Consider the following 72,089-nt stretch of genomic DNA (forward strand, 5'->3'; position numbering starts at 1 on the left):
GTTAAGCGTCTGCCTTCGGCTCAGGTCATGATCCCGGTGTCCTGGGATCGAGCCCCGCATCGGGCTCCCTGCTCCGCGGGAAGCCTGCTTCTCCATCTCCCACTCCCCCTGCTGTGTTCCCTCTCTCGCTGTGTCTCTCTCTGTCAAATAAATAAATAAATAAATCTTTAAAAAAAAAAAAAGGGAGATAGCTAACCACTTAAAGAAGAAATTCAGGTAGAGGGGAAGTCAGCCAGAAATTTTGTAATTTGGGTTACTTTGAAAAAATGAAAGTAGCAGAAAGAACTGAGGATGCCAAGTCCACCAGATTATGGTTGGTGATCCTAAAGAGAATGGACACCATGCCAAATGAGAATTAAGCATATATTTCTTTTGATCAGAATGTGACTTAGTCTAAATGAGAATCACTAAAAAAAGACTTCACAGGTTGCAAGGAGAGGAAATCAAAGACAAACAAAACACAATAACTCATTTTTGGAACATTATAAATAGCTCCCTGGGAAGCCTCTGCTAACATGCAGGTCCAAGGAACTATTTCTCTTGTATTAGGTACTGCTGAATGGAAGACTATGTTTGGTCTTACTCAGGATCCTTAATTAGTTGCAGCTTTTACAGAAATGTGGTTAGGTCAAACTTACTATTTATAGAGCTGGATAAAGGCAAGGTATATAAAACATACCTATAGAGGGGAAATTAGTAAATGAAATACTCTTAGATACTAAATGAAATAATCTTTCTGAAGCTTCTAAATGCTGAAAATATTAGCAACTTTGGATTGTTTATATGATGATACTGTGTATCCCCTAATTTTATGCCTTTGACTTAAATGATGGAAAGTTTCTAAATACTTAGGCTCCTTCGTTCTACCGATGGATGAGTAGGGTTAGGTAAGAGAAGCTGCAGTTGGCCTTGTGGTTCATTTACTATGAGTCGAGTTGAATGACAAAAAAGATTAGAATTATACAGAAGAAAGAAAAAAAACCCTCAACAATTAAATTGAGTGTGGGGGTGTTTACATGGTTAATTAAATGTGTGTGGAAATTGAGGAGATAGATGGAATAGCTATTAAAATTTTAATGGATCACTATATGAGATTATGTGATCCAGCTGCTTTACCAAGTCCTCCATTTATCCTAGATCTGATGAATTTTAAAAATTTAATGATGACATAAAAGCAGAATCTGCAATCTCTTCCAAAGTAGTACTATTTAAAACACTGAGTGTTTAAAAAGGTTATTATGAATGACAAGATGGCCAGAGACTGTTACAATGTCCCAGCAAGGAAACTAAGGTCATTTGGATTGGTATGCAAGAAAACCATCCAGGGTGGTAAAGAAATTATATTAAAGGGTTGCCTGGGTGGCTCAGTTGGTTGAGCATCCATCTTGATTTTGGCTCAGGTCATGATCTCAGGGTTGTGGGATCAAGCCCTGTGTCAGGCTCGATGCTCAGCAGAGAGTCTGCTTGGAATTTTCTCCCTCTGCCTCTCCCCCCACCCCCATCTCTCTCCCTTTTTCTCTCTAAGATAAATAAAATAAATACTTAAAAAAAGAAATTGCATTAAAGTTTCTAGACACTGGTACACAATATATGCCTAAACCTGCTAATGAAAGGGTAAAGAACAATGCAATCAAGTTAGCAGAATAAGATAAAATATTCAAAAATAAAAGTATAGTTCAGAGTAGAATTTAAAATGAAAGTTCTGTAAGTTTATTACATCACCACTACCAGAATTATTATGCTGTATGAATGAGGAACTCTTGCCTTACCCAAGCCATTAGGAAAAAGGATGTCATCAAATCTACTCTTCATTCTCTTTTAATTGGGCATGTTAGATGGGGAACTTTAGAGCCACCTAAATCCACTCAAGTGCTAAATATAAAACAATATAGGATACCTGGGAAGGGGTGGGGAGAGAGGAAGGAACATCAAGAAATTTCAGTCTTGAGGGGCACCTGGGTGGTGCCGTCCAGTTAAGCATCTGACTCTTGGTTTCGCTTCAGGTCATGAACTTTGGGTTGTGAGATTGAGCCTGGTGTCAGGCTCTGTGCTCACTGTGGAGTCTGCTTGAGATTATCTCTCTCTGCCTTTCCTGCTCATGCTCTCTCTCTAGGATAAATAAATAAATCTTTGAAAAAAAAGAAATTTCAGTTTTTTTTTTTTTAAAGATTTTATTTATTTATTTGAGACAGAGAGAATGAGAGAGAGAGAGCACATGAGAGGGGGGAGGGTCAGAGGGAGAAGCAGGCCCCCCGCCGAGCAGGGAGCCCAATGCGGGACTCGATCCAGGGACTCCAGGATCATGACCTGAGCCGAAGGCAGTCGCTTAACCAACTGAGCCACCCAGGCGCCCGAAATTTCAGTTTTGATTGAAGATAGGACAGATGCAGGTGAATTAGTATCCATAAATTTCTTGTTCAAAGGTCCAGTATAGTATATAAGAAAAGATATTGGATTCTGGAGGATAATTCTAAACTCTAGAGGACTGAATAAAGAGGATCCTTCAGTAGTATCAGCCATTTCTGTATTAACCATTAAAGTTGTGCAACAAGCTAAGAGAGAGAGGTATTCTATGATCAGTTTGGCTAATGCTTTCTTATAGATTCCTATTTAGAAGAAAGTCAAAATCAAATTTGCATTCATGTGAAACAGACTCCAATACACATTTGCTGTGCTCCTATGGGGATATTTAAATTATTCTGCTTATTATAATAACCTGGTGAGAAGAAATGTTGATTTATTTCAATTAAAAAGTGCTGTTATTCATTACATCAATAACATAATGTTGATATCTAAATCTAAAAATCAAACTAAGCATGAATTCCAAATGTTGATTAATTATATAACCACCAGGAGGAGCCAATTATAACCAGGTTAAAGTATAGGGTCCAGCACAAATAATAAAATTTTGCGTAATTACATGGGCTAGAACTACTAGCAGCATTTCTCAACCAACCACAAAGAGTTATTGTCTCTCTAGCTCCAAAATTAAAACAAGAGGCACAAAGATTGCTTGGTTTCTGAAGAAATCACATACAACATCTGTAACTTTTATTGGCTCCCAATAACAAGGGGAAAAAACTGAGTTTGAATAATGCTTTGAACATCATCAGGCTTTCTTGAGGCCTCAAATGGCCATTGACCTATACGACTCCACTCTAACTGATACACAAATTATTTGAGAAATATAAACAGCTAGAAAACTCAAGCTGGCTAAAACTGTTGGCAAAAGCCCATACTGCCACCCAGCAGTTACGGAATTTGGACTAGAATATTACCCAAGGCTGCCTCATAAGAAGCATGGTTCACAGATTGTAGCTCAAGGATAGAGAGCCAAAACTCAGTCTAGAAGTCCACTGCATAACAACTAGTTGATCATTTCATTTTGACTGAAGAAGGAAAACACAACTCCACTCAATGGGCAGAATTAAGAGGGATATTCCTTGAGGAGCTAGATAATAAAAATGATGTATATGGATTCATGTTATTTTTAGGAAGTGGCCAATAGATTGGCAGTGTGGTCCAGGAAGTGGCCCTTAGAGGACTAGAAGATTAGAGAAACCCCAAGGGGGGTGGTGTATGAAAAACTTTATGCACTTCTAGAGGAAACAAATGAAAATGGGGTAAGCTGATGCCCATTTAAAAAAAAAACAACTTCTGAATTCATAAGGTCACTAAAACTAAGTAAATACCCTGTTGCTTTCGAAGTAGTTTCCTGGATGGTGACAGATATTAACTAGACTGTGGTGATCATTTTGCAGTATAGACAAATACCGAATTATTATGTTGCACACCTGAAGCTAATATAATGAATGTCAATTATATCTAATAAAAAGAAAAAGAGAAAGAATGTAGTTTCTTGGGTATACAAAATCAGTTGTCATGAGACATTCAATCAATCAATCAGCAACAACAAAAAATAGATATATCCCACTGTGTGCTCAAAAAGTGATTAACAGTTATTCCATTTTAAAAAAGATTTTGTTTATTTTAGAGAGAAAGAGAGAGCTCATGAGTGGAGGGAGGGACAGAGGAAGAGGGAGAGAGAGGATCTCAAGCACACTTTGCACTGAGTGAGTCTGATGCAGGGCTCGATCCCACGACCCTGAGATCATGACCTGAGCTGAAATCAAGAGTTGGACACTTAACCAACTGAGCCACCCAGGTGCCCCAACAATTATTCCATTTTTAACACTAACATCAGAGACTAAAAGCAACTATGGAGTGCCTATTGAGAATGTCCAGGCCAGTTAATGGATTACGTTAACTCATCACACATGACCCCATGATTGTCTTGACCAGCCTAGGCATTTATTCTAGATTTGGATATACATACCAGGCAATTGAAGCAAATATCTCTAACAGTACTAGAGGCCTAGAGAAAAAAAAAAAAAAAAAAAAAAAATATATATATATATATATAATGTCAGTCCTGTCTCCTTACCCCTCACTTATATATCACTGATGAAGGAACATATTTACTGCAGGTGTAGTACAATAGTAGGCTAAGATACATCATGAATGTACTTACATAGTTTGCCATCTACAGAATAGTTAATTGAATAGAAATTAGCATGTACAATTAAAACATGTGCTTATTGGAGGGATAGCATCAGCAAAATGGCAGAATAGGAAACCCCAGATCCTACTTCCCTCCATGGACACACTGATTCAACAATACATGAACCAGTTCCCTTTGTGAGATATCCAGAGACCAGCTGAGAGACTCCTGTAGCCCACACAATGAAGCCATTAGGAAAAGTTGGGACCCTCTTGCCAGAATCCCTCCCATCTGGCACAGCACCACATGATCAGGAGGAAACTCCCAGCTCTCAATTTCTCCCTGGAGAGGGAAGGAGAGGACTGGACCATAGATCCAACATTCTGAATTTTCTGATGGCTTCATCCAAGACTGGTTTCTGTCTTGCCTGAATGTCAGAGTTAACAGGAAGTCCCAGGTTGTGAACCACTAAGAATAAAGCTGGTGGCTTGAACTAGTGCACGTTCATTGGTCATAACCTCCCACCTCCCACCCCCATTGTCTCAGTGAAGAACAAGTAGGTGAAAATACTTAAATATCAAATTCTCCTTCAGGAGGGAAAGACTTGGAGTATCTTATCCAACATTCCAACTTCAGAGGGCTGCCCAAGGGACTAACTTCTTTATCACATGTCTTAGAACATTGACAGGCTGGCATACTCTAGATGCCTGGGGGCCACTGAGAACAAAGGTGACAATTTTGGCTAATGTACACTCACTGTCAGAGCCTGTCCTGGCTCAACAAGACATGATTAGGAAAACTCCCAGCTCCCAGCTTCTCTTTGTGGAGGGTAAGAGAAGACCAAAATATACATCTAACCTTCAGTCTTTTTGTGGGCTGACCAAGGGAATGATTTTCAGTGTCACCTGTCTCAGAATATTGATGATACTCTGGATATTCTGGATGTCTGGGGGCTGCTGAGAACAACAACAAAAAGAGCTGGGCAGTGTGCTGCTCTTCCAGCCGACCCATAGTATAGCAGACAGATGCCAGAGGTAGCAAGAGATTAGAAACTCCTGGAAAAAGAAACTGGCAATCTCTCTGATCAGGAATTTACACATACACATCCAGAGAAGACATATACTTAGGGAAAGTTTGAGAAGCCCCCAGAGTCTGTAGCCAGGCTTATTGGTGAAGGGTTTCCCCTGTGCCATGCCAATTGATAAAGCTGGGAGAGTTGGCTTGTATTTCAAATATGTAGTTACCAACACAAAATGTCAAGGAGCTCTAAAAAACAAAACAAAACAAGGAAATACAGTCCAAACAAAGAAACAAAATCATTCTGCAGATACCAATCCAAAGAAATAGAGGTATATGAATTATATGACAGAGAACTAAAAATAACCATCACAAAAATGTCAGCAAGCTCTTAAAAATGATTCACAAACAAAGTGAATACTTCAACAAAAGTTTAAAAATATAAAAAATAAAATAAAACCTGGGAATGTCAGACTGAAGAATATAACAAACTGAAAATCGCTAGAGGGATTCAACACAGATTTGATCAAGCAGAAGAAAGAATCAGCAAATTCAAAGACAGGTCATTTGAAATTACTTAGTCATAAGAGTAAAAATAAAAAAAGAAGGAAAAAGAATGAAGAAAACTTAAGGATTTTATGGGGTACTAACCAATGGATGAATATACACATTAAAGGAGTCCCAGAAAGTGAAGAGAGAAAGGAACAGAAAGCTTATATAAAGAAAAAAAAAAATGTTTGAAAACTTTCCAAGTCTGGGTAGGGAAATGGACATCCAGATTCAAGAGACCCAAAAGTTTCCAAATATAATGAAACCAAAGATATTGACACCAAGACATATTATAATTAAAGTGTCAAAATTAAAAGACAGAGAGAGAATTTTGAAATCAGTAGGAGAAAAGCAACTTGCCAAATACAGGGCAACACCCAGAAGACTATCAGTGAATTTCTCACCAGAAACAATACAGGCCAGAAGGAAATGGGATGTTAATATTCAAAGTGTGGAAAGAAAAAAAACCTGCCAACCAAGAATATTATATCTGGCAAAACTCTCTTACAAAAAATAAGGGAGACATAATGACTTTGCCAGATAACCAAAAGCTGAGGGATTACATCACCAGTAGACCTGCCTGACAAGAAATGCTGAAGTAATCCTTCAAGTTGAAAGGAAGGGATACTAAACAACAACATGAAAGCATACAAAGGTTAAAAACAACAACAAACAAACAAATAAAAAACCAAAACAAAAGCTAATTACAAAGGCTTTAAAAAAAACCCATTAGGTAAAGAAAAAACTCATTAGTAAATATATAAATACTGAATCGTGTAATACAATAATGGTAGTCTATAAATCACTTTTAATTCTAGTATTGAACTTATATATCTATCAACAGATCAATAGTTAACTATGTGTCAGCTTGACTGGGCTAAAGGATGACCAAATATGTGGTTAAAAATTGTATCTGGATGTGTCTCCAAGGGTTTTTCCTAAATAAATTAGCATATAGATATTCATATGTATTGAGTCTGTTTCTCTGGAGAACCCTGACTAATAAAATGGATAAAGAAAATGTCATCTATATGCACAATGGAATATTATTTAGCCATAAAAAAGAAATCCTATCACATTCAACAATATGGATGAAGCTTGGGAACATTATGCTAAGTGAATTAAGTCAGCCACAGAAATAAATACTGCCTGATTCCTTTTATATAAGGCACCTAAAGTAGTTAAACTCAGAAACAGAAAGGGAATGGTGGTTGCCAGAGGCCAAGGGTAGGGAAAAATGAGAAGTTGCTATTTAATGAGTAAAGTTTCAGTTATACAAGATGAAAAAGTTCTAGAAGCTTGCTCTATAACCTGGTGATTATAGTTAACAATACTTTACAATTAAAAGTTTGTTAAGAGGGTAGAGCTCCTATTATTCTTTTTAACCATAATTAAACAAAAACATGTGCTTACTAAATTGGGGGTGGGGATAAGACACTGAAGAGATGACTTGCAATATCAAATGAATGATATATTTAATATGCATGGGAATAAAATCACTGTTGGATAGTTTCTTAAAATGCTATCACTTTTATAGATAAGGAAGAGGAAATAAGAAAGACCTTGGAACTTATTTAAACATCTAAGCCATTTCTAATTTTTTCTCCGTGTGCTTGATCTTGTAGTTCCAGGATCTAAATTATATTTTATGGGTTCCAAAGTAGAGATTAGTTATTAAACATCACACAGCTACAGTATATCTGAATATTACCACCTGAATTCCTAAAGGAATGGTGGTATGAGATGTTACTGTTTCTCCTCTCATGTCTAAGCTGGGAATAACAGTTACTGCCCCTTTCCTACCTAGTGGACAAGACAGTCCTGTAAGTTTTTACATACCCAGCACAACTCCATATGACTGGGAATGGGTAAAGGGGAAACAATGGCCAGATTCACGTAGGCCAGCTTTATAAAGTCACTCCTCTTGCTGAACCTGATAATCCTACCCCAGGAGGGAGATCTAGTTGAAAATGAGTGATAAATAGAAATAAGAGGAAGTGATTGTTGAAGGGAAGTAAACTTATAAATGGATAATAGAAAAAGGAAAGTTAAATTTACTTTGGTACCTGTTGAGTGGGTGAAAAAAAAAGAAAGACATTATTTCTCATCTGTCATAACAGATTCCCATAAGGTGAAGCTATTTTTCTCTAGAAGCCTCCTCCTCTTTTTAAAGCTAAAAGTCCATGATGGTTCCCATTGAATTTAAGAAGCAAGCAATCTGAAGTCATCTATGTGATGCATCTCCATAATGCTTATGACATCTTATAGATAAATGCTTGAAATTATTATTTTATAGAATACATCTATTAGAGAACAGACCTCTTTTGAGAGGTAACATGGTAGAACTTTTGCCTCCTGAATATAATTACTCCAGACTTTCAGATATAAGCTAGTAATGTGCAGAATTTATTCTGGTGATGGGAGCAATAGGGACAGTGGGTAGATCCAGTTGTCAGAGACAATATTAAAATCTTCAGGGATATGTCAGAGTAGTGTCTTCATGAAACTGTTCTGTGGAATGTGAATCAGGCCCTTCTGGAAATTCTGTGAGTTCCATGGTATTCTTTAATAAATTCTTTATTTGCCTAAATTAACAGGTTTGCTTTTATCAATTACAATCAAAAACCTTGAGTATTACCAAATCACATATTTAAAAGTAAGGAGCTATTAAATAATAGTCCCCAAAATGTGGAACCAGATAAACATGCTATGTAGGACAGAATTAGGTAACACCTTACCATTTAGTTGAGGACACTGGGGAGTCTTGTTATGCAGCCATGAAACATTTGATTCAACTATTTCCTGTACCTTCAGATGTAGGACTAAGGCTCAGACAGTTGCAATGGAGGCTATAAAATAAGAAAAGAGGTAGGAAAAATTCAGGATGTTAGAGTGCATTTATTATCTCAGATAATTTTCAGTAAGGTCAATATAGCACAAGGAAAGGACAGTCTGTAGGTCATTAGTCTAGAAGTAGAGAGAAATGCAGATTTGCTAAGAGAGAAAATATCTGTCTGTGGCCTACAACTGAATTGATTGAGAGAACCCCTCATTAGAGAATGGCAAGGTTGGATAATTGGAACAGAGGTAAAGAAGAGGACACTTAGACTGTCTCTGATGGACAAGGGGACAGTAGAAAGTCAAGATCAGATTCGGAGTGGGGCCTATCCAACCGAGGAAAGTGACTCAGTATCATAGGTAATGACTCTTGTATATGCACCAATGAAGGCAAGATCTGGGCCATTTACTACTTAACATCCCATGGAGAAAATCCAAAGTAAAGTTGAAATTCCTTAACTCTAAAACACCCAGTTTTACTACTTGACTTCTTTAAGAATCAAACGCATTTGGTCTTTGCCTAGGGTTTTGAAAATCTAATGTATGAGGAAAGTTAGCTGACCACGAAACTAAAGCTAAAGAGGTACACAACGTTAGCTCAGTCTAGGAGCCAAACCCAGATCTCAAGCTGTGTCTGACCCTGGGGCAGTTACTTCTCTGCTTTCTCTAAACTTCAGTTTCCTAATCTTTACATTAGGGCCTGTCTCTTGCGTTTATGTGAGAACTTAAAAAAATGAAGAAGACATCAAAGCATATTCCCAGGCACAAAGCAAGTATTAGAAAACTATTATTATGGGTTTTTATTACAAAACATTTATATGGAACATATAAATATGTTAATGGACATGGTCAAAACTGTCATTTGGAATTTTTAAAGATACTTTTATTTAAAAAATATTTTATTTATTTGTCAGAGAGAGAGAGATACAGAGCACAAGCAGGGGGAGTGGCAGGCAAAGGGAGAAGCAGACTCCCCTGCTGAGCAGGGAACCCGATGTGGGACTTGATCCCAGGACCCTGGGATCATGACCTGAGCCGAAGGCAGATGCTTAACTAACTGAGCCACCCAAGTGTCCCTTAAAGATACTTTCTTAATTAAAAGATTATATGATTATAACTTTTTTAGCTATGGCTAATAACAAAAGGTTCACAGTAAAACTCTTAATAGTTTAAGTTTTTCATTATATAAATAACAAAGATACGGACTTTAGATATATAAAAAGCAACAAAGATAATCAGGAATTTGTCACATAATAGTGAATATGCAAAGGAAAATATCCTACTACAGATGGCAAAATAATCTCTAGATTGAGACTCTCCTCCTCTCAAAGTTTAACAAACTTCACTGAAAAGGAGAAATTCAACCAATATAAGGCACCAGCAGCAATAAACACACAGGAAAACATCATGACACAGACTTTGGTTCTTACATAATTCATTCTACTACTTACCTTATTCCCATCACACCAACCCAAAATTGGCACTAGGACAAGAAAGAAGGTGAATAAACAAAATCCTAAAAATCCTTATTAACACAATCTCCATGCCTCTTTCTTATCTTCCTTGGAAAAAAAGGCAGATTAAAGAGGAGGTGTCACTCTGGGAAAAAGTTAAGAGAAGCCATAAAGTGTGGATGTTCCTCTTTATCACCACATGTTCTCAGTAGAGCAAGATAAAAAGAGATCCTCACTTCAGTATCTCTGGGCTAGGAGAAAAGCAGATGAGGAGGAAAATGGCCATAATCACACAAGCACCAGTATACTGTGACTTAGGGGAACTGATAGAATAGAGAAGACAGACTTTTGAGGGAACTAGAAGCTAATGGATAAATAGTGATTCAGTGCAATTCTATAAAACAATAAAAATGAAAGAAACTCCAGCTACATCCAACAATAGAGGAATCTCATATACATAATATTGGACTAAAGAAAAAAATTCATTAAGAATACACACAGTTTAATTCCATATTTTTTAGAAGTGCAGAAATAGTTTATCAGATACACACATTACAGATTTTTACTTTAAAGCAGAAAAACATACATTTATTTGCCTGTATTTTGATATCATGGATTTTTTTATTCCCAGTATAGACCTACAGATTAGTTGATCTTCAATTTTTTTCATCACTGATAATCTCCAATGAGAAACAAAAACTCAAAACAACCATAAAGCATGGGGTGCCCGGGTGGCTCAGTAGGTTAAGCATCAGCTCCAGTCATGATCCCCAAGTCCTGGGATAGAGCCCCTCATCGGGCTCCCAGCTCAGTGGTGGGGGGCCTGCTTCTCCCTCTCCCTCTGCTGCTCCCCCTGCTTGTGCTCTCTCCCTCTCTCTCTCTCGTAAATAAATAAAATCTTAAACAAACAACAACCATGAAGCAGACTGAGTGCAGATTCCTTCAAGGAATTTATCAATGTATTATTATTATTATTTTTTGATTCTTGATCTAGTTGTCCTAATTCTTGCTATTGTATTTTATGTTTTTTTTTAAAATTTTATTTTATTATGTTATGTTAGTCACCATACAGTATCAATGTGTTTTCATTCTTTTGGTGCTACCTCAGTCATATCAGATTTGAAAGAAGTTTTTTTTTTCTCAGGAATTTGTTTATATCAAATTTTAAGAAAGCATTCAAATTACTTTTTATGGAAACAGCTCTTTTCCTTATCACATTATACCAAATGAGTTTTTTAAATGTTTAATCAAATAATGTAATCATAACTTTCACAATTGGCAAAAACATTTTTGGGAACAAACACAACTTAGTCTTGACAAGCATGCAGTCTAGTCAGTGAAAGCAGAAATACGTGGACATACTAGAGAGAGCCTGATCAGCCACAAGTCATGGGCATCAGTGAGTCTGTTTTATAGATGGTATATGGAGTATCAGTTAATTGTGCGTTATTTGAGTAGAAGGCAGCTAAGTAAGTGACATTGAGTAAAACTGAGATTATCTAATGACAGTAAAAGCAGAGGAAAGTGACAGAAAGATAAATGGAATTAGAAGAAAGATCATCAACTGGGGTGGGGTTGAGGAACAGACAATGATGATTCAATAAAAGCTGTTTAGCATTCCTGAAGTACTTTATGCAACTGGAGCAAGAAAAAATATTTAAATTCATAATAAAAGGAAGTTTTCATTAAAAATAAAAAGAAACTAAATCTGAAAATAGAAAGTATATTCCAGGGAAGGTTAAGATCAGCAGTGATCTTTTTTTTTTTAAAAAAGCTTAAATTATACTGAATTTCCAAGAGAAGAAATATTTCTTGAGCATTGAGGTAAGGAAACAAACCAAAACACTTTTTTAAAAAGAGTAAAAAGTTAAACTGGCCTCAGAGTATTCCAAACAACATGCAATGCCAAATCAATATAGTAACAAGGTTTACACATTTCTGGAGTAAATAGGGGCACCTGGCTGGTTCAGTTGATAGAGCATGCAACTCTTGACCCCAGGGTTGTGAATTCAAGCCCCATGTTGGGTGTGGAGATTACTTAAAACAAAAAAAACAAACCAAATTTCTGAGATAAATAAAATGTAAACCAAGAATTTGATTTGATTCGATTTGATTTTTAAACCCAAAATTTTAGAACCAGCTAAATTGTCCTCCCAGAACACTGACAGTCCTGAAGATGAAAGAATTCCAGAAAGGTAACACTGAATATATGTGAATATAGACCCAAACTAGACAATTAATTGAATTACATTACAAAAATACATAAATGATATAAAACTTGACAATACAATAACACAATCTCTAATAATCTTTTTTTTTTTTTTTTTTTAAATTCTAAAAATGGTCTTTTAGGGGCGCCTGGGTGGCTCAGTAGCTTAAGCAACCGACTCTTAGTTTCCGCTCAGGTCATGATTTCAGGGTCCTAGGACTGAGCCCGTAGGGGGCTCTGAGCTCAGCACAGTCTGCTTGTTCCTCTCCCTCCCCCTCTGCTTCTCCTCCTGCTTCTGTTCACACTCTGGTGTTCTTTCTCTCTCTCTCTCTCAAATAAATAAATAAAATCTTTAAAAAAAAAAAAGGTCTTTTAGGAACTAATAATCCCTATAATGAAGAACAAGCATAGCTGTTCCTTTAGTTTACCAGTTTCATTTTATCCTGTTAATTCAAGTAAAATTTAAATTAATATATATTAAACAGCATGTATCCCATTGTCTCATTTTTATAAAACTATTATTTCTGTCTAGCCTTCTTTCATTACAATGCACAGAAAAAAACAAGCAATTAAACTGCTTAATGTTAACTCAAGTGTTCTTTCTGGATGGTGAAATGTGGGATTTTTTTCCCTGTACAGTTTGAACTTTTTGTAACGCATCTTAATGCCTTTGTAATGCATTTTATAAACATAGTAACTTTATTATTCTAAAAGAAATGAGAGAATACATAAAAAATTGGAGGTAAAATAAAGATAAATTTTGCCTAATCATCTTGACCTGTGCCCTAACAAAGCCCTTTATTTTTATTATTACTCAACTGATCAAGACCTGATATTTGATTGCACAGTAAACACACCATTAATTTAAAAAATAAATTAATTAAAAAAAACCCCAGAATGCCATACTAGCAGCCAACCCTGCAGAAGAATTTCAGAAAGAAATTTCCCTCATTAATCCCTTGTCCAGCAAAAGTACTAATTGACTTTAGAAGAAAAATTGGTGGGGGAAGAAAGGAAATGATTTAAAAGGACTCAAGGCTTTGCCCTCTCACAAATCACACAAATGATTATTATTCTGTATGTAACAGACTGAATGACTATAATGTGCTCTGTTTAGGACGTTATTGTATTTCCCTAGTAGGTGTAGGTTTTTCTAGCCTATCCAAGGTTTTAAGGCACACTGGGAGTCTTCTACTTCCAAAGCATTATGTAAATGCAATACATTAACAGCTGATCCTGTATTTGGAATGTTAAAAATGAAATTTGTTCTAAAAATTAAATGGTCCCTTTCAGAAATAAATTATAAAAGAAAATCATTTTAAGTTAGAAGAAAACTTCAAAATGTCAACACTGTCAAAACAAAAGTTACAGTATTTCAAGTTTGAGAAAAGAAGAAAGCCTTTTTATGAAGGGCAATTATTTCTTGCCTTTTCTAAATGAAGAAGGTTTTCTTTTTAATGATCTGTTTATTTCTGGTGGTGAGCTAAACTTAGATTTAAATTGTTTTATCTGTGAATATAATTGAACAATGGCAGAATCTTGAAATTTGTTACCTAGGGAAGTTGATGACCTCCAGTTGGGGAAAAAAATATCATTCAAATGAAAAACACCTGTCCAGATCTGAGGTTTTTATAGGTAACTTGTAAAATCCAGTTAACGCTGTAGTTAACATTCTAACTATGACTTGACCTGGTGAAATTTCTGATTCTATGATAAGATGTAATACTGTTTTCTAGAAGACCCATGTAAAGTATCTCAAAGCATGAAAAACAGAGACTTTAAATGATGTGGTTTAATAATCATTTTCTTTAGTTTTCAATCCTTCTCTATTTTTTTTTAAATGAGGTATGAGGCATAATATGCTTCTATCTACTTTCTCTTCTAGTGGGACCATCCTTTGTCTTTTCTGTTTCCATCAACATATGAACTTGTTATTCCTCCTGAAAAGGTCAAATAAAATGGGAAGGATAAGTCATTGTTGTTTCTATAAAGTGTGTCAACATTTCTCTAATTAAAAGGTGTTGGGACTGTATATGGGGAACAGCACCACTGAAATCCACCTAGCCCCATCCACAAACAACTAAAAGTGACTAACCTGAAAATATTGGTATGTGAATTACCATATCTCCTTATTGTTTTAGTTTTTTTTTTTTTTTTCCAGAGAGGGAGTGGGGGCAGGGAGGGGCAGAGGGAGCCTTCATGGGGCTTCATCTCAGGACCCTGAGATCATGACCTGAACTGAAATCAAGAGTTGATTGCTTAACCAACTGAGCCACCCAGGCACCCTGTTTTTATCTATTTGGATAAATGAATTTTAAAAAGTACTTTGAATTAGTTCTTTCACATCAAAGAATCAATTACTTGTATTCTTGAACATTTGTTTCTGTTTTTACTAATGTAAGTGACTATTATTTCTTTAAAATAAATTCCTAAGATTTAAAATGCTCATTATTAAGGTATGCACATTTTTCAGACTTCTGATATATATAAACAACTGTCCTCCAAGAAGTAATACAAAGCTCTGATTTTGCTGTATCATAGATAACACTAGTTTGTCATTTTTTATCTTTTTGGCAATTTATACTTAACCTTGACTCTCCATTTGTGGTTTTAGTTCCCATGCTCTACTTTCTAGAAACAAGAACTAAAACACAGGTAGCTATTGGTAACTGTGGAGTTTGTACATGAGCCTTGTGGTATCAGACCATAGTTATGAGCAAAAGAAGAACTGAGAGGAGAGAAATGATTGTTGGGAAGTAATTTAAATAGCAACAGAAAGAAGGAGGGAAGGAGAAGAAATACAAGACTCAGCACGAGTAAGAATTAGGGAAGAGTTTTAGGAAATTTGGGAGGAGGGAGGAGGTGCCTTCTTGGTAGCTTCCATAGATGAGAGTGAGAAAGAAATTTAATTATTTCTTAAGTTTGTTGTGTGTTTAAAATGATCTATGCCCTCATTGTTTTCATTTTCAGATTTCACTAAATATGCTGCTTTTAAATTATTTTTAGAATGTTTGAATGCTATTTCTTTGAATGTACCTCTAAGCGCTATGGCTTGGCACCTGGGATTTCACCTTTGGAAATGTTATATCAATTGCCATAATTCATAAATCTAAAATACTGTAATGTCATTTAGAAACATTTGCAACAGGGGCGCCTGGGTGGCTCAGTTGTTTAAATGTCTGACTCTTGATTTCAGCTCAGGTCATGATCTCAGTGTGGTGAGATCAAGCCCAGTGTCGGGCTCTGTGCTGAGCATGGAGCCTGCTTAAGATTCTCTCTCTCTCTCTCCTTCTGCCCTCCCCACCACTCGCATTCACACACGCTCTCTCACTCTCTCTTTCTAAAAAAAAAAGAAAGAAACATTTGCAATATTCTCTTTGTTATGATCTTTAATAGGACTTTTTTACATTTAATATTTTATTACATTTAATATTACTTTTATAATGCAAAAAACAGTATATTTTGCATTTTGTCAATATATGAATATTCTGGTCTATCATAAATAAGGCTTTTACCACTGCACATTCTGTTTTTTTCTCTGTATGGAATTACTGTATGGGTTTTTTTTTTTTTGTATTTTTAATCATGACATATTTTATATTAAATAATTCATCAAGATATCTAAAAAAATCACATTTATAAAGATAAATGTTTCTATTGTGTTTCAATATTTACATATTTCAAAATAAATAAAAAGAAAAGAAAAAGTTTCCAGGTGTGAGAGAAGTATACCATCAATTTGTTACATCATGTATGCATCAAAAATACATCTTTAACTTCAGTTGCTTCTCTAACTTTCCAATATTTATTACACACTTATAAAGCATCAGACATTATGCTAGCCAATAATAAAAACAGGCACAGGGTCTTTCTGACCATGGTTGTGGGGGGGGGGGACACACTGTAATCAAACAATCAAACAAATAAAAGGTAAAAATGTGTTTTTTATGTGCTACAATGTGATACACAATCCTATGAAGATTCATAATAATGGAATCTGACCTGGAAATTAATTCCTTTTATTTGATAAAAAACTGCTTAACTTATTTTTTATCTGAAGCTAAAATCTCACCAAATTTTAACATATTGTTTCCCATAGCAACCATCTTTGAAATGATGTGGTCCATGTTTGTTACATTTTAGAAACTTAGTCTAAGTGTGATTGTAGATTGGAAAAGAGTTTGGAAAGAGAAACCAAATGACCCTCCCAAGGTTTCACCAAAAATATTCCCAGGTAAAGTGAGCACAGTCAAAAGAGAAAATTTTCCATTGAAATGATAATGGAGTGAACTTTCTAGAGCAAAAGCAATATAATTCATATATTTGAAGGAGAAGACATTCAGATGTTAAAAAAATAAAGTAAGGGAAGGTCGCATGCACTAAAAACTATTCTTTGAAAACTCTTTGGAAAATTTAATATCTATGTACTGCAAGTTCACTGTCACTTTAAAAGATGACAAAAATATCTTAAATTTCATGGGCAAATTTTAAAACTATATCTCTTTGGGATTTGATTTTTAATTAGAGTTAAATGCAAATGATAGCTAAAATTTAAATGCTACTTCAATTATTTAAATAATTTTAAAAGGGGACTAAGGAAATAAAAAATCATAAACATGTTCTTTTAAAACTTCTTTCTCCATATTCATTCCTAAACTTGTTAAAACAAATTAGATCACCTTACCAATCAAAAACATTATAGTTTATGTTCTTTTACCTTTTCCTACTTATATTAAAATAATAAATAAATTGCTGTAACTGTGAGACAATAATAGGTAGATCAAGGAGTAATGTTTCTTGTTTCTCTTTTAAATACCATTCTAAGTTCTCAGGCAGTTGCTCCACTCTCTTCAGTCATTCATGGCCCATGTTACTTTCATCTTGTTTCTCTGGCATCCTCTGGGGTATTGTTCTCATTTGCATTGTCAAAGCCGGGCTTCAAGTACATCCATGTTCAGGTCACAAGAGGGCAAATGTGGTTGTGTACCTCTGATGCTTAAAGACGTGGTGGGACCAGAAGTAACACAGGTTACTTCTGTTTTCATTCCACTGGCAAAAACATGGTCTCATAAGCACATATGGGAAGAGGGAGCTGGAAAGGGTAGTCCTCAGCTGGTGGACACACCTAGCTATAATTTTATTTCCTACCAGAGAAAAGAAAAGCAAATTTTGGTGCACATTTAGCAGTTTCCCCCATAAAGCTATTTTGTACTGAATTTAATTTTTTTAAAAAGATTTTATTTATTTATTTGAAAGAAAGAGAGAGCACAAGCAGGGGGAGCAACTGAGGTAGAGGGAGAAGCAGGCTTCCCGCTGAGCAGAGAGCTTGATGTGGGGCTCCATCCCAGGACCTTGGGATCATGAGCTGAGCTGAAGGCAGAGGCTTAACTGACTGAGCACCCAGGTGTGCTTGTACTGAATTTAATTATGCATAAAATATTTCTGTGTCACCAGAGTTTTTACTTAAAATTTGCCACTCACCATCTTGTTTTTGTCACCTAAAATACTCATTCTTTCTATAGATATTTATTGAGCAACTACTATATATTGGTGCAGTAGAAATAGAGAATTATATGTCAGAGTCCTAGACTTCCAGAAATTTGCCATGTAGTTGAGATTGATATATGCCAACTTCTGTGGCAAACGATTTAAAAAAATTTTATTTATTTATTTTTTGTTTTTTAAATTTAAATTCAATTAATTTCTGTGGCAAATGATTTAAACAAGTTTATCATTTAATAGTAGCAAAAACTCTAAAGACAAGCCTGTGCCCTCTTTATAAACAATAGGAAAACTTAAGGTTGTAAAAGTTAAGTAAAACCAATCTAAATGCCTTAGATTTATCTTTTCCAAAGCCAGTGTTATTTGCTATATATCATATAATATATATAATCAAATTATTAAATCAAATATAGAAATTAGAACTCTTCCACAGTATCAAGTTTAACCAGATTTCAAGAATCTAAGCCATAAAGAGACTCATACACAACAGAGTATAACAGATACACAGTTTGCAAAACAATTTGCAGGGAGCCATCCATAAATCAGTAGGTTTATTATAAACAATCTTAGACAATTAGGTACACCCTGATAAAACATTCCTCAGATAAGGACTTCCAACTAGCAAATACAATGAGTTTGTTTGCCATGAGGTCTGTCATTTGCATGTTTGTAAAGATTAGTCCACATCACCTGCCTTCTTTCTAAGAGTGACACAGACAACATGTCACCAACCAAACCCAGCAAGAGAATGGATTATAGCTTGCTCTGTTAATCATTTAATTCCTATCAAGGGTTCTAGTTTCTTCCCTCCAAATTCCCTGTCTCTCCAGTTGTATTCATGGTCAAATAAACTTAGTCATAGAGCTATGAACTTCTACACATATATGAATGTAGCTGGCACAGGTATTTTATAAACTATTCATCCTTGCCAAATTAAAAAAAAAATTATTTTTCCATTAAGGGACATATTGAAAGAAGGGAGATAAAGCCGTTACATGATATTCTTCTCAGAGCAGAACCAGAAGCTTGAAAACAAAACCCAAGGTGTCCCAAAATTCTGCTGTGGCTATGTGTCCAAGCAAAGCTATTCACAGCTGGGATTTGAAGAGACCCAGGATTAGGAGGTAAAGAAAAGATTCATGAGAGAATAAAAATAGGAAGAGAGAAAGATATAGAAAATTTTAAACCACTTTCTTTTAGTACATCTAGATTCAATCAGATGGGGTCTCCAGACTTTCATACAAATCACTTTTCCTCATTGACCATTGTGGAGAGTTTAAGAACCAACAGAGAGTTAAGATGCTCTGAAGTGAGACTGCATGAAGTCTACAGCTTCATTTCATCCAGCCTTAAGAGTCACTGCTGCTATATTCCAGAAAATTAATTTTCCACCTAGTGATTTTCTTTGGTTTTCCAATAATGGAACATTTAAAAATCTACAGATCCAAGAATTTAAAGAGCTGTAAGCAGTGTTCAATCAACTAGTTTTAACACAGTCCAAGATACCCTGAAATTAAGGACAGAGGAATAGAGGTTACTTGAAGCTATGAGGATAAAGGAACCCTTTTAAGAATATTTAACGAGATCAGTGGGCTAAGAACTAAATCATGATTAATGCTTACATTTAAAGGATGAGAAGAGTTAGGAAGTCTAATAGATATTCACCTTGTGTGTGTGTGTGTGTGTGTGTGTGTTTAGAAAGGTGAGCTGGGATAGTGGAGCAAAGAAAGTGTAGGATAGTCAACAGTGCCATGTTTCAGAGAAGTCAAGACAGATATGGACTGAAGGGAAAAAAATTAAATGTGACATTTAGTTCATTGTTGACAACAGAGAGATTTCATTAGAGTAACTGGAGAGAGAAACAAAATTTCCAGAAGATAAGGAGTGAGTGGATGGTCAGCAATTATGACAAAGCATGTTAATTCATCTTTTGAAGAATACTGCAATGAAAGAGAAGTCATATTGAATTTACCTTAGTAATATTTTTATTGGCTTTAACATCTACCCAATGCTATATCTAATTTGGCAAATCATATATTCCCCTTTTTAACTATTTATTGAGAAACCAACTTTTGTAAAGTATTTATGGAATTAACAGCAGTTTTCCAAGAAGTTAGAACTGTTCCCTTGACTTCTGCTCTATTAAACCATACTGGGCCTATTTTTAGTCTAATTTATGGAGAGCACAGAGGGATTTCACAGTTCATTTAACTCAATCCCATTGTAGTCAGGCTTTGATGAAAAGGATTCAGGATCCTTTTTCCCTTGAGATTTTTTTTTTTTTAATTGCTAGGGAGGAGAGGAATATATTTATGTTAGCTGATAATTTAAAACTCAAGTTAACTGCACCTAATTCCTATTGCAGTCTTGTTCAGAAGACATTTATTTTATCCTAAATGACAAACAAAATCTAGACTAGGAAAGTGACATAGTTTTGGCGCCCTGAGTTTAAACATGGGAACTGTGAAGATCAAAACAAGAAACTGAGAAGAGAGTTTGGAGCCAGTGAAAAGAATTGGAAAGCTATGGATTGCCTGAGGAGATGGTCATTGCCCAAGCCAGAGAGGAGCATAGTCTTAGTAACATTAGAACAGTAGGAAAAGGAAATAATGAGGCAGTGCTGATAGTCATTATGAAGGAAAAGCAGCAGGGTTCAACAATAAATAGATTGGATACACAGACAAACGAACAGAGATAGGATTGTAGTACATACATTAAGGTATTTTGACATAATTTGGCTACCTATGCAAAGAATAAATTTTATGACCAATCATAGTAGTTCAATCTGGTGCCTTCATTAAAATGTTAATCAGTGAAAGACATGAAACATTCTAGTTCTATACCAATTTTATTCTTAGAGAGTTTTTATGTTCCCACATTTGATGTCAGGGAATGTTGGGTCTTTGTGTGTGTGTGTGTGTATATATACACCCCACATGGATAATTTAGCTACTAAAATGACACTATTTCCGGGCTTAGAAGTGGTTTTATATTAGGAATGACAGGAAACACCACATGATCTGCATTATATTTTATCCAAGGTCATGAAAAAAAAAAAAAACGAAACAAAACTAGAGCATGAAATAGATATGAAATGAAGTGGCGGGGGGATGAAAACAAAGTTGTGTTCTGCTCACATTCTACTGAGTTCTCCTCTTCCTATTCAATAGTTATAATTTCAATAGATGCAAAGTTTTCTATAAAATTAAGCACCCACTCATACCAAACTGTAAATAGAAGGACATTTTCTCAACCTGAAAAAGGATATTTACCAGTTACACAAAGGAACATTCATAATTAATGATGAACTTAAAAATATTCCTCTCAAAGTTAGGGAAAAGGAAAGACTGGGGTGCTTTCTGCCATCGATCATTTAATATTGGACAGGAGATAGTTCTAATGCACCTAGTAAAATAATTTTATTTTATTTCATTTCATTTATTTATTTATTTTTAAAGATTTTATTTATTTATTTGAGAGAGAGAGCACAAGCAGGGGGAGCAGAGAGGGAGAGGGAGAGGCAGGCTTCCCGCTGAGCAGGAAGCCTGATCTGGGTCTGATCCCAGGACCCTGATATTATGACCTAAGCCGAAGGCAGACGCTTTATCGAATGAGCCACCCAGTTGCTCCATTAATTTTAAAGTATAATGATTCAAATTAAAAATGAAACTGTTATTATTTGAAGGTAATGATGGTTTCTATAGGAAATGTTAGAAAAATATACAAATTATTATAATTAATAAGAGTTCGGCAAGTTTTCAGATATAAGATTAATATACAGAAGTCAATTATATTCCTATTATCAGCAACAGACAGAAAATGTAATTTTAAAAAGACACCATTTATAATAGCAACAAAAAAGTAATGGGGTACCTAGGAAAAAATATTTTTTAAAAGGTACATGAGGGGCGCCTGGGTGGCTGAGTCGTTAAGCATCTGCCTTCGGCTCAGGTCATGATCCCAGGGTTCTGGGATTGAGCGAGCCCCACATTGGGCTCCCTGCTCAGCGGGAAGCCTGTTTCTCCCTCTCCCTCTCCCCCTGCTTGTGTTCCCTCTCTCACTGTGTCTCTCTCTCTCAAATAAATAAATAAAACCTTAAAAAAAATAAAATAAAAAATAAAAGGTACATGGTCTTCGTGGAGAAAATTATTACGATGTATTAAAAGACAATAAAGAAGTCCTAAATAAATAGAGATAAATACAATACCTATAAAGAATAAGACTTGATATCAAAGGGTGCCAACTCTTCCAATTAATCTACAGGTATCTTGAAAAGCCAACCAAAATTACAACATGGTTTTTCATGGAAATTAATAAACTAATTTAAAATTTTTATATGGAAGGAAAAAAAGCCAAGGAGAGCCAAGAAAATTTTAAAGGAATAGAAGGTGGTGATAAAGGAGTAGAAGGCAGGGAGTAGAAAAAGTTCTTTTCTTATAAGAAAATCAAGTTTTTTTTATGAGGCTGTGACAGATTAATATGTCATGATGGTAGACAAGTAGATTGATAGAATTCAGGAACAGTCTTACTAATATCTGAAAATTTCATAAATATCAGAGGTGTCATTGCAGATCACCATAAAAGGATAGACCATTCAATAAATGATAGGCTTTCTATATGGAAGAAATAAAATAAAATTGAATTTCCATGTAAAATATCAAGTAGGTTAAGGACCAAAATATAGTAAACAAATATTTTATAGGTGAATAACTTTGTGATCTCAAAGAATTACAGAAATAGTGATTTGAAGGGACACATGTGCCCCAAAGTTTATAGCAGCAATGTCTGCAATATCCAAACTGTGGAAAAAGCCCAGATGTCCATGGATGGATGAATGGATAAAGAAGATGTGGTGTGTATATATATACCTATGTATATATATAATATATGTATATATACAATACATTATATATATATGTTATATATATATAAGAATATTACTCAGCCATCAAAAATAATTAAAGCTTGCCATTTGCAATGACATGGATGGAACTAGAGGGTATTATGGTAAGCGAAGTAAGTCAGTTAGAGAAAGACAAATACCTCATATGTGGAATTTAAGAAACAAAACAGATGAACATAGGGGAAGGGAAGGGAAAATAAAGTAAGATGAAAATAGGGAGGCAAACCATAAGAGACTCGTAACTTTAGGAAACAAACTGAGGGTTGCTGGAAGGGAGGTGGGTGGGAGGATAATTGGGCAAAAGGCATTAAGGAGGGCATGTGATGTAATGAGCACTGGGTGTTATAGGCAACTAATGCATCACTAAATTCAACCCCGAAATTAATAGTACACTATGTGTTAACTAACTTGAATTTAAATAAATCAAAAAAAGAAAAAAAAACCAAAAAACCCCCCATAAATCATAAATAATATTAAGATTCCTGAATTTGGCACATTCAAAATAAAAATATCTGTTCATCAAAAGATACCATTGAAAGTGAAGAGACACCACAGATTGGGAGAAAATACTTGAAAAGCACTTAAAAATGGTATAAGATTAAAGTCTGTAATATATACAGAATACTAACAAATCAATAAAAGAACAACCCATGAGAATGGACAAAATATATAAATAAATGATTCAAGAAAGAAATCCAAATAGCCAATAAACATAGGGAAAAAGTGCTCAATGTTAAGGAAATAGAAATTAAAATCACAATAAAATACCATTTTACATGAAGAATTAAGAAACTAAGGACCCTGGCAATACCTCGATCAGTGGGAATTATTATGCTGTTCTTTTTGGGAGCATAAACTAATGCGACTACATTGGAAAGCAATTTGATATTATTTTGTAAAGTTTAAAAATGCACAAATTCTGTGGAACAATGAATCCATAACTTCTTGTTAACTTATCTGAGAATCTCGAGCACATAGTAAACTGTCCCGACCCACATGTACACTAAGCAATCACAAAAATATGTACAGCAGCATTTTTTTTTTAAACAACTGATTCCAAGAAGAACGAATACATCAATTGTGACATGTCAGCATGAGAGAATCTTCTACAGCAGGGAAAACTATTTCACTAGACCTATATCAATATTACAGATGAACTGTAGAAACAAAATTCTGGCTGAACATTGTACATTCAAGAATATTACCTACATTAATGATACCACTTAAATTAGAATCAGGAGACATAGAGAATTTAACAAAATGAATTGATAACAGCGACAAACTTGTATCTAGTTAACGAAGTAATTAAAAAGCGAAAAAGGGGACTCTGGAATCAGAGAGTAGCAAATGCAGAGAGCAGCGACTTTGCCTGGGGCTGTAAGAATAAAACGGAAGCTCAGACTGGAGAAAAGGGCCTAATTAATTGGTGCTGTTGTTTGCAAACCAGGAAGGACCCCGTGAAGTTGGGATCCACACGCCTAAGGTGGGGGACATCTATGGCCAGTGCCTAGCTCCTGATGAGGCAGCAAAAAGGCTGGTTCGGGGACTGCTACTGATGGAAGACACCGCTGCTGCTGCTGGGGTGAAGATGAGTTGCCAAGCTCTAAGGGTCACAGCAACAGGGAGCAAACCAGAAGAAGCAAGTCATTTTTTTCTTCAACCTTCCAGTCTCCCTCTTGTACCTCTATTGGCAGAGCCCAGCAGGAAGCCAGCTGCTGAAGCAGAAATGTTGTCTGCAGCGTCCCTGCCCCAGCATCATAGAGCAGAGTGTAGAAGACGGGTGTGAAGCAGAGAGACAGTTGTTGAATAATCAGTACACTATTTGTTTCAAGTTTAAAACCTGCCAAATAATATTATATGTTTAATATATGCATAGTAAACCTATAAAGAAATGCATGGGAACAGAAAACACAAAATTCAAAATAGAGGCTACCTCTGATGGCTACGTAGAGAAACGTGATCTGAAAGAGGTAGAGCTCGTCTGTCTTTTTTAAGTTTTATTTTCAAGCTGGGATGGTACATTCGTTAAGTATTGACTATCTTATCCTCTAGGCATTTGGGTGTTTGAAATGTTTCATTAAAAAACTAGCCAAAGGATGCAGTCCTTTTGCAGAAGGAAGAAATTGAGAGAAGTATACACACTTAAATCCAAAGAACTGTGAGACCTGTATCTTGTCTCATGGTGAGTGTTTTGTTTACATGGTAAGCTCAAGATAAAAGTTCCTACATCATGACAACAACTGGAATATGGATTCAGATCGAGTGAGTGTTTTGACGTGGTACTAAATGGCAGGTTTTCCAATCTCCTCCAGATTGACACTTGCTCCTGGGAAGAAGGACAAATCGTCCATGAAGTCCCCATCTGCTTGTTTGAGAAACATCTGTGGGGATGTGGACTCTTCTAATTTAGGTGGCCGTAATGCACTTCCTAGTGAAATTATCCCTCCTTAGTAATAACATCTACTGGCAAAAGAAAGCTTTGAAAAGACATTTGTTTGAGGCTGTTTAAAAATGGAACCTTAAAACTCACATTGAAATTTTTTATTCAATGTTTGTAACTTTTATCTGACATTATACAGATTTATTTTGACAATCTATTTAGTTGTTGACAAGCCTGTTTTGCTTTCTTGTAAGTGTATTTTAAAGGTTTATGTTGAACATATTTGGTATAAATCTCATGATGCAAAAACAAACATTGGGAAAACTGAATGCATCTTCAAAATATATGTACCTTCCTATGGCTGCTTTGAACGTGAGCACTAATAAAATGTTTAAAAATGCTTTCATTAGAAATCAGTTCAGATTTCTGGAACAAAAATTGCTTGAGCAACTATATCTAATATATTCTATTCGGTGACCAAACCTTGGGAAACAGATACCTCCCCACATTCCTCAGTCACCAAGAAAGGATAATTATATCTCCCAAATATCTCACCTCCATCCACCCCTCTCCATTCCCACTGCCAATAACAATAAAATCCCGCCGTCTTCTCTCTCTTCTACTACTGCCTCAGCCTCACCACTGACAGTGTCTGGTATATCATGGGTTCTTTAAAATAGTGGTTTGAATGCATGGATGAATTTTGAATGTCTCAAAATTATTAATGCCAAAAGTGCTGAGGGACGGGATCAGGTGGGTGGAGGCATATGGAAAGAACAGGAAAGGAGCAGGAGGTATGTGAAGTGGTGGTGGAAATGTTCTCATGTTATACTGTTTTCAGGAAGTCTTTAATGTTTTCATAGTGTAGAATTATGGATAAGTTTTTCCAAAATATACATGCCATAAAGATAAATTTTCCACAACTATTTTCAAATTGTAAAGGTGACTGGGTTGTCTCAAATTGTAAGTGGAACTTTGTTGGAAAGCTGTACAAAAATATAAATATAAGTAAGTCTCTCAATTCACGATTCACCAAATCAGGTTATCAAAGTTCTTAAAAGAAACTTTCTGACATTTTATTCTTATTTATTTTATTCATTTATTTTTAGCTTTTCATTTATGTAATACCATGTCAGTCACACAGTAGATATTTAATAAATGTTGCTGATTCAAATGTCATTTGCTAACATTTACGCAGACACTGACTTAGATATTTTTGTTCAAAAACTTATTTTGTTATCCTTAACCATGATAACCGCTTAAAAATCTCGAAGTTAACTTTTATATTTATGGGTGATGTATCCTTCCTTTAATGAAATAGTATTTGATTCAGCGATCACGCTTGGATTCTAAGTATTTACTGGAATCCAGTAATTTAAGAACTTGGTAATTGGTACAAGTAATGATCATCACTAGCAAATTTGCATTATAAAAACCTTCTCTGGTGACATTGGATAGTGGTTTTATATCTATTGGTTCATGTCTAATCAAGACTAGAGACCATCTAATCATGAAATTTAGAGTAAGACTAACACTTCAGTTTTTTTTCTTAAAATTATTTAACCAAGCTAAACCTATAGGTTTTTGTTAAAGGCAGTATTTTGGTGCCCAGCCAAAATATTATTAACATTATCAATTTTCTAAATATCATATTATATTAACATATTATCAATTTTCTATATAGTTCCAGCACAGATTTTTAGACTTCTAGATGTAGAATACACTTAGCAAATACGTATTGTCATCCATTTGACTTTCCTATATCTTGAAAGTACTGATGCTCGTGGTTCTTTCAGTAGTGGAGGGAGAGGAGTAAAATCACAATCTACAATATGAAATTACTGTCAGACACTTACTGGAATCCTAGATCTGCCATTGAGTAGCTATAAAAACCCAAATAAAGCACTTAACTTCCCAGAGCTTCAGTTTCCTCTTCTGCATGAGAATAACAGTATCTGGTCTACTTATCTCAGAGGAATAGATTAGATGATATACATGAAATCTGGGTAAAACGCAAAGCACTGTTTGACTTTAACATTCGATATATTATGTAAAGATCCAAAAAAGGTGGGGGGGGAAAGCATTAAACCAACAAAGGAGAAATGTACTTTATGCTGGACATCATTAGTAGTTCCAAAATGGGCCTCCCCAGCTCCTAGCCCAAAACTCAGCACATGTTCAATGAATATCTGTATAATTAATTAGCTAATTAATTAAACAGAAGAAATAAAAGTGACTATATACTAGTAACAAGGAAAAACCTAAGAATGGAACAACATTGGAAGAGAAGAAAGCACCTTGTGGAGTATGCTTAGGTTCCAGGAAATCCTTCCCTATTCTAACTACATCAATGGTTCTATAGGATAGCAAAGCATAGAAAATGAGAGAGCATCCATTGTGAGATATAATACTATGGATGAGGAGTTCAGGGCTAAGGCATTCCAGGTTCTTTAAGGGTGGAGTGACCTGCAAGAGAGTGTAGTGGGCACTCCTAGGCTGACTTGAATCACTATTGTTTTCCTCTCCTCAGGGGAAGTGTGCCTGATCTATAGGGGTGGGTGTTTAACATATCTACTAAGAGACTCAGTGTGTAGCCACAGATAATTGACCAGGGGTGACCACCAGACCCCAAGCTACCCAATCAAATTCTCCAAGGAGTTTGTAGTTTACCAAGTCACAGAAATGAGGTGTCAATAGAACAAGACTGTATTATCTATCCCTTGCAGTAAAGGGAAGATCTACAAATTCTGCTTTAGAGATGCTATTGGATTTTTGTTAAAGACAGTATTTTGGTGCACAGCCAAATTATTCCTGGTTGTTCAAATCTTCTTAGGATTCTGTGGGATAGGTCAATATCCTCCTAATATATTTCCCCTTATGCCTGAGCTAAGGGATTTAAAAAAAGATTTTTTCTTTTTATTTAAAATCAAATAATTAACATATAGAGTATTAGTTTCAGAGGTAGAGTTTAGTGATTCATCAGTTGCATGTAACACCCAGTGCTCATTACATCACATGCCCTCCTTAATGTCCATCACCCAGCCACCCCATCTCCCACCCCCTCCACTCCAGCAACCCTCAGTTTGTTTCCTGAGATTAAGAGTCTCTTATGGTTTGTCTCCCTCTCTGATTTTGTCTTATTTTGGTTTTCCCTCCCTTCCCCTGTGTTCATCTGTTTTGTTTCTTAAATTCCACATATGAGGAAGTCCTATGATATTTTGTCTTTCTCTAACTGACTTACTTTGCTTAGCATAATAAAAAAAAAGATTTTTTTAAAAGATTTTATTTATTTTAGAAAGAGAGAGAGAGAGCGTGAGCAGGGGGAGGAGCAGAGGGAGAGGGAGACAGAGAAAATCTCCAGCAGATGCCATCCTGAGCGCCAACGAGGGCTGGATCCCCCGACCCTGAGATCATGACCTGAGCCAAACAAGAGCCGGATGCTTAACTGACTGAGCCACCCAGGTGCCCCTAAAAAAAAAAAAAAAATTTTTTTTTTTTTAAAGATTTTATTTATTTATTTGACAGAGAGGGAAAGACAGCGAGAGAGGAAACACAAGCAAAGGGAGTGTGAGAGGGAGAAGCAGGCCTCCCGCTGAGCAGGGAGCCCGATGCGGGGCCTGATCCAAGGACCTTGGGATCATGACCTGAACCGAAGGCAGACGCTTAACAACTGAGCCACCCAGGTGCCCCCCAAAAAAGATTTTTTAAAATAACGATATGTACGATACTTTCTGACTGAGCTGTGTCATACAATCTGCTACTTACCAGAGCCAAGTTTAGTTGTTAAGTTACAAATGCTGCCAAACTGGTGATCCTGGGGAGAACCACAACTCCATAGAGAAGAGGTCCTACAAATGAGAAAGGAAGACTGTTGTTGATTAGACCACTGATTAAAGAGAAAGAGGAATTAAAACCTAAAGTGGCTGAGGAGGGAAATAATAGGCTTCAGTGTCATTACATAAAATAAAAAAAGAAATCTTTTATTTTAGGGAAAATGTCTCATCTTTAATGAAGAAAGTAGGCTTACATTTAAAGAGGGGTAAAATGTAAACAAGAATTTAACAATGCATTTCCTTAGCCTGGGGACATGTAGTCCATATATACATTCCTTGGACATCTAATGTGTGGGCAAGCAAGTAGACCATTGAAACTTCAGATTTCCTCCCAATTTATGTTTATGAAGTTATATAAATCTTTTCTTTCAGGAGACTTTTAAATATGGAGCATAGCTTAACCCAAAAGTTTTCTAATTAGTAGTTCAGAATGACAAACCTTGTCATAATTATCAAAAGTCTTATAATCATGAAATCACACACTGAAGACCATCGAAAGACACACATGATAGGCAAGCCATGTTTATTCATCACCAAATTATTTATATGGGTTAATTCCATAATAAAAATCAGGAAATTAAAAATTTTAACTGAATTTAAGCACAATCCTCCAGGGAAATGCATAGCTAGAGGAAGAAATAACATTCTAAAATAGTTTCTAAAAATAAGGTTAGTAGCTAATATCATTAATATCCTAAAGCAGTCCTCTGAGACTGAGCATAGACAAATCATTGATTTTTACATTTATCTTTCTTGGGACTTCTGTAGTCACTTCAAGGTGTCTTCATGTAATCCACTCATACCAGAGAATGTTCTCAAGGATATTCTAAATAATTAACCTTCTCACATTGGAGTTCAAGTGTCTCTCTGTGATAAAGCCCTTGAACACCTCAAAAGCATAATTATAGGCTTACCCTTGAGAGTTGGGATATATCAAGTTCTCGAAACGAGGGTGGATATTAAAACTGATATAGCAGCAATTAGTTATTGTGAATTTTCTCCATTACCCAGCCTGGTGGATTGTTTCGGTGAAATAGAATTCTGCCTAAAGGAGTCCATGTAATTTCTGATCACCACTCTCAATCCTCAGCCTCGAATTTATTATAGTATCTCAAAGGCAAAGCCATCAAAACTGATTTGACTTCCTTTTTCTTTTCTCCCACTGTTGAATCAGTTATGTATGAACATAAGGGCACATCTAAAGTGGACTTCTTTTTTATAGATAAATAAGAAATTATTTTTGAAGAGAAAATAATGCATCAATTAAAAATAGTAAAAAGGAATCCTTGCAGAATGGAATCACCTAACTAGGCAACTAAGGAATGTATGTAGGTTTCGTAAGTCTTAAAAATCGTGGTTTTAAATGTATGAAATAAGCAATTTTGAGTGTTTGGCATTGTGTCAGATACCGAGCAGGTCTATAAACCTTTCATAAAAAGCCACTCTGGTGTTGATCTAACATATACATTCACCACCAATATCTTAGTATATAGCTTCTAAACTGCAAAATGAAGGTTTTTCTATATTTTATGAATACATAAATGCATCCAGCAATCAGAATAGTTTTCTAAAATCTCATTCTGCTAGAGTCATTAAAAAGATCATTTCAGTAGAAGTCAAGACTATCCTATAAGAGTGATAATTTTAATATCCTCTATCTCTAGCACTAGTATATGACAGATACTTTTTTATTTTTTATTTTATTTAATTTTTTAAATTTTTAAATTTTTTTAAAAAGATTTTGTTTATTTATTTGACAGAGAGAGGGAACACAAGCAGGGGGAATGGGACAGGGAGAAGCAGGCTTCCTGCGGAGCAGGGAGCCCGATGCGGGGCTCGATCCCAGGATCCTGAGATCGTGACCTGAGCCGAAGGCAGACGCTTAAGGATTGAGCCACCCAGGCGCCACCCAGATAATTTTTTTAAAAAATGATATATTTGGTTCAGAGCTTTTAGGAAGAGGGATTCTTAATAAACAATATGCTCTACTTAAGGTTTTCTTAAACTTACATTTAAATTTTTTGATTCTAGCAGGTTGATTGTAATACTCCCATTTATGGTGTACATAAGCTTGTGTGTGTGTGTGTGTGTGTGTCTTGATAAAGATCATTTGATATTATAGAATGTAACTATTTCCTCAAAACCCTTTCAGTGGCTTTTCATATACTGCTAAATTATATGAAAAGTCTTTGCCATGTGTACAAAATCCTATGCAGGGTAGGCCTCCATTATCACTTTGACCTCATCTCCCACCTTATGGCACCAATTATCCCTACTCAGCTCTTTTCTCCTAATTCTGGCTCCTTTATTTGCTCCGGAGTCTTTGCTCATTCTTCCCCACTTCTTGGCATGCTTTTGACTAATATATGATTTAGTCTCTTACTTCCTTCAAATCCTTGTCTCAATGTCATCCTTTCTCTAAAAACCATTACACACAAACATACACACATACACACTCCTCTAGTCTATTTTACCTATCCTACCTTTGTATGTTTGTTTGTTTTTATAGTGCCCCTGACACATTTGTATGCCTATTTTATGTCTTCCATCTATAGAAATCATGTTTTACTAGGGAGAAATTTTATTTTTTCAGTTGTTGTATAACCAATGCCTAATGCAGTGTCTGGCACTCAGTAGTTGTTAAATTGTTTTTTTGTTTTTTGGATAAATAAATGGATGAACAAATGAAGGAAATCAATTTTTTAAAAAGATTTATTTATTTATTTTAGAGAGAGACGGAGAGCAAGCCATGAGTGGGAGGGACAGAGGGAGAAGGAGAGAGAATCTCAAGCAAACTCTGCTCTGAGCATGGAGCCTGATGCTGGGCTCGATTTCACGGCCCTGAGATCAGGACCTGAGCTTATCAACTGAGTCACCCAGGCTCCCCGAATGAAATCAATTTTACTTACTTATTTATTTATTTTTTTAAAAGATTTTATTTATTTATTTATTTGACAGAGAGAGAGACAGCGAGAGAGGGAACACAAGCAGGGGGAGTGGGAGAGGGAGAAGCAGGCTCCCCGCAGAGCAGGGAGCCCGATGCGGGGCTCGATCCCAGGACCCTGGGATCATGACCTGAGCTGAAGGCAGTCGCTTAACCAACTGAGCCACCCAGGCGCCCCCGAATGAAATCAATTTTTAAAATCAAACACAAATATTGTTTTTTGTGCTTGGTGTTAATGACATAAAAATCTGCTTTATTTTTTCTTAAAAGTCTTCAATTCACCTACAATTATTATTTTTTTTTACCATAGCTTTTGTTTATAACTCTAATAAGGTAATAATACCAGTCTGTAAAACACAAAAACCATGCCCATACATGGTAACTAACTTAAATATCAACACATAGACCAAAACAAGAAACAAGAACTTTGGAAATCATTTCATAGGCTACAGTTACTCTCCCTAGTGACTCTTCTCCTTCCAAACCATAACAGGAAGGAAAGAAGGAAAGAAGGAAGGAAGGAAATTACATGAACTTTTAAACTGGACCTGTAGTTTAAAGGCTAACATTTTTCCAATCCCTACATCTGTCTAGGGTCTCTAGTTTGTATCACTCAATCTTAGATTGACTGTGTAGAAGCATTCAAAAAGCAATTCAGTGAACATGCAATCTTTCAGTATGTGATCCTTATAAATGAAGGCAATAATCACTAGTTATGGGAAATCCAGCCACTCTGCAATGACTGAACACAGTAATCAATTCCTTTCCAGGAATGCGATCTTTTATAAGAAACATTACTCTTCAGTATGCACAAAATTTAGTTTATATTTCTAATAGTTTTCTTAGTCATTTGATTTTTACTTATTTGTTTCAGTACTTCCAATAATATCATATGTCACTCTCATGTATGATAAAATGGAATCTAATTAAAACACATGCTCTAATTATATCCCTTGCAAACTTGTACTTTACTTAAGGTCTATTACATAACAAAACTTTAACACCTAATGGCATATTATATAATAAAACTTCAGCACGTGAAGTTTATCTTCCAATGGACATCTGAGAATCTGTATTGGTAGATAAAATAGGGACGGAGGGATACAGGATGATACCACCAAAACTGATGATCGAAAGATAGACCTAGTGTGTAGTATCTAGACTGCCAATGTGGTATCTAGACACCCAAGAGTGGGCATTAAGAGAACAACATTATCTGTATTTGGACCCAAGTCACCAAATATCCCAATATGGTTTATTATTTCTAGAAAATAAGCACATGACTTAATAGAGTAATAAGTAAACAATTATTAGTTGTAATAAAGGCCATGAAAAGGGATTGTTGCTGAGAAAATGAGCAGAGTGAGAATGGGAATGAGGACCGATTTCAGGGTGTATGATCAGGGATGGCTTCTCTGAAAAGGTAATGTGTAGATTGAGACCAGAAAGATTCAGTGGAGTCAGTCAGAAGAGATACAGGGGCAAGAGTTGTCCAGGCAGAGAAAAAATATGGGCGAAGTTCCCTAGCCTGGGAAGAACTTAGCATATCTGTAGAAGTAACAGTAGCTCAGAATATCAGGAGCACAATGAGCAAGAAGGAAAGAGGGCAAGGCAGGCAGAGATTTGACATTCAGTCCTCCTTACACTATGACAAGGCATTTGGGCATGATTCTGAGTCCAAAAGAGAACACCATGAATTGTTAAAAGCAGAAGGCCATGAACAAATTTATGTTTTAAGAGTGTCACTCTGACTGCTGTATGGAGAACTGATTGGAGAGGACCAACAGTACACGTGAGCCTGCTGCAGTACTCCCCCAGGGGAGAGGGTATTGGTCGCCATGAAGGGATGTTACTTTGCAAAGTTTAAGAAAGATGGCTGCATGGAGACGTATCTGGGAGGAAGAATTGATATGCTGAGTTGATAGATTCGATATGAGGTGTGTAAAAGATCGAAGTTGCTAAGCATAAAGGAAATGCTTAAAATGTGTTAACTTACATATATGAATATATGATGGGGTCTCTCAGCATTCACTAAGCTTTTTTGAGGCATCATACTATATTCTTTAGATGTATTTTCTCATTTAATTCTTATAATAAGTCTTTAAGTTCTTAAATATGAAAATAGGCTCAGAGAAATTGGTACATAACTCTATCAGAAAGTAAGCTAGTAAGTCATAGAGTTTGGATTTATATCCATCGTAATCCAGAGCCCATACTTGTAATTGCTACATTATACTATTGAGTTTTTTTAGTATTAAAATTACCTTTCAAGACTTTAGATTAAACATGGCAGATCAAGCAATTTTTTTTTTGCTGCCTTCCCAAACCACATTAATGTGACATCAAAATAATTTTTAAAAAGACAAACTCTCAAAGGTCCAGGTAAAGGGAGAATTGATGATAGCAATATAGAGATGTCAACAAAATTTTAGGAAACTGAAAGCAGATGGTCCATTTGCTAGTGTCTTGGCAGGCAGGAGGAAGTGGAAACGTAATTTCTTACAGAGGAAACAACATAAAGCAAAAGGATTTGTATTTCTAGAGAACTACAAAGGCTCAGGATATCTTTACACTGGAGAGCAGCGATCAGTTAAAAGTCTATATAGGAAGTGGTTAGGCTCTCAGGTTTCCTACCTAGTCCAAGTGTTTTAGGTATTTAATCTTCTTGACCTTGCCAGGGGGTTTATATTTGGGGGATACTAAGCCCAAAGTGTTGCATAATCAAGGACATGAAAATCTCTGGAAGTGGAGGGGAGGCATTATTTAGAGAGTGATGGTAAATAATGGTGAAACCATAACTCCTGCACTTACTCAACTATCAGAATGCCATCAGCCACTCTACACATCCATGAAGAAGTCAAAGGATTGGTCCAATTAAGATTTTGTAGTGTAGTCTCCCAAATAAGCAAGTGAGGTTTGATCTGATCATCCAGTGAGGAATACCCATGGGCAGCCCATTCCCTTCACCTCTAACCTTATGCATATGTAAGAACTCCAAAGGACTGGGAATCAGAATAGATTGAAAATTAGATTATCACTGGGCTTCATAGAAACCACTAGAAGCTAGAAGACAAATAAGAAAATGTTTTTGAATATCTGAACAAAAATTATTTTCAGTCTCGAATTCGATACTCTCCTGAGCTCTCAAGTAAGTATAAGAGATAATAAAGATGGATTACATGCTACATTCGACAGTGCTGAGATGACATTTATTTCTGTGGAAAGTTTGGGGCCAAATTATTGCTAGGTACATATAAAAAAATAAGTAGAAAGCAATGACTAAACTAATAGAAAAATGTTCAACAGGAAAGGAATTGATTTACTGGAATCAATAATTGTGATATAATCAGTAATGCTATTTAGCCAAACTAATAGATTTTATTATATAAATATATAGTCAGACTGGGCAAGAAAGTGTCTTATCATGCATTTGGCACTTGCTTTTGTGATATACAAGTCGTTGAGAAGTGCAGATAGTTTGGGAGTGTGTCTGATGAAATTTTGAAGTCCCAAATTGTTACGACGTTGTATGTAAGCAGTTTAAGAAATTTATTTGTATTACTGTAATTTTGCTCTGCACAGAACAGTTCTGTCTGGACATATAAGAAGTTTGAGTTAACACTGTTAAAACAGAAATAAGCTCCAAGCTAGCCATCACTCTGATAGCAAGTTCAGGATTTCAGACTTAACTAAGAAAAATATTTTATTTTATTATTATTTTAAAAAGATTTATTGATTTATTTTAGAAATAGAGAGCTAGAGTGAGCATGCAAGTGGGGGGATGGGCAGAGGGAGAGGGAGAGAGAGAGAATCTCAAGTGGACTCCACTCTGAGCACACAGCCTGATATAGACTTGATCTCACAACTCTGAAATCATGACATGACCCAAAATCAAGAGTCAGACGCTTAACCGACTGAGCCACCCAGGCAATCCAAGAAAAATATTTTAAAACACCATGAGAATAATGCTTATTTGAAAAACAATAAACTTATGCCATAAATTATTTTTAGGCTTAGAGTTAGGTTGAGTTTAACATAAACAAAAAACCGATGAAAGCAGAAAACTCAGTTAATGCTAGAGTTGAATATTTGGTCACCTTAACATCTGGTCACAAGTGATACCTCTTTCCCACTCTGCAAATGCCTAGATTAGCTTTTGAGGTATATGGAAGAGATTGCAGATGTGAAAATTTTATTATTTATTAGTTTGGGAATCCATAGAAGACAGGTAATCAAAACTTATCACATATGTTCATTGCGTATAGGTAAATAGTATATTTATAGTCAACAAGAAGGAAAGGAATTCAAGTAAACAGAGAGAACTGTTCTTTCATTAATGTAGTTAGGGTAAAAGACTTGAATGACACATTTCTTTTTCTATTTCAGAGAAAAGTTTTAGGGAAACTAAAGCTTGAAAACATTATTTCTTTTTGATTCTTTTATATCTATAAATCATTAATTATTTATGCTCCAGATAGTTTGGCGGTGAATGTGTGATTGAAAGATAAATGTTTGTATATTTTGTTATACAAAAATATAAAGGGTGAAAATAAGGTGGATGATAATAGCTGCTTTTTATTGCCACTATTGAATATACCTATTTAATTCAGTGTAACAAGTATTTGTTGAGCTCCTACTATATGTGGGATGCTGTACTGGATGTTATTAGAGATGCAGAGATGAATATGTAATGTTGAGGGATAGAACACAGGAGAAAACTGTGATACACAAGTGACTGTAATTGAAGGCACAATATTAGAGAGAAGCAATGTGCTACATACTGTAGGCCACATAGATTTCTAAGCTGTACTCCTAAGGTTTTTGATTCAGTAAGTCTTGAGGTAGGACCCAAGAATTTGCATTTCTAACAAGTTCTCAGATGATGCTGATGTTGCTGAACCATGAACCACAGGTGAAACATCAAATTTGGTTTTCAGGGTCATGAATATCTTTTCTGAGGTGTTATTTGAAGAGTGTCCAACATGATTTAATGGTTAGAATTCCTTGGCTTCAAGCCAGCCACATGATTCTGCTTATTTTCTTAAAAATAGTTGCTATTAAAACCAGGATGATTTACAGAAATGAAGGAAATGTTGAAAAGATAACTTTCAAAAGACAGAAACTAGAATAGTTCACCTATCTAAAAATCAGGAATCAATGAGCCATGGTTTCGTGAAGTTTTCCTAGTGATGTCTGGTATCCAACAAATTTCAATCCTGGTGTAATTCTAAGAGTAGAGCGTCTTTCCAGCCTAGCTTGGAGCACTCAGTGTCTCCCTAGCTAGGGTAAGACAAGGCAGAGATCAACAGCCTTTCAAGATTCTGTCCTGGGGGGTAGAAGTCGTTCTGCAAAGTACATTTGGGATGCCATGAATAGAAAAAGGGGGAATGTATGCCAGATAAATAGTGGATGTCATTAAAATAGGTCATATTTTAATAGGCAAACCAGTAGAGGATATGTTACTTCTAGACAAAGAGAATTATAGGCATGAAGGAGAGTAAGAACAGAATGTTTGGGATGTATGGAATAGTCCTTTATTTTGAAGTACAAAGAAAAATTTTTTAAGTAGTGGGAAATAAGGAAAGCACATGTAGGTTGGGGATACTTGTGAAGGGTGTTGAATTCAAGGAAAAAAAACCTGTTGATTAGTGTTGGAGAAGGTCATCCAACAATTTCTCCCACTATGTCTCTCTTACTGAGATGCCCACTCACCCCACTTAACAGCCTTTTCTTCCTCTGTTGATTTTAGGTTCTGGGATTCTTTATTTAAATTTCACTCTTACCAGATTCTCCATTCTCTTGCTCTGTTCTTGTTGGAGAAGGTCATCATTATGACCAAACTGCTGTTTGACCCGGAGGCTAGATCATGCCATCAGAGGCTCCTCACCCCCGACCCCAGCCTTGAAATGTACTTGCTGCCCACCGTTCCCACAGTGGGAGCTGTATCACGGATGGAGCCTTGAGAATATCTGCATGGTACACATGACTAAACCCAGTTAAAGCCTCTATCTAAACTTAATTATAAGAGTCTGGCTGGTGGCATGGAACCTACTCAGCTTGCTGCCACCAAAGACAGGCCTTGTGTGTAAGTTCCCTTGCTAATTAAACCTACCACCTACCCATCTGCAGTGGCCTACCTCTTTCTTGGTCTTTCCCTGCCCTTTAAGGTTAGGAGCCAGTTTCAGATTTTACTTGGGGAACTTCTAAGGTCAAGACCCAACAATTAATGGGGCATTTTTTAGCAGATCAGTGGGGAGATGTTCAGAAAGCAGGAATGTGATTCTTTCAGGGACAAAAATGCAAAGCAGGAACCAACTTGGAGACTATTCCCAGATTCAGAAATCAGGTGAAAGATCTTAACTTAGGGCATTAACAACTGAAAGGGAAAAAAAAAAAAAGGAAGATACATACTTTTAAGATAGAATCTACAGGATGGATTGGCTGTGGGGTTGAAAGAAGAGGAGGCATTAAACCTGAAGCCTATCTTAGAGAACATCACATACTGAGTGAGTGGTTCAGTGGTTTCTAAAGTACCTTTAACCCCATCATTTTAGGAGCTTATGATTGCCATGTCTGCCAGAAGACATCTGGAGCTCTGGAGTTCTTATCAGGAAATAGTCCATTCTCAGTTTTCTAATGTTTTTATGGTTATGGAAATATTTGTTGTCTCAGCATTTAATTATGGTTTTAAAGGTGCTAGTATTTTATTAATGATTTATTTATTTGTTTGGTTACGCTTCCTTGATCATTAATAAAAATGTACATTTTATTTTAGGCTGAAATATTATAAGCAAAGACAGTCTTTGCATGCAATTATATACATTGGTACCAAGTACAAATGCATATGATAATATTTTTGTTAAAGTTGCATAGAGGTATTATTAAAACACGAGGCTGATTGATTTATTTTGCATGATTATGGAATAGAATTTGTCTTAAGTGACCATTTTATGACACACTTTTGAATTTTTAAAAAGTATTTTCCAACATATGTGTGATTATGCAGTCTTTTATTGTAGAAGTATGTGCCTGAGAACACTGAATTAATATATTTTGTTTAATCTAGTGAAAAAAAGCCATTTGCTCTTGAGGTAATATTTGGACCCAGACTATATATAACATTGTTAAATTATTTATTTCAGAGGACAGATTTTAATGTTAGAATGAAGGCAGATTAAGCAGATATTCCCAAATGTCTCAGGTATATTTGAGGATCTAAAACCAAAGCACAGGAGCTGATGTTTATCCTACTGTTTTAGGTACAGAAATGTTAGGGCTGATAATATTAACTGTTTTATCAAGTCACTTAACCTTTCTGTACTGCTTTTGTTATCTGTGATACAGTAATAAATGTGCCTGTAATACATGAAGAAGTCAAAACAAAGAAACAAGAAACTTCTGCATCATGAGATAGCATTCATTATAATTGTAATTAGATTTACAGTTTTTGAGGTAAAGTCCTCAGTCACAAGAGTATTCTGCTGTGAAACTAAAATTCTGTGCTTAAAAAATATTAGCAGAATATTGCTATTGGCATTTGTTTTTTCAGGAAAAGCAAAAACCAGTGAAGGAAAAGTCTCCTGAAAGTCAGCCAGCTGCTCGTGATATGGGTTTATAAAGTAGTCAGTTCATATTTCTTAGTTACAAATCAAGGGCAAGCTTTCGAAAGAAGTACAAAAAACTCAAGGAGCTGATACATCAGAGTTTAATCAAGTCTTTGATGCGGCATTTCTTTGAAGCTTTATGGAAGTTATTTCATCTCAGTATGATTTGTTTTTCTCTAATTCTAAACTGAGGTAGATATAGCTTATGTTGGTGTTCTACCTGTTCTCAGTCCGGTTGTACTAAGCAGGGTGCAGTGAAAGTGGTCCTTTAGGGAAAACCTGGAAAAGACTCTCTGCATCCTTCCCGCCTATTAGTTGCTGTCTCTGGACCAGATATTTCATTTCTCTGTGCTTTAGTTTTCTGACTTACATGATTTGAGATTATCTACCTCAAGGCTTTGTTGTAAAAAGGAAATATAAAGATTGAGTACAGTGCTTGTAAAATAGGAAGTGGTAAATTAGAATTCACATGTGGAAATGTAGACAATGGGGAATGCACATCAAAAACTAGGCATTGGTTTGCTAATTCCCTGGAGTTTTACCCTAGTGTAATTAATAATAATAACCCAGGCAATGGGAGTGCTCTAAATTCATTAATCTAATTCTCAAAGCGATTCTATGACACTGATATGGTATCTTTACTTCATTAATAAATAAACTGATTTGAGACACTAAATATTTGTCCAAACTCACTGCATTAAAGGTGGGATTGGGCTTCAAATTCATATACTCTTAGAGATCTAGGGAGTAAGTATTGTGCTATGCAAAATCTAAGAAATCTAAGAAAATCTAATAAAAATTACCAGGGAAAATGAGTGAGGTTTGTCAGACAATAGATAAAATGAGTTAGTAAATGAAACAACTATTTGTGTGCTACTATTTCTCTTGAGTGTGAGGCTGCAATCTTGGTCTTTCTGATCCTTTCTTCAAGAGCTTCCTCAAATGGGAGGTGGTTTTGAAAATACATTTGTGAGCACATCATTCTTAGCAAAACACTTAATTTTCATTTCCAGGTATGAAAACTCAAAACTATCAAGTAATCCTCCTACATCTGTCAGAAGCTAATAAGTAATAAAAGAGTTCATTTTTACTTCTCTGAAAAATATGTTCCCCCCCTCCCCGCCCCAAGAATGGAATGCATGTTACTTGAAACGTAGTTTTCATGGAATTTTACCAGTCTTCATGTTATCATTTGAATCCCATCATCTGGCTGCACCTTCAAGATCATAAGACTTTGAAACAGTGAAAGGGACTTCTTCTGTATTAGGAAGAAAAATGAGCTGCCTTTATCACCCTCAGCAGGAAACTGAGTTAAACTGACACTGATGATCAGTTCTATTCTAGGAAAAGTCTAAATGCCTACCTAAGTATACTTGTTACTCATAAACATGGCAGATTAAAACAATAAAATCCACACATTTACATGGCACAAAGAAGCAATTATGGAAAATCATTTCAAACTCCCTTTGTTCCTTTAAATTTTATTCTAATTTTCCTCTAATTCTAACCACCAATTTAACTTCTGTCACAAGAATATTGTTTTGTCGGGCGCCTGGGTGGCTCAGATGGTTAAGCGTCTGCCTTCGGCTCAGGTCATGATCCCAGGGTCCTGGGATCGAGTCCCGCATCGGGCTCCCTGCTCCGCGGGAAGCCTGCTTCTCCCTCTGCCTCTCTCTCTCTCTCTGTCTGTCTCTCATGAATAAATAAATAAATAAATAAATAAATCTTTAAAAAAAAAAAGAATATTGTTTTATCTATTTTCCTTTCCTTTTTGTTATAAGGAATATACATTGCTACATCCAATCTGTTGGGAGTGGAAGGAACTAGAATAGTTTGGACAAGGTTGTAAATCTGGGCAAAAAACTGTAACTGGTGATTAGGAGGTTGTCCTGAATCAATTAATCCCATAAGTAGTTTTGGGGCACCAACCATGTGCCAGTTACAGTTGTAGGTGCTAGGGACCCAAGAATAAAAGTGTGGTACCTGCCTTTATGGATTTCATAATCTAGCAATTATAGGCAACTGATTATAAAGTAAGGTGGTAAGTGATAAAGTGGGAGTGGGGATTAAGAAGGACAAGAATAATTACCATGTACTATTTAGTGCTGGTCACTGTGCTAGGTCCTAATATATATTATTTAATATATGTTATTTAATTCATTAAGTTAGACTTAAGAGAAAAGGAGGAGTTGAGGGGCGCCTGGGTGGCTCAGTCGGTTGAGCGACTGTCTTCGGCTCAGGTCATGATCCTGGAGACCCAGGATCGAGTCCCACGTGGGGCTCTCTGCTCGGCGGGGAGTCTGCTTCTCCCTCTGACCCTCCCCCCTCATTCTCTCTCTCTCTATCATTCTCTCTCTCTCAAAAAAAAATAAATAAAATTAAAAAAAAAAAAGGAGGAGTTGAGGATGTTTAGATTTATGACTAGAACTCAAATCTCTCATCTTCTAAAGCATTTGCTTTTTATACCATAGCAGTGTTTACGAAACACTTCTGACTATAACAAACAGCTGGATTTCTTAACACTTAACACTTAACACAATTTCTTAAAATACAGATTTATAGCCCTAGTACCAGAGGTACTGAATCAGACACTTTAAGACAGGGGCTCGAGAATCTGCCTTTTTAACAAGTACGTGTCAAGGTTTTGTTTTTCTTTTAAAAAATTATTTATTTTTAATCAAGGAAGTTTTAGAAGCTCTAATTATCAGCCTGCTACATTCTATGTTTATTATGAAGGATAAAGAGATCATACCTGGATGAAGAAGAGAGGAATGTACATGAATGCTTTGGGAAAAAAAAATATATATATATTTTTATGTTTGGCTTTGATAGGAATTTGCTAAATGGCAAAGGGAGAACTTCTGGTAATGATTTGATTCAGAGTAGTATTTTACAGCTTGCTGTTGGTAAAGATAAAATGGATTTTCTGTCTCCCTGGGTTACCTGATCTTTAATTCACCATGATATGTCAAGGATAGACAGATGGTAGATACATGGATAGATACATACTAGGTAGATAAACAGATGCATACATACATACACACTTACACATTCAACAAAATTTCTCATGATTAGCAATGTGTATATAGATGGATATATATAGATGTGTATTTTTCAAAACCATATCTGAAACTTGAACAGGGTACAGCAAATGTAGATGAATATACTTTAATACAAAAATAGGTAAATTAAAATATTTCTTTTAAGTAGCAAATTTCAAAAACATATTCACTTCTTTATAGAAGTTTATTTATTATCTGTTTAAATTAAAAAATATAGTAAATGACTATAGAAAGTTTGAACATTAGGAACTTACCTATATTCTACTTATATTCATATATATTCATATATCTATATGTGTATAACTGTATTCCTACCCCCTTAATATAAAAATGAAATCTGAAGTATTTTCTCTTATCTATCTTTATATGTATATATTTACATTTACATTTTTTTTTGTATCCTGCTGTTAAAAATTATTATTTTTTTCTTTGTCGACTAATAAACACAGAGTGAAAGCCATCAAACAGTACCAGTAGGCTTAAAATGAGACACAGCTTTATTTTTCAGCCATTCTCCATATCACAAGACCAGCTTCTCAGAGACAACCACTTTCCGCTCTTGTAGCTGCTTCTTTTGATACTTGCTGCTGTATTTCCAAATAATAGGCTTACATTTCTGTGGTGGATGCTGTGATATGCTGTGCAGGTCCACCTTCTTAAATAAAGGATTTGTTTTTCAGATGTTGCACATGCCACTGGCAGACAGCCCTCAGTCAGCAGCCTTTTCCAGGAATTGCCTCAGTTAAGAGAGCTACCTCCCCTATGATCACAACCCCTTCCTTGGTTAGTCTGCATCCACTGATTAATCTACAGGGTGGGGCCAGGAGGATAGATGGATATAAAGGTCTCATTCTCTCCGCTCCTCATCTCTAACTCAGGACTGTTCCAAAGGATCATGCTACCTCCAGACTGCTCTGAATGGTCATCCCATCTGCAGAGCAGAGTCAGCTGAGATGTCTGATTGTAAGTGCATTGCTGCTTAATTTTTCCCTTTGCCCAGTCCTCTTCTCGTTCCTTCCTTTCTGTAGATGTTAAGCCCAAGAGCGATCCTTAATGAGCTACAAGCTAATTTCCATCTCAAAGTCAGCTTCCCAGGGAACTCAACCTCCACCATTGCTACTGATTTATTTCTATATTTTAGAAATTATGTACTGACTTGTGGCTATGATTCAGAGATACTTATTTCTTACATCATAGAAACTGCCTACCCTATGTTCTTAATTACTTTTATTCTCACGAAATTGCTATATTAGAAATCTTTTTTTTAAAGATTTTATTTATTTATTTGAGAGAGAGAGACAGTGTGCATGTGAGAGAGAGGGCACGAGCAGGGGGGAGGGGCAGAAGGAGAGGGAGGGAGAGAGCCCAGGGAGCCCAACACGGGACTGGATCCCGGGACCCTGGAATCATGACCTGAGCCATAGGCAGACACTTAACCGACTGAGCCACCCAGGCACACTATATTAGAATTTTCAGTTGAAGATTAGGCTATATATTATTGTAACTAGGAAAGTATTGCTCACAGTTTAATCAAGCAGTATATTAAAATTGATTTTTTAAAATCATACAACTTTAAGAGTTAGTAGTTGCCTAACGTTTTCATTTATTTTTCTAATTCTTCTCAAATAATAATACAGATCTTCTCAGAGATCTGTAATCATTCAGTACTATTTTCTAAAAGCCCAAACACATCACATGATTGATCTTTTCCCTTTTAGAACACTTCAAACCAAAACACCCTACTGTTTGGACCAACTTTTTTCTGTCCAGGCCTGTTGCATATTTATTATTCTGGGGTTTCTCTTCATTATTATCTACATTTATAGGATCCCACATCTCCCTTTTTGTTTACATACGCATTTTGTTGGAGCACATCCTTCAGTGGCTTTCCTAGGAATAAGTGAAAGGGAGCTATTTTTTCTGTCTATCCCTTTATTATCTTTTCTTTATCCTTTGTGCTCTGCATTTCTGTGATTATAAGTATTGGTCTAGATTTTTTAAATTTCTATTTATTATGCTAGACAATTGATTTAGGAGATATTTTTTCTTTTTTCTGTTGTTTTCATACATAATTTCTTGTTTTCTACTTTATGTCTTATTAGATAACAAGTAAATTATTAGTAATTTGATGTATAGTGTTGTTTAGATATTGGGCTTTCTGTAGGGACTTTTTAACTTCCTAATTTTCTTTTTTCAATATCTGTATTGTTTTGTTTTATATTTTATTTTTTTGGAGATTTTCCTGACTGTTCCAAACTTGCCATTAATTTTTCAATTGACATATTTTCAGTTTCCAAGTTATTTATTACTCCTGATATTTCCCTGTATAGTAAATTGTTCTTGTTTTAGAAACAAAATTTTCCTCAGTAATAGTAATTATAGTTCCTTATTAAGTTTTATTCTGCGCTCTGCATTTTCTGTTTCCTCTTATTTCTCTTTGCTTTTCATCTGTTTGCTTATGTGGCTTGCCCCTTCTACCTAGTGATTTCTTTGTTGTTCATTTAAATTTAAAAGTGAGATTTAAAAAAAACTGCATAAAAGTTTCATGTGCCTGGCAGGGCTTATCTGCTCATGGGTTTCACTGTATGATTATGTGACTAAGCCTGCCTTTTGGGTGGGAATACTAAACTTTTGGCATATTTTGGTTTATGCTTTTTCCAAAGAAGAATCTTGTGATCTCTAGCCTGGGTGGAGGTGGGGGGGAGGGAAAGGCATGTATATTTGGCTAATAACATTCTGAGACCATAATCTTGGGGTCCACTATTTCTTATTTGCTAATATTTTATTTAGTATTTTTTTTTCTCAATTTTATTCATGGGAGAGATTGTCCTCTAATTTTTCTTTCTTTTAATGCTCTTTTCAAGTTTGGATGTTAAAGTTGTTCTGGATTGATAGAACAACTTGTAATTTTTTTCTTTTTCTTTTTTTATCTTTGGAATATTTTATATTAAACTATTTTTTTCCCTTCAATCGCTTAAAAAATTCACCACTGAAACCATCTGGGTTTAAAGTGTTTTTGTGGAAGAGCTACTTACAGAATAAGATATAATAGATATAAGACTTCAGATTTCTATTTTTCTTTTTGTGTCAGTTTTGGTAGGTTCATCTAAAATATGGTCAGTTCATCTAAATTTTCTTAATTTTGGTATAAGTCATTTTAATGTTTTATTATAATTTTTTTTTTTTTTACCATTTCTTGGCTTGTCTCCTTTCTCACTCCTGATATTCCTGCTTTATTTCCTCTTTTTTAGTTTAACTAGATAATTTATCAGATTTATTAGTCTCTTCAGAGAACCAAATTTTGCCTTTTTGTTTCCCTATTGTGTTTGTTTTTTATTTTATTAAATTCTGTTTTTATCTTCATTATTTCTGTCCTTCAACATTCTTTGCATGTATTTTTTGAAATGAGTCCATATTCTATATATTTTAATATCAGATAATACACTTAATTTTGGAAATTAAATAATATTCTAAATTCTGTTCTAAATAATATTCTAAATTCTCCTAATCATGTTTATCGAAGAAGACATCCAATGGAAGGAGGTTAAGCAAATAATTTGAACTGAAAGATGAAAAAGAAATATGAGAGTTATTTCCACTTCTGGTTGAGTTTTCAAAATTCTCAAGATTCTGTCACTCTTAGCCTAAGAACTAAACAAGCTAGATAAACTATAAAATCATTAAAAAATTCTTCTGAGAGTTGAAAACACAAAGAAACTTAACTGGTCAGAATTCCAGAAAATGGTAAGGACTACATAAGAGAGAGACATCCACATTTCTCATTTCAGGTGGAATGATGGACAGAAAAGAATCTGTCCTAGATAGGGTTAAAGAGTAATCTGCCAAATCTTAAAAGAAGTTTTAGAGCCACAGGAAGGCTACATGACAGATTAGAATTATGGGGGGCTCCAGCCACAGACTAAATGTGTACCCATTTTCCAAATTTTTCTTATCAATTCTCCCAAAGACTTGGGAGTAATATACCAAAGGCTGGGAACAAAGCAAGAGAGCTGAGATATATGTTCTTCCCATGCAGAGATTCTTTGAGATCCAAAGCAGCTTCCCTTTGAAGGTGAGGGCATAGTAGGCATGCTGAGAGAAATTCATCCAAGGAAGTCTGGGCTCTTGGATTGAAGGCATGTCAAGAGAGCTGAGAGAAATCCATGTGAGATGCTCCAGAATTTCAGCTATGAAAGACTCAAAGTGAGGAAGGATAAATGAGAGAAACTGCACTTGAGGCAATCTGGGTCTTCACTGAATGTAAAGCATCCACATTTCCAAGGCTAGAGACAGGATAGCAGAGCAGAGAGAAATCTCCCCAAATGCAGAAAACCAGGGTGTGGACATAGAGAAAAGAGAAAAACACTGATGTAAAGGTTGGAAGACAGGCTCTAAAGGAGACAGATACCACAATATGGAAGCTAGTGGCTTAGATGTAAAGCTACAAGAGATCTCTTCAATCTCAACAGTGTTAGAGACTCCCCAAACCTTGATGAAGGGAAAATCATGGGCTGGCTTTCAAAACATTTGAAGACAGTGTTAAATTGATTCAAGATGAAAGAGTTTGTTCTGTAATGTTCCTTTCTTTTAATGTACTTCACAGGTTTTGGTGCCAACATACAGAATGTGTTTTTTTTTTTTTTTTTTAAGATTTTATTTATTTATTTGACAGAGAGAGACAGGGAGAGAGGGAACACAAGCAGGGGGCGTGGGAGAGGGAGAAGCAGGCTCCCCATGGAGCAGAGAGCCCAATGCGGGGCTCGATCCCAGGACCCTGAGATCATGACCTGAGCCGAAGGCAGACGCTTAACGACTGAGCCACCCAGGCACCCCCAGAATGTGTTTTTAATCCTTAAAATTTGTTGAGACTTCCCTTATGGCCTAGCATAAGGTCAAGTTTTATAAACGCTCTACAAGTATCTGAAAAGAATATATATATTCTGCAGTGTTATTTTAGTGTTCTGTAGTCAATTTTATTAATTGTGTTATTAAAATCTTCTATATTTCTCTTGATATTTTGTTTGCTGGTTCTAGCAGTTACTGAGAGAAATGACTAAAAGACTCCTAACATGATTGTTCTTTCCATTTTCCTTGTATTTTTGTCAATATTGGCTTCATATATTTTGAGATAACATTACAAGGTACTTACAGATTTGGAATTGTTTTATTCCTTATGGATTGACAACTTTATCATTATGAAATGTCCTTTTTAAAAAATCTCTAATAGTGCCTCCTGTCTATTTTGTCTCACAGTAGTATGAAAACACCCAGTATCATTTATTTAGTGCTTGTATGATTTTTCCCTTGTCTTATTTTCAACCTCTTTGTGTTCTTATATTTAAATTCTTTTGTAAGCAGCATATATTTGAGTTTACATTAGTTATCTTAGTGTTTATTTTCTGTTCATCTCATGTGTTCTTTTTTCTTTTTCTTGTTTTATTTTTTTTTTAACTTTCTTTTCGATTAACCTACATTTTCTATAATTCCATTTACCTTCTATTAGCTTGTAGGTTAGAGCTTCTTTTACTATATTTTTTCCATCTGCCGCAACCTGGAAGTGGATGTGGAATTTGAGTCATGTGACAGTTTTTTTTTTTTTTAAGATTTTATTTATTTATTTGACAGAGAGAGACAGAGCGAGAGAGGGAACACAAGCAGGGGGAGTGGGAGAGGGAGAAGCAGGCTTCCCGCAGATGAGGGAGCCCGATGTGGGACTCGACCCCAGGACCCTGGGACCATGACCTGAACTGAAGGCAGACGCTTAACGACTGAGCCACGCAGGCACCCATGTGATAGTTTTTAAGGTGTTGGTTAGGCACCCCGCCTTGGAATGTCATTATTGATAGTATTTTGGATACTCAGGTGAGATGTCAAATTTAATATCATTTGCAATAGGACTTGACAGACATGTTGTAGGAGTGCTGACAGTACTGACTCCATCTTTTTTTTTTTTTAAAGATTTTATTTATTTATTTGACAGCGAGAGAGGGAACACAAGCAGGGGGAGGGGGAGAGGGAGAAGCAGGCTTCCCGCCGAGCAGGGAGCCCGATGTGGGGCTCAATCCCAGGACCCTGGGATCATGACCTGAGCCGAAGGCAGACGCCCAACGACTGAGCCACCCAGGCGCCCCCTGTCTTGTTCTCCCCTCTGGTGCACAGATGGTACCACTCTGGATAACTCGTAGAGACCCTCTGGTGCTTAGATGGTGCTACTTTAGATAACTACCCTGTGACCTCACCACCATGCCCCTCACTCTATAAAAGCTGTGGGTTGAAGTCCAGGCTTCGCAGAGAGTGGGAGGATGATAGCTGTGGAGGATAGCTGTGTGGTGCCCTTGATCATCAATCTGCCCGCCTGCCCGCCCACCCTACAACCCTTGTCAGTAAGTTACCCTAGATAAAACTGGGCGTAAATGTAGAGTGGCTTGCTTCATTTTTTGGTGTTAAAACGCCCTCTCCATCTAGAGGATATGTTACTGACCATGCTTCATCTTCTAACGTGTGCTTTGCATTTTAAAGCTACAAAAGCCCCAGAATTGTTATACTAAAGTTTTGTGTCAAATTATTTAGAAAAGGGGGAAGGAAGTGAGCTAGGAAAGGGTTCCTGAGGTTTCATTGTATTGCAAGGATGATATTTAGATGTAAATGGAATTTTTTTATGTTGTGTGAATTGTGGATTGTTGGTGAAAATGCAGGGAGGCGGTTAAATTCGACCATCCCCAGCTCCTTCTTTACCACCACCAATATGTCCTTGTTTAGAGTTAATCATCATTTGCTTGTGGAAATTGACCTTCAGTTCTCTCGGGTTTACAACAATCACCACAGAAGCTCTGGGGTCGTTACTTGCTGAATCAAGTCACCAGAATAGCGGAGAGGAGCGGTACCATCAGTATCAGAGTGTGTTTGTGGGGTCTTGCAAGCAGGGAAGCTTGTCTTTCCACCTGGCAGTGCTGTGTAGTATCGGACTCTAGTGGCTTTCTGTGTGGAGTTATCTTTCACTTGCATTAAAGTAACTAATTTCTTTTTACTTTGATAGTATTTCTCAGTTAATCACATCACTGTCAGATTGTAATAACAACCACATATTTTATTCTGTGGTTTCAATCGTAACACTTCATTTTTTTAAAAACACTTTCCCCTCGTTCTCGGAGTTACTCTTGATACTCCTTACAATTCAGTCATAGCTTATTTTCATCTCTAATCTCGCTCCTCTCTCTATGCATGTAGCCATGGAAACCACCACAAAATGCCTGCGTTTTACCAATCATGGTATAAATTACAGGCCATTACAATTGTTATGTTACTGTTCTGGTAAGAGTGCTGCATTTTCACCTATGAAAAGGGTTATGACTGCTATTAATTCTAAGAGGATTTTTGGTAGTTTGTGTGAGAGTAGGTCAGGAATGCTGTGGTCTTCCTTTCAATCAGTGTCACAATGAGATAAGTCATTACTGGATAGTTTTAATAGCTGCTTTTAAGGTTACCGTGAATGACTATGTCTCTAATTACAATTCTTGATTCCATTCTAATTTTCCATTAAATAACCTCACAAACTCCCTTTAGAAATGGGATTCCACATATTTGTGAGACATTTACTTTGTGCTCGGCACTGTGCCAGGTGTTACAGGCACTAATTTCAAAGAGTAATAGAATGAAACAAATATGCAAATACGCATAAGAGCAGAATATAGAGTATTAATTAGTCAGGGACCAATGAGGAAAATAGAAAACACTCAACGTATTTAAGATAAGGAATTTAGTACCGGGAATTGGTTTCCAGTTAATGAAAGAGAGGACAGTGAAGCCACCCAGCAATTGGGAAGAACAAACGGTGCTACCAACCCACAGCTGGAGAGACAAAAGCAAGAGGCAGTATTACTGGAGCCTAGAGACTCAGATCATTGGGTCACTGAGTGGCAGATAAGATCCAGGAGAGCTTGTGTGGCAGGTGCTAAAGCCAAGGGAAAGACACAGCAGCTGTCAGAGTCACAGCAGTAGCATAGAAGGAGAGGGCAGACATCTGGCTTTTCTCTTCCTCCCCAGCCCCAATCTCTCACCATTGCTTTCAACTGGTCAAACCCAGTTGAGGGTCTTCTGACAGATAGCCTGGTGAATGCAAACTGCAAGGATCCCTTCTCATTAGGACAGAGAGCAAGAGAAGGTCAGGCAATGGATCCAAAGGCAAATAGACCCAGGACTGATAGTGAATGCCACAGAAGTTTCAGCAGGGGGATAGTTGAGATGAGATTACTGCAGAGTTCTTTTCACATGCTAAAATTGGTTCTATTCTGTATTTGAATGGCATCGTCAAACACAATGATCAATTTCCACTTCATTGGAAAGGCAAAGTTTGAAAATAGGTAACAACTGCTATAAGAGGTTGGCTTGTGAATTCGGTCTCAATCCCTTTCTGCAGACATGTTCTTCATCTTTAATCCTAGTCCCTGGGTGAAAATTGAACAGAACAAGACCTAACCATGCTCCAACTACCTCCCATACCACAACAGTTTCTTTAAATTGGTAAAGGTAATTTGTAATATCAGGAATTGCTTCTGTTCAAAACAACAGAAAGTTGTAAAACACACACACACACACACACACAGAGTTGATCATAGGTAATTTTATAAATTTCCGTGGTTAGGTAAGTTATTTTCCATGATATGGGACTATTTATGTTAAAGAATATACTAAACTATATAATGTAAACTCTTATCAATACAAATGTAAGGACATCTATGCCCATGAGTATAGAAGCGAACAATTTGGAATATTTTTAGAAAAGATAATACACACACCAATACATACTCAAATATGAACAACAGTCTACACTTAGATGATAGGACAACAAAATTTAATAGTTTTGGGAAGCCAGAGTCCCCAAATTTCCTAAAACTTCTTACGTTATTGTAAAATAAAAATGTTAAGATTTGCTGAACCCCAGATTCACTTCTGTTTGATACTTTAGTTTTTTTCTACTTTTGCTTTTCCTTTCATTCATTCCTTCCCAATTATTCTAAATTAAGAGTGTATCCATTATTTGTATTTAGTTCTTTACTCTGTACCTCCTGGCCATGCCATTCTTCAGAGATTTCATCCTCTGCTGTGGATTTAATTATCATATTTTTGCCGAATCTTTTCCAAGTATACATTTTTAGTTCTGAATTCACTCCTTTGTTTCTGTGCAGTGTCTCCAATGAAATGCTGCCATCTCACTCTTGGGATATTCTGCCATCATGTGGAACAAAACACTTCAGTATCAGTAAGGGTCCAGGCAGGAAACAGGTGGCATACTCAAAGGGTTAATTGAAGAGATTAAGTGAATAAACTATTTACAGTGATGTGGGCAGGAGTAAGAGAATATTTTTTTTTTAAAGGTATGTTGATATATCCAGGGACTGGCAGTAGCAAAAAATTCACCACCTCTCAGCTTGAATGTCCGGAGAGGAGTGGTTACTGGAACTTGGAGGGAACTGAAGCTAAGACAGATGTCCTGAGAAATGCTGTGGCCACGAGAGAGAAATGCAGCCCCTGATAAAACTTTGGTCCCACTTTCAGGAAGCAGTACATGGCCTCTATTTTCTCCCGTCCTCTTATTTCTGGTCCTCTCATTGGTCAAACCCAATAGGAATTCAAAGGACAAGGGAACAGAAGTGATATATATATATATATGATATATGTAAATAAAAACTCATGCTGATCAGTCTTGGGGAGGACAGACCAGGCCAGAGAAGAGCAGAGAGTAGGTATGGAAGCATGAATAGAAAATAATCAGCCTGAAATCTAAAACCCAACTCATTATCTTTCCCAAATCAGCCTCCTTTTCAAATTTTCTTAATTTTACTAATGTTATGCTGGAGGTGGTGTGTGTGTGTGTGTGTTTGTTTTGTTTTGTTTTGTTTTCAACCAAAGGGAGACCCATCAAGACATCAAGCTTTTCAGATAATCTTGGATGGCAACTTCGAAGGCTACCCATCTGGTTTCCTTCTGTCTAGGCCTCCAGTAATGAGGATGAAATCTCGGGAATCACCAGCATTAGGAGACACTATAGAAAGATGAACAAAGCCTAGAGACAGAATATATAGGAGAATCAAATGCTATAGAGAGTCAAATCAAACAAAGCCTGTAGAATGTTTATTGCTCGTCTGTTTTCTGTTCACAGGGATACAGAGAACCTGATGAGCTCATGTCACCTCAGATTCAGGGAATTCAGCTGGTACAGGCGGTGGGTTAACAAGACTGAGCAAGGCAATCAAAAGGTGCACATGAATGGAGCCTGCAGTCATGGTTATAGGAATGGTACAAAGCATTAGACGAGAGGGGACCTTGTGAATTTTTTCACAGGAAACAAGGCAGAAACAGAGAGAACAGGGATTAGAGAGTATAAGCAGGTTGAAGTGAAGTGATCTGAACACAGAAATTGGAACATCATGCATGAAGCATCCTAGAAAGCTACTATAGAAAAACACACAATTATGTGTATTCTTGGTACCATAAATGTGTGGGTTTTGAACTTACCTGGATCCTGAAATGTGTTTGACAATCCTTTCGTGTCTCTCTAGGAGAGCTACTTGCAAGACTATTTCTAAAACTTTTCTATTCTCTTCAGACTCCCTACTTCATCTGTGATCTTCAGTCTTTTTATCAGGGGACATTTTCTCCAAGCTCCACACTCACACAAAGCAGACTCTCAACTTGGAATTTATTCAACTCTCTTACCTGAGAGGTTATCTAATTTTTTAATATTGTCTTTTCCTCTAGTCTATAAAATAAGAGGTATTCCTTCTTGACTGACACCTCTGATCTCATTTCTTACCACCTTTTCTGATACTTTGATCCACCAACTGATGATTTTTTCTCTCCTTTACAGTCAGCATTTACCTTCGTATTATCTTCTCATTAGCCGTGTTTAAAAATCAGCCATGTTAAAAGGATTTCACAGACCCCCACCTCTCTCTTTAGCTATCATTTTATCTTTCATTTTCTCTAGTGCCAATCTTCTTGAAAAGATGTATTATTTTTATTGCCACCTATTTGTCACCTCAAATCCATCCCCTTATCTGTTCCAATTTGGCAGTAATTATTCCACTGAATATGTTTTGCCAGAGCTCATGGTTGAATTCTGGTCTGTGACTTTAACCAGCACATCAGTCTCATGGCACCCCACTCAATGCCTTTAATGAACAACTGTCTTATTCTCTTCTCCATAGTTTGTCTTCTTTCATTAAACAGCATCTTTAATATCACAAATACATAAATTTTTTTTAAGAACAGTGCTTAGGTATCTAAACACTAGACTGGTGAATAAAGACAATTTGTAGGTACAAAGAAAGGATGAACATGTGGGTAGTTGAAGGCACTGGTGGAAAAGTAGTTTACCTCATCAGCCATGGGGTTCAGGCTGGCTAGGGAAGAAAATGAGAGCAGAGGATGCTGAAAAAAGTTGGAGAAATTAGGTTGTGTGAGAGGGATGGAGGTTAGGAATTGGTCTGGATGCTTTTCATAGAAGAAAAGTTGTATTGACATAGACTGTGGTAGCAGAGAGGTATGTAAACCTACCATAGGTAACCTACATACCTATGGTAGGTTTACAGATGTACCAGGAAGCAGTAGTGGGTAATGATAAACACTAGACTGGGTACCAGGGGATTTGGTGGGAATTAAGGTGAAGAGTTTTAGTTTGAAACAGTTAAAAAATTGTGAACTTATGCATTTAGATATTGAATGGGTAGAACATGAGGACTTTGTATTAGTCTTTGGTGATGAGAAACAAACATGAGAAAAATGGAGCAACTAAAATCTAGAAGCCTGTCAACAAATACTAGTAGAGAGAAAAATTTGACAAGAATTGAAGGATTCATGATGAAACTTCTTTCTTGCCACCAACTCACAATCAGTTCTTCATTATTTTTTACTGACATTTATCTCTACACAATTCTTTTAGCAGCTACTCACAGTACTCTTACTCGATACCTCTTTCATGTATGCTTGTTATTTCATCTTACAAATAGACTGCGATCGGGGTGCCTGGGTGCCTCAGTTGGTTAAGTGTCTGGCTTGGGTTCAGGTCATGATCTCAGGGTCCTGGGATTGAGCCCTGTGTGGGGCTCCCTCTTTGCTCCGCAGGGAGCTTGCTTCTCCCTCTCCCTCTGCCCTTTCCCACTGCTCGTGCTCTCTCTCTCTCTCTCAAATAAATAAAAATAAAATATTAAAAAAAAAACCCCACAAAAACCAAATAGACTGTGATCTTTTATTTAGGTGGGAAATTTGTATATTATGATTTTTTTTCAAACTCTTATGTGCCTAGGACAGTGTCCTGGTCACTGTGCTGTGTTTTCCTTTAAATATTTGTTGACCAGTTCACTAAAGATGATATACTTAAATAGTCTTATCTTTGAGTAGAACTTTCTTGATTATTTAGAAAATGTTTGACAAAATATTTACTTAAGAGCAATGCCATCTCCTTTGTCTAACAAATTTAAATCATTTTTATCAGTGATGCTAATTAAACAAAATCTTTCTCAGGTAATCTATTAATTTATATATATTTATTGATGAGTTAAAATAATTGAGAAAAACAGTTTTAAATTTCACATTTGTAAGTTTTGTTTGAATTGTCACCAAAATTTTGATAAGTTTTTTTTTTTTTTGGTTATGATAGTCATGAATCTTTGCGAAGGAAACAGCTGCAAGTGTTATGGGATGGAGGAAGGGTTTAAGAGTATATTCGGTTTCCTCTCTGCAACAAAAGGGAGAGAAATCTGTTAGCTCAGCAGAGGAAGGTTGTTTTGCAACTTGAAAAGCTTTTGATTCTCTTTTTTTTTTTTATTCTTTTTTTGGGGGGAAACAGCTGAAAGGCTATACTAGCAGAAATTGTGGAACCAGAGAAAGTCAAGTTTTTAAAGGTAGACTAGAAACACAACCAGGTTGGAGCCAGGCACAGGGACATTTCCAGCAGAGCAAACTGTGTACATACACACAAAATTCTGACCCCTTAATGGGCTGTCCTAGGATTCTCATCCCAGGAAGCTCTGCAAAGGAAGGATCATAGTCTTATAATTCATTGCATTTGGTCCTGAACCCAGAAATCACTCAAGCTTAGAAAGACATTTAAAAATATCTATACAAGGGGCGCCTGGGTGGCTCAGTTGGTTGGGTGACTGCCTTCGGCTCAGGTCATGATCCTGGAGTCCCGGGATCGAGTCCCACATCGGGCTCCCTGCTCAGCAGGGAGTCTGCCTCTCCCTCTGACCCTCCTCCCTCTCATGCTGTCTGTCTCTCATTCTCTCTCTCGCAAATAAATAAAATCTTAAAAAAAAAAAAGTTTTAAAAAATATTTATACAAAGTATTCTTTTTCATCCAGCATTTAAAAATACTAACGTGTAAATGAGCCCACATCTGCCTTAACTGCATTTTCATTTTTTTAAAGTGCTTTGTTTTGAGGATGTGAAAAATAAGACTGATTTTTAAATCCTTAGGGAGAAAATTGCTTCAAAAAGCCCATTTCATTCTTCAAGACTATTATTACGGACCAAAACATTAAAATGCCAGAGAGCTGGTGGAACAATAAAGTAAAGGTCAGTCGGCATGATACTAACTTAGTCAAAGAAAGTACTTGCCAGGTAAAAGCATTTCTGCTTTTTTTAAAAAAATGAAAATGGTAAAGAAAACAATTCATTCACATGAGGTTCATTTGATTTTCTCTAAGAAATATAGTTTATTTTTGCTGCCTGAGCTAGGAAGCCTGGAGAAATCATGGTGAGCTGCTATTTGCATTTCACAGGTTGACTGATTGACTGACTAATAGCCACATCTTGCTCTGTAGGGAGAGAAGAAGGGGAAAAAAAGAAAAAAAAAATGTAAGTGTGCCTGTGTGTCTGTGTGTGTATGTGTGTGTTTCCATGCAAGCACATGCTTGTGCAAGATCCTGTTTGTAGCAAGCCTTGTTAAAAGATTTAAAAGATAGTTTTGGAAAATAAGGAATGGGCTCTGTTAGCAAGATTATGAGGCTCTGCATTTTAAATGAAACAGTGAGCGTAACTTTTCACTTATTCATGCTGCAAATATTCATTAAACAACTGCTTCGTGCTTGGTAATATGCTCTGTGCTGAAGATAGAGATGAGGAGGGAGATTCTCGGTCTTCAAATTGCTTACAAGTGTGTTTTGTGTAAATGTTTGGAAATTTTTTCAAGGTACTTTGGGGAGCAGGGTTAAAGGGCAGGGAAGGTTTAAATCCCCAGGATGATGGTAGCTGGAAGGCAACGTAGGGCCAGAAAGATGAGTGGAGATAGAACATGGGGAGTCTTGTAACATATGGTGAGTGATTTGGAAGTCCAAAGCATGGATTCATACAATCACTTTTACCCCCTTTTTAAAACCTCTTTGTCTTTGCCTCTCTCAAAGTAGTGCGTTTACTTGTAATACTAAACATGACATTTTACAAAAGAAAACTGAAATATGAAACAATTCCAATTAAGATGTTTACAATTGAATCTGACACCATCAAAATAATACATTAAGCAGCACATAGGCTTTAGAAAAACATTTTAAATTGGCTATTTCTTTTGGGGTCTGAGTATTACCCAGAGTTCAGTTACTGGTACAGTGGAATGAATTTGTCTTGAAATGCATACATCTAAGAGGGAGACATAGTTGATCTATGCTTTATCGAAACCTAGAAGCTACTATGCTTCTATTACTCATTTCCTGAAGCATGCATTTGTTTACTTAAATATATTTATTTGCATATTTTAGACTTCTACACTATTTCACTTTAATAAGAACATTATAAACCAATGTATTCTATGCCCTGCTTTGGAGCTTCTAGCAGGCAATACCACATCTAGCAGACACACATCTTCTTTGTTCCTTATCATTGTTCCATAATGTCTTGATTGTGAGTTGTAAGGGCTGTTTCTTTGGTTAGTACATGTTACTTTCAGCAATATTTATATGCTTATATGTTTGTGCGTGTGTGTGTGTGTTTGCATGTGTATGCATGTGTATTTTGCTTTTTTACTTTTGCTTTTCCCCTAAGGGCCATTTTAATTTTTTTATTCATTTTTGCAAGAGAGAGGGAGAGCGAGCTCAAGAGTGCACACGAGCAGGGGGAGCAGCAGAAGGAGAGGGAGAAGCAGACTCCCTGCTAGGAGTCTGATGCGGGACTTGATTCCAGGACCCCGGGATCATGACCTGAGCTGAAGGCAGATGCTTAACTGACTGAGCCACACAGGTGCCCCCAAGGGCCATTTTTAAAAAGTATTTTGGCAGAAAGCAATTAACAAAGTAGCATGCATGTGATAATGCAGGATATTCCTTATAACTAAGGATTCTCAGCCTGACTCTCAGAGATGTCTGGGTAACCTTTGTTTTCTATCTCCTCACCGAATGCAGAAAGATCCTCAGGCCAAGCTTTGTTAGCAAAGAAAATCTAATGGAAGAACATGCTTATTTCTGAGTGTCCTGCATTCTCTGTTCTTGGGTGCCATGCTCTGTATGTAACCCCAAGATTTGTGAGGATCACCTGGTCCAGATGAGGTGTCCCCCCTCAACCCACATACATGCGCAGAAAGCATACATGCGTTTGGTCTCATATGTACTGTACATACAACAAGGAAAACAGTTTTCAGAAGGCTGGTTTTTAGAATGATCATGTAATACACCATCCAAGCAGGACACTTTTGAGAGACAAGGGAAACACAAGTCACAATTCTGTAGGGATATAGTTTTAAACCAGGACTGTCCTGTGTGAGCTGCAGTATCCATTTATGTTAGACTCTGATGCAAGCCTCATTCGCGATTCATTCTCCGCTATATGTTCCGTGGTGAACATTTTGGGCTGAATGCTTGCATCTCTGCCTTTCTTGAGAAATGCTGCTGATTTCTCATTTTATATCCTTACTAGTTGGCTTATTTCTATATCCTTTAAATAATAAACTTTGTATCTGCTTTTTCTTCTGTCAGTAGAAGCCTGCCATTGATATTTCTGGAAATGGGGTTTGTGCAGATAAAATTTGCATGTATATAAATACAAAGAATTCTGACATGGGACAAGTTGCTTAACCTCTCTCTGATTTAATTTGTCTGTAAAATTGGATGATGGTATCAATCTTAGATCTGTTATAATATTTACTTAGTACATATTAACTATACGTAGAGTTCTTGTGATAATTAATGGAATTAATGTGTTTGAACTTTGAATAGCATCTGTCATGTACAATGCTTGGGATAATAATACGAAAAATTATTCTTATCTAGTTCCTCTTTGCCTCATTCAGGTCCTAGAATCTGTCTTCTTTCCCCAGATCTACTTAGGAGATCTGAAATGATACTTACTGTTCACATCCTCAGATTTTCTCAGTTACAGTAATTTTTAGCTGAATATACCATTTTCTCCCACACTAGATTCATTATTGTTGAGATGTGTTTCTTACTTGTCTCCTCCTGCCTCAAATTCACAAACAGCCCAACCTTAGGGAAGCCTGAGAGAAACACCCAAATTCATTACAGTGACTTGCTGTCTCCACAGCTGATGGCCCTATCACTGTTCTTTTTATCTCTAAGGGATACAAGAGAAAGAAAACAGCAGGAGCAGCGACACCTGGGGTCTGGAGGCACTCAGCAAATGTTTGCTGAATTAAATTGCAGTTTTAAACTTTGTGAAATCTATCTTAGAAATAGAATTAGCAAATTCCACAATATTTTCCTTTGATGAGAGATAATTACATGGTTTCTGATGGTATAATGATGTTTTTGGTGTTGTTGACATGTAGTTTCCCATGACCTGTGGCAATGTATTGTTAGTGAAATTAATGCCAGATAGCTTTGTACACTGGCTTCATTTTTCTTTTGTCAAAGATAAAAATGAGCTTAAGCCAAAATTTTCAGTGGAATTTTTTAAAATTTTATTATATTGTTAGTCACCATTCATTACATCATTAGTTTTTGATGTAGTGTTCCATGATTCATTGTTTGCGTATAACACCCAGTCAGTGGGATTTTTTTTTAAAGATTTTATTTATTTATTTGACAGAGAGAGAGACAGCTAGAGAGGGAACACAGCAAGGGGAGAGGGAGAGGGAGAAGCCGACTCCCCGCTGAGCAGGGAGCCCGATGCGGGACTCGATCCCAGGACCCTGGGATCATGACCTGAGCCGAAGGCAGATGCTTAACCAACTGAGCCACCCAGGCACCCCCTTCAGTGGAATTTTTAACTGTAATATTTATAACCCCAGAAAATGTTATTGTGTACACATGGCACTAAATGCAATTGGGATCAAATTACTTTATTTTTCTGGAACATTTGGTTTCATATGAAGTTAGAAATTTGCAAGTTCCATCAGTAAAAAATGTTGTGACCATTTACTATAATTTAGACATTAAGCTAAATGCTCCTAGAATAAAGACAAGTAACACGTGGGCCCAATTATTGGCATAGTAAGTTTTGTCATTAAACACCCATATGGTGCCTGGGTGGCAGAGTCAGTTAAGCATCTGACTCGTGGTTTCGGCTCAGGTCATCTGATCTCAGGGTTGTGAGATCTAGCCCCGCGTTGGCCTCCTCCCTCAGTGCGGAGTTGGCTTCAGTTTCTCTCTCTCCCTCTGCCTCCCTGCCCCGCCACCTGCTCTCTCTCTCTCTCTCAAATAAATCTTAAAAAAAAAAAAAAGGTGTCATTAAACACCCAAGGGGAGATGGAAGATGTCAAGTAGGCAGTTAGATGAGCAAGTCCAGAGGTTACGGGAGAAAACTTGGCTGGAGTCATAAATTTAAAAGTGTTGGCTTACAGGTGACATTTAAAGTCTTTGGGACTTAATGAGCTCATGAAGGGAGAGAGGACAGATTATAAAGAAAAATTGTATAGGCCTGGGTTCTGGAATTCTGTGATGTTAGGATACAAAATTCTTACACAGTCCAAAGGAAGAGACTCCTGTGCCAGTGTCCATGTGAGGTATCAAGGCAGATCGAATTAAATATGAAAGCAGAAGTGTTATATTATCTGTAATTTACTGGAAAATGTTAGCAGAAACATGGTAAAATATGCATCTGTTGTTTAGTTTTGATCCACACCTAAGGATGGTCAGTTATTCTTGCACTACAGTGATCAGGAATATACACCTTAGGAGCAATCAGCATTTGAAAGACTCCTGAAAAGCGGGCACTATAGCAATGATTCAGCTGTCTGAATTTTCCATCAGCTCCACAGGATGTGCCACATAGCTGATGGAGAACTGAAGTTTTCCATTACCAAAGTTTTGTTAGTGGAATGAGTACTGTTCCAGGGACATGCATTCGCTAGAAATATACAAGCAGTCCCACTCTTTATGAATCAGAAAAAATATTCTAACGAGTCCAATAGGCTCTCCCCTTCAGAAATGTACCCTAGGCTCAAGATTTCCATCTAATCTGTGTTCAAAACTAGGGAGATTTCTGTCATTGTGAAGTATGTATACATTTAAAAGACTAGACAGATAGACTTCGTTTGTTAGAGGGTTATGATGAACAGGTTAAGCAAGGTGTTTGAACTTGATCTAATTGGCAATAGGAAGATAAAAGTTTTTGAGTAGAGTAAGTGACATGACATCATCAGTAGGTTGGTAGATGAGGTATTGTGTTCAAAATAGATTAGCAAGAAGAGGAAAAAGCAAGGGCTTTTTAAGGACTTTTTTATAATCTAGGTACAAGATAATTTGAAAAGCATGTTAAGAATGGAAAAGGGAACACATGTAGAAGATACTGTTGAAGAAAAATCTACAGAATTTGACCATTTAATATTGAGAGAGAAGTATTTGTAAAATAATGAATTGTCATTTTTAACAGGGAGAATAAGTTAATAATCCTTCAAAGACGCAGAAATAGGGAACAGAGGAGAAGGGTTGGATTTCATGGAAGAGATAACATTAGTTTTGGACCTAAATTTGAGGTGTTGATTGTTGACGCCAAGGTGGAGATGTTCCCTTAAATTGGAGATGCAGTACTGAAGCTCAAGAAAATGGGGTTGGAATATAGCTGGTCATATAGTTATCTACATAGAGGTGACAGTGGAAGTCATTCTAGAAGACTTTAGATATTGTGCTAAATTTTCTGAAAAATCTTAGGGCTATCAAGTCCAAAATTTAAAACTTAAATTTGGTGTCCAGAGAATACATTTTTTTCCTATAGGTGTCTAAATAAGTGTAATTTTTTGTTATTATGAATAACCACATAGCAGGAATAAGTATTATTAAAAATAGAACCATGTATTGTTTTGTGGAAAAATAAAGGTATTGGTCATTTAGAGGTACAGAATATTATTTTTCTATGATTAACACTGAGTCCCCAATGTGTAGTCTTGTCTCTATTGGGTTTAAAATATTGAAAGAGGAATTATCTGTGAGCTCTATCGTAGGAGCTATTTAATGGTGTTACAGAGAAATATTCTAACAAAAAACTCTGTCCTAATTGTGAGTCTATTTTTTTTTCACTCATATTAGAGCATTCTTTCAGATAAAGGGAGTAGAGTATTGCCATTGCAATCACTCCATTATGTCAGACAGCATGTAAATATCATGTTGGACAGAGCTCAGCAGAATACAAACAACTGAAGGTTACAAGTAAAGATAGCAGCCACCATTTTTAAGAGTATATAGAAAGAAAAGGCCTTATGTTGTCACAAATGCCAGGATTTACTGGGCCAAATTGTCCTAGTACTCACCCAAAGCAAAGCTCACACAGAACTCTTTTAAGACTTTTTCTTGGATGAAATGATATCTTGGGTAATCACTTCTCTTCTGTTTTGTCATCCTGGTCTCAGGGCTTTTGCCTGGGGTAAAATTTTCACTTCTTGGCCTGGAATTTTTGTGTGGAGACTTTCTTAATACCGATTCTGTTCTCATCCTGCCTTTTGCTCTGTGTTACCATGATTCCATTTGCTAGGTACCCATGAACCTGGGCCTACAGGTAGCTATTCATAGTGAGATTCCTGAGTCCTCTACCTATCCCAGATGGAAGTTCACCCAAGAGTAACAGTTTTCTGTAAATTACAAGGGCACTGAAACTTACCAAGAATTTGATAGACATGGTACCAAGGAGCAAAGTTGTTAGAAAGAAACTAGAGATGAAGAAGGGGTGGAAAGAAGGATGAGCCTATATATATTTTGTATAATACACACTGCACTATTTTATTAAATCTGGCTCAGCCTTCAGCTGATTGCTGAACCCCTTAAAATCTGAATCCCAAGCAAAAATAAAATAACAAAAGTAACTGCTAGGCTATTTCTAAATTATTACCAGGAAGATGGCTGGCTGCATGTGGGATGACTGTCAAATAGACCTGTTGGATGTTATTTGCTGCCAGATATTCAGGGTTTATATTAAACTATGCCTTAATTTAAAATTATTGGGCAGCATTCAAGCTGGAAGCTAAACAAAGTTGCTCTTAGAACTTTCTGCATCTCTAACCTTTTAAAGACCTACCACTATACAATAAAATGTATCTATTTAATTACTTTTGTTTATTCTTTAAAAAAATCAAAAACCTTTGTTCTCCTCAAAAAACAAAGTTGGAAACCACTCTAGCAAGAAAAGCAAGAGTTAGGTGCTCACACCCCTGAGCCACCCAGGCACCCCCATGTAAATCCTTTTAATTAATTAGTTAAAAGATTTTATTTATTAGAGAGAGAGCACAAGTACGGGGAGAGGCAGAGGGTGAGAGAGAAGCAGACTCCCCGCTGAGCAGAGAACCCGACAAGGGGCTCAATCCCAGGACCATAGGATCATGACCTGAGCCAAAGGCAGACACTTAGCCGACTGAGCCACCCAGGCACCCCTACATCCCTTTTAAATCGGCTATTTCTGCCAGGGTGTGTTCCATGTTATTATATACACATTTAGTTTATTAATTGGTCTACCAATTCTTTGACTCTTCATCTTCATTTTTATTGTCTTTGCAATGATTCAGTATTAGGGTAAATTATGCTTGTCAGGGGAAAATTATTGGGTATTTCTGTTGAAGGAAATTTAACCATAACACCTATCTGTGAAGTATATTGACTGCCTCATTTTATTGACAAAGAGACTGAAGTGAAATGAGTGCCACCTGCTCAGAGTTACTTAGCTGGGGAGTGGCAGGGTTGGGGAGTCAAGCCTTGGTCTGACTAACTCTATACCATGTTGTCGACTAATAATTAGGATTTGACTTTTTTGGCTTAAGTCTTTTAGCATCTTATCCAGATAAAGCATTAGCTATTAATCTTTCCAGTAAGACAGCAAAGACACAGATCTTCGCTTTGTACTAAATCTTTGTTGTCATCTGGTCTTGCTTCTGTCTAGCCTCATTTCCACAAAGGTTTAAGTTTTTCAATGTATCTATTTGATTGTAATTTTCTCTTGCTCAGCGATGTTAGAGGAAATCAGCATATAAACAATCCTGACATCAAGTATCCCGATACTTTTATTATAATGATATGAAAATATTTTTCATTATTTCATAGTTTATTTTACAGTGTTTTCCACCTGGGTAACATGGTGGTGAAGAATTCCTCAAGAGTGGCAGCAAAACAATGAAGCCGTGTTTGTATGAATACAGTGCCAAAGCAATTAACTAGAAGCTACAATGCCAATCATGCCTTTCTTTTTTCCCCCAAACTGTCTGGAATAACTTTTTCAATTAATCTGTGTGTTGATTTTTCTTTGCATAGGCAGTTCAATAGTCAAATATTATTTTCCTTTTTCATATCACTTATTAAAAATGGTTCTTTCTTTTTTGAAACCAATACCTAGTTTGTCAGAAACTGCTTTGTTTCATTTTTCTAGATACATAATTACCCTGAGAAACAAAGCTGCTATCAGATGCAAATTACATTTAATCCCTTTGAGTCCTAACAAGCACATCAGTATTTTACGTCTAAGGAAAAGTTCAGGCTCAGAAGACAGCTACTCAGATTTTGTCTCATGCATTTAGGCAAATGCCCTACACATTAAAATTACTTCATAAGTAGAATTTTGGAAAGCCATGGAATCATCTTCCTTTAAAAAAAAATTCTCATTAGGATAAATACAATTAATGCTATTGCTATTACATATATAATTTTGCTTTTGAGTGGAGCCTAGAAAATGTTGGCAAAGAAGTGCTAGGTATCAGTGCAAACCTAATGTATGATAGCTTTTAACAACCAACAGTCCAATAAGATACTCCATCAAAAGACCTTTTAATTTAACCAGCGTGTGTGTGTGTATGTGTGTGTTTTGCGTTGGCAGGGAAAGATTTTTAGCCAAACCAGTGATTAATCCAGATTCTCCTGCTTTCTTTGCTTCTGTTTGCCTGTCAACAGTTCATAGACAAAAGGTGCAGAACATCACTGACTTGATGAGATGTTAACCCCCATTACTGATCCTGTACCTGAGATCATAGCTTTACAAATAACCCCTGTATTTGTCTAAACCAGAGTAATATTAAAAGAATGTTAGAAATTGGATATTTTAACTAGTAAGTTCAGAAGAGTAATTTGAGTGTTTAAGACTAAATTATAATTTGCCATATAAAATGGCAGCAGAGATTGGTTTATTATAAACTAACTTTAATAGTCATTATGACAAATGTGACTTTCAGCTGAGGTAGTTTGATTTAGATCAGAAATAATGCAGAATAGACCTAATCTTATGAAGGATAGAATTGTATTGTGATTATGAGTAAAATATGGAAATATGTACAACAATTCCTCAATTCTTTTCAATGAGCAGAAACCATTTAGAACGTTACTTCTAGGAATACCGTATTTTATTCAATAATTGCTTTTGGTCCATGTTGTCCAATATAAAATCTGCAGTGAATTTATTTATTTATTTATTTATTTATTTTTTAAGATTTTATTTATTTATTTGAGAGAGAGAGAATGAGAGACAGAGAGCATGAGAGGGAGGAGGGTCAGAGGGAGAAGCAGACTCCACGCCGAGCAGGGAGCCCAATGTGGGACTCGATCCCGGGACTCCAGGATCATGACCTGAGCCGAAGGCAGTCGCTTTAACAACTGAGCCACCCAGGCGCCCCACTCTGCAGTGAATTTAAAGTGTAAAGATTAATTGAAACATTAAAAAATGGAGAACAAGTTAAGAGGAATGAAAAAATGCTTAAAAAAATACAAATATACATAATTAATCGATACTACTTTTTGTGAGCATAGAGAGGAGAAAAAGCAATAAACATTTGGTTAAGAAAGGGAGGTTGGCTATTAATTTCCTATTCCAGTTGCTGTGGAACACTACATAGCCCAGAACAACTGCCCAGAACCCTTACTATATAAAGAGGAAAATCCAGGTAATTTCCCCTATAGTGGATGATGCGGCTAGCCTCCATCTTTGAACATTATCCTTACCTCTTGTGACTTTCTCACCTGAGTTCTACCCTCTGAAAAATGCATGTCCTCAGATACCATTGCTGTGAGGATATAGGCAGGTGACCAGTGTTCTATAAATCGGACGTGGAATCAGAGATTAGCAACATTAGGAGGTGGCCTCGCATGAGGAAGTGGCAAACATGATGAAGGTATCACAGTTCCCTGAATGGCAGTGGCAGATGTTTTGAAGTCCAATCCCAGATGTGGTGATTGCTGACTGAGGCATGGATGTTTCAGGCAGAGGTGTTGTAAATGTGTATCGACAAAGTATGTCATGCAAGTCTGCAGCGATAATTTCAGAACTGTTCTCCAACCCTCCCAGAGAGTTCATGAGCTACATAATGTCATTTAATAAGGTTTGTTTGTTTGTTTGTTTTTGAATGGAAACTAGCCATATTGGATTTTCTTGTTGATAAATAAGAACTAGAATAGATTCACTTCCCTCAATTCTACCCGCTACCAATAGAACTTGCCCTGGAAGTTAATTAATTCCTTTCCCACCTCTCATCTCCTCAAATATTGCTTATGCTATAGCATGTCTTAGACCAGGATTCCCAGGAATGAGTCCCTGAGATGCAGATAAGCATGCAGGACAGAGACTAGCTTTTCCTTTCTGAAATGGAAATAAGGATGTAGGATGTTTGTTAGGGGGTACTTTGAAGATTAACAGCTGTGGAAAGAAAGGGAAGGAAGCAAGATTGAACAGAGAGAGCTTCTGGGCTGGGATACAGTTTTGAAAAAGATGCCAGTGAGCCCCATGTAAAGATGGGAAGCTTGAATGGTTCTCAGAATGGTCTTCCATGTCAATCAGCCCTGGCATGTGAGTGCCCCTGGGAAGGGGGCTGACCTTGGGCAAGGTGATTCCTTTCATCTAGAGCAATTATAATGAGGATGGATGCCTGAGGAATTCCAGCAGTTGGAAGCATACATCCTTCAGGATACAGCATCCACTATGTAGCTCATATGTTTTTATTATTATTTCTTTCCACAGCTGTTGCCTCATAAGACTGAGGACTCTTGTCTCATGGAAGAATTCTCATAGTGGTAAAGCTTTTAATACTTAAGCACTTGAGCTCTGATGCTGAGCGGCCTGGGTTTTAGTCATGGCTTTAATACCTACTTGGTATCATATCTCTCTTTCTTATATAATTTTTTCCATTGAATTTCCATTTATTTATTTTAATAATTATTAATTAACATATAATTATTATTTAACATATAATGTATTATTTGTTTCACAGGTACAGGTCTGTGATTCATCAGTCTTATGCAACACCCAGAGCTCACCATAACACATACCCTTCCCAATGTCCATCACCCAGTCACACCTTCCTCGCAGCCCCCTCCTCTCCAGCAACCCTCAGTTTGTTTCCTAAGATTAAGAGTCTCTTATGGTTTGTCTCCCTCTCTGGTTTTATCTTGTTTCATTTTTTTCCTCTCTTCTTCTATGATCCTCTGCCTTGTTTCTTAAATTCCACATATGAGGGAGATCATATGGTAATTGTCTTTCTCTGATAGACTTATTTCTCTTGGCATAATACCCTCTAGTTCCATCCACATCATTGCAAATGGCAAGATTTCATTTTTTGATGGCTGTGTAATATTCCATTGTATATATATACACCACATCTTCTTTTTTTTTTTTTAAAGATTTTATTTATTTATTTGAGAGAGAGAATGAGAGAGAGCACATGAGAGGGGGGAGGGTCAGAGGGAGAAGCAGACCCCCTGCTGAGCAAGGAGCCCGATACGGGACTCGATCCCAGGACTCCAGGATCATGACCTGAGCCGAAGGCAGTCGCTTAACCAACTGAGCCACCCAGGCGCCCTACCACATCTTCTTTATCCATTCATTTGTCGATGGACATCTGGGTTCTTCCCATAGTGTGGCTGTTGTGGACATTGCTGCTATAAACATGGGGATGCAGGTGCCCCTTTGGATCACTACATTTGTATTTTTTGGGTAAATACCCAGTAGTGCAATTGCTGGGTCATAGGGTAGCTCTATTTTCAACTTTTTGAGGAACCTCCATACTGTTTTCCAGAGTGGCTGCACCAGCTTGCATTCCCACCAACAGTGTAGGAGGGTTCCCCTTTCTACACATCCTCGCAAACGTCTGTCATTTCCTGAGTTGTTAATTTTAGCTATTCTGACTGGTGTGAGGTGATATCTCATTGAGGTTTTGATTCGGATTTCCCTGATGCCAAGGGATGTTGAGCACTTTTTTATGCGTCTGTTGGCCATTTGGATGTCTTCTTTGCAGAAATGTCTGTTCATGTCTTCTGCCCTTTTCTTGATTGGATTCTTTGTTCTTTGGGTGTTGAGTTTGTTAAGTTCTTTATAGATTTTGGATACTAGCCCTTTATCTGATTTGTCATTTGCAAATATCTTCTCCCATTCTGTTGGTTGTCTTTTGGTTTTGTTGACTGTTTCCTTTGCTGTGCAGAAGCTTTTTATCTTGATGAAGTCCCAATAGTTCATTTTTGCCTTTGTTTCCCTTGCCTTTGGAGATGTATCTAGCAAGAAGTTGCTGTGGCTGAGGTCACAGAGGTTGCTGCCTGTGTTCTCCTCAAGGATTCTGATGGTTTCCTGTTTCACACTGAGGTCTTTCAACCATTTTGAGTCTATTTTTGTGTGTGGTGTAAGGAAATGGTCCAGTTTCATTCTTCTGCATGTGGCTGTCCAATTTTCCCAACACCATTTGTTGAAGAGACAGTCTTTTTTTCCATTGGACATTCTTTCCTGCTTTGTTGAAGATGAGTTGACCATAGAGTCGAGGGCCCATTTCTGGGTTCTCTAGTCTGTTCCATTGATCTATGGGTCTGTTTTTGTGCCATTACCATACTGTTCTGTTGATTACAGCTTTGTAATAGAGCTTTAAGTCTGGAATTGTTATGCCACCAGCTTTGGTTTTCTTTTTCAAAAGTCCTTTGGCTATTCAGAGTCTTTCCTGGTTCCATACAAATTTTAGGATTTGTTCCAGTTCTGTGAAAAAAAAAAGTTGATGGTGAAATGGAGGTAATAGTCCCCTACTCAGAGTGATTGTGAATTAATCTATGTAAAAGGAGTAAAGTTTTGTTTGTTTGTTTTGCATGGCATAAACTCTCAATTATGTTAGCTAAAACTTACTTTTTTTTTTCAAAAAGATTTTATTTATTTATTTGACAGAGAGACAGTGAGAAAGGGAACACAAGCAGTGGGAGTGGGAGAGGGAGAAGCAGGCTCTCCGCTGAGCAGGGAGCCTGATGTGGGGCTCAATCCCAGGACCCTGGGATCATGACCTGAGCCAAAGGCAGATGCTTAACAACTGAGCCACCCAGGCGCCCCTAAAACTTACTTTTGAGTGCCTAGAATCTGAAAGAGTGTGTAGCACTTATTAGGTATTTATTTTCACTTTGTAGAATGAGTACATTATGCAACATGATTTAAAGACCCTGATAGCATTGCCTCTCCTGAAACATCTCTCCCTTTTAGAGAGGTACTTACTAAAATGAAAAAGATTTACTAGGATTGGGGTATATTTGGTCCATGTAATATCTTATCATGTAGGCCAAGAGAAATTAATCATAATATATTTTCAGGCACCTGAGCTTAATTAGGGCAGTTTTGATAAGTAAAAGGGGGAAAAAAAAAGAATGTACAAGGAAGCATGGTTCTAGGAGAAATACTCTGGCATAAAGATACAGATGCCCAGTGGGAAATCTCCAACCCAGAGGAGGTGGAGGTTTTGGTGAAGGACCTCCTGTTATATCAGATCAGGAACTCCCTGACAATAGTGGACATGGTGTCTGGCATCTGCTCGTTATTGAAGAAATAACCAGCACATGGTTTCCTGGGGCTGGACAGGAAATTTTTTTTAGGATTTACAAGGTGTGTGCTCTCTAAACACTCATTGTTATCTAATTAGAAAGTGATTTATAAATTCCTTTTGGTAGGACACTAATTGAAATCAAGAGGGTGGCCTGCCTTTCTTTTTCTTTTTTGAAGGCACAAATGACCAGTGATTTTTGTTTGGGGTACAAGGTAGTCTTCTCTGATAAGATGCTCTGTGAGATAATGTTCATAGCTCTTTTTTGTTTCCCTTTTCAAACTTGATGGAAAATGTGAAATGTTTATATTACAGAGCAAACATCCATGGCTATAATTTGTGATGCTATTATGTTTCCAACAGAGGAAAATGTTTTTCTCTGGGACTTTGGGGCACTGTATTAGGACATGAGGAAGGGTCAATATAATATGGTGACAAGAGGGAGGGGTCATTGTTCTCAAAAAACACTATGCTCATAATATTTTCCTCTCTACTTCCTGAGAATCTTCATCACCTCAAACAAAGGAAATTAAACACATGAGGACAACAGTATTTTGTTGTTGTTGTTGAGTTTCTGATCTAATAATCATTTAAACACCTGCAGGATCCCAACACAATGCAAGGTGTTTCACTCAGGCCATGTTCTTTTAGAAATATAAACAGTTATTAAGAATAAAAACATCTGAGAAAATCATGAAAACTTCCCAGAAAAAAATCCTCACAATTACCCTCTGGGGCAGATGTTATCCTGACATTACAGAGAATGACACTGAGGCTCAGTGATATGAAAGCAATTGTTTGAGCTCATTTGGCCTCCACTTCTCCTTATCGCTAAGTGTACTATCTCAACAACTTGCTCTTATTTCAGCTTGTAGGTAAAAATCCTATCCATGATTTACCACCAGGGGATTTAACAGAAGCAGCTCCAGATTTTCCCAGCTATTGGCCAGAGCACTGAGACATTTCCGATGGTGATGTTTTAGAGTCCGTCACAAGATGAACTTGAGAAGGACTTTTATATGGGCACCATCTTCCTTCTGCATTTCTTAAGAATTGTCCTTATATGTCCCATATCAGAATCATGAATCATGTAGGGGACTTGTTTAAAGTACAGATTCCTAATTATAGGTCAATTAGATCTCAATGAAACTGGGGGGAAAGAAAAGAAGAAAAAAATAGGTTTTAGAAAAAATAAAATACAGATTTTAGGGTCCCACCACAGACCTTCTGGTCGGAATTTATGGAAATGGAGGTGGAAATTTGCATCTGACATGCGCTACAAGTCTACTTTTTTTAAGTCTACTTTGTGAAACACTGTTTTAGCCCTGGATCTTAAGGAGAGGTAGGTACTTCACAGTATTTGTGGAAAAAAAAGTAATCAAAGTGAGATCTTTGATTAATGGCTCTGGGAAAGAGAATGAGAAACATATCTAAAAATACTACCTTAGAATTGGAAAGGTTGATGGGTGAGAACAATAAGTTATTAAAAACGAAGAATAATTTAAGAACTAATTTTACAGATAATTGATAATGAAATGATCTGATAATAGTGCAAGTAGAGTACATAAGGGTAAGTTTTGAAGAAGCTATAATTAACAGGATTAAGGAGACCAGCTGAAAAAGAATTAAATCAAGATAAATTATAACCGAGCAGGAACAAGAAATGTACTTCCTGGAGATAAGGCAGTTTTAAGAAAGAGGTATTAGGTATTAGATTTATCTGAAAATCTGTAATTGAGTTTGGAACAATGACACTTCGGCCTTACACAGAAACCTCCATAGATGAAATCTTTCTTGGGAGGTTTATGTGTTACCTGGATTTGAGGGGTTCTCTTTTGCTTCATACAATAACAGTAAATATACATTGTCATGCTAGACATTATTTTCTAGTGTTGAGCTAAAAAACATTGATAGCGGGGCACCTGGGTGGCTCAGTCGTTAAGCGTCTGCCTTCGGCTCAGGTCATGATCCCGGGGTCCTGGGATCGAGCCCCGTATCGGGCTCCCTGCTCCGCGGGAAGCCTGCTTCTCCCTCTCCCTCTGCCCCTGCTTGTGTTCTCTCTCTCACTGTGTCTCTCTGTCAAATAAAGAAATAAAATCTTTAAAAAAAAAACAA

The sequence above is a fragment of the Mirounga leonina genome, unplaced genomic scaffold (assembly GCF_011800145.1).
Source record: "Mirounga leonina isolate KUSES-001 unplaced genomic scaffold, KU_Mleo_1.0 Mir_151, whole genome shotgun sequence".
Taxonomy (NCBI): Eukaryota; Metazoa; Chordata; class Mammalia; order Carnivora; family Phocidae; genus Mirounga; species Mirounga leonina.